The following is a 58,578-nucleotide window of genomic DNA, read 5'->3' on the forward strand; positions in this document are numbered from 1 at the left end:
TAGGATCCACCAGTTTGAGCAGGACTCTCTCGTTGCTTGTACAACATTGTTTGAATTGTTTTCCTTCTCCTCAGTTAAAATGACACTTGGCTGCTGGCATGAGATGTAGGTCATCAGAGCCCCGCTGCTGGCGACACAAGCAGGGGCTCAGTGTGTGAGCGTCGTCTTCAGCGGCCACTGTCACACAGAGTGAAGCCAAAGTGCCCCATCAGGTGGAAGGGCTGATGGAGTTACGTGGAGCGGCATGCGTGACTGTGATACGTGTGGGCTCATTTTGCATTGCAAAAGAGAGAGAACCAAGCGAAAACAAACTCCGAGGACGGACTCGCCATTAGACTTTGCCTTCAAACCTGTCTGCTGTGTGTGTGTGTGTGTGTGTGTGTGTGTGTGTGTGTGTGTGTGTGTGTGTGTGTGTGTGTGTGTGTGTGTGGTACTTACTCAACATAGCATAGAGTTCCTCCCATACCTCACATTCCTTTGAAGCTAGTGTCACAGGGGCCCTGCTTGGAGTTTAAAGTCCTGCCTCTGCTGCTGATATGTGGATCCAGCTGAGCAATGCACACTACTGTATATTTAACAGTATGTGAGTTACTGATAAGAATTGTTGCTCTGTTTTTATCTCGAAATTCCTCAGAGTCCCTCATTCACAGTAGACAACAGAGTCAGAGCGGTCAACTTTAACCTACACAGGAGGCTTCTAGTGCAGCTCGTTTTGTGGCGCCTGCTGCATATTTTTCAATCCAGCTAAGTATGAGACGTTACTTGTTCCCTAGAAATGTTACACAGCAGGTTTAAACGATCATAATCGTCACGTGAAGGCAGAAACTGGAACATTAATTTGATCCGGGTAACGATTCTCACAGCCGAGCCTAAAGTTGAAACCACAAGGACTGTCTGCAACTGATCCATGGATGTAATGCTGAATAGTTTATTTAAGCCAACATAGGTTCACTTAGTGGCCTCCAAGGCAAAGAACTGCCCACAGCGTCAATGTAAACTAACTAACTAAAATGGTAGAGTTAATCGACTGCACAGGGAAACTCCTCCAGCTCAGTCTACGTCGTTGTTTGGTTAAAATAAAGATGCAAAAGAAATGAAAATGTGTAAGTGCAGAGAAGGAAAATTCCAGGACTAGATATGTAGATGATAACCTACATTAGATCTAGTGGACCTAGAGTGGAACCATAGTTAATATTTTAAAGGGTGAACACTATTTAAACACAAACTTGTATTATTTCTATTAGTCCAGAAAACGTTATATAGTATATCAGTGTATATTCATCCACTATGTGATTTATACATTACTCCACCTCTGGCACCAACACTAATCATACTTTTAAGATTACATTTACATAAATGCTTTGAAAATGTTCTTTATCTATCTTCAAGTGTGATTCTACATTTTTCATGTGCTACAATTCCACTGTAAGACCAAAATCAGCTGACTTCCCTTTTAGCCTCAACCACACTGGTTCTAGAGAAAAAAAAATTAAGTAACGGACCAAAACAGCAGGGTCTGTAGTTTTCAAGAGCTTTTAGCTTTTGGACTTTCCACAAGGGATTAATGCCCATTTGGGGTTTATTGACAACTTTTGGAGGATTGAGCATTGTTATTAGTTTCGTGTTTATTCATGAAACCTGTTCTAACCAAAAGAGAAAGAGAAATGACATTTGCCCAGTGTAAACCTGCGCATCCTTCAGCGGCCAGGTTAGCACTGGGCTGCAGCCCATTTGCATTCACATGTGCGCTGCACTGATAACAGGCCCTCTGTGGACAGCGTGGCCGCATGACGTAATACACGGTTCGCCTGCTTTACAGCCACTCGCAGTGACGTAATACAAAACTAGCGATACTGGCGCGCCGTCCTCGTGCTAACAGGCCGCGCTCTGTCCGTCTCACTGGTTTGCTCTCGAGCACTCGCACGGCGCACTGAGACGTGACAAGAAAGACTTTGTCCCAGTCTCACATCTGCATCTGGACCTTACATCACCATCAGCCAGCTTCTGGATTAAGGGGAGGACTGTGATTCTCCTCACACTCAGCCTTCAATTATCACCTCATCAAATGACACAGACAGACACGCTGTTGTCTCGAAGTGATAATGAATAATTTGAACACACAAGTTCAGTTCACTAGCGCCTAAGCCCATCACCCTGATAGATTGGTATCAGCTGACCAACTGATTGATTTCTGTGTTGGAACAATAATTAGGTCACAAGGATATCAACTAGACCCGATCATGTGACAATGTGAGCCCCTGAATAAATAAAAAGACTTCCTACACGTTCACTTCTGGTTGTGACCTTTGATGGGAATGTAGCCAGTAGACAAAGTAGCTGTCAGGCTGCAAATAGTCAGACGCGAACTGCAGAAAGAACTCAGTGACCTACATGCGCTGCAGAGGTCTGCCAGAATGGACGTGACTCTGGCCAAGCGTTATGAAGCACCGGCCCTGAAGAGGGAACCTAATTGATTAATTATGCAAATTAGACTGATCGCGTAATATGTGACCATCACGCTAAACAGGTGGACAGAAAACACACAGACGTGTCCCCGCTGCTGCAGGCGAAGCTAGAAAATAAACAGGAACATGCAAAGCGTCTAAATCCGCATATGTAGCGTGTGCATCCTCAGCTCAACTCATAACTGCCTCCTTTTCCTCGGGCTCTCGATACAACGCTGAAATCTGCAAGATGCAGCATGACTGAAGTGAAAAGAAAAACACAGGAGGAATGGAAGCGACAGCATGTGCTGAACACACACCTATTTATTACGCTCCAAACTGTGGGCCTGCACTTTGTTTTGCTCTTTTCCGCGAATCGCCCCAGGTGAGGTATGGTGCACGGGCTGAGCGCCAGCGGACGGCTTTCGCAACTCCCAGCGCAGAGACGGAGCATGCGTCTGCAGCCAGACAGGCCGGCAGAGACCAGACAGGAGGCAGACAGCGGTGAGCGGCCGTGGAGACAAACAGACAGGAACCACAGTCATGCGCTCCGCTCTCTGGCAGGAGTTGCCTTTGTTCGGGACGCCGATTGGTCTGTTTGAGTTACACGTCACCATTGATTGGTCTTACACGGAATTCACGCCTTGTTAATGCGATCATTGTCACAAGAAGTGTGGGTGTGTGACACACACAATCAGCCCCTGATCCTGACGCGAGTTCCTGGACAGTGGCCTATTGACGAATTTCATGAAAGCAGTCCGAAGACCACCTGGATAACACGGGGTTAACGCTTATTGTGTCAAACGCAAAAGTGCAACGTGTGGTCAGATGTGTGCGATTTTGACCAAAGGCCAATGGACGGTGCATCAAACAGTGACTGCTGTGCATGTAACTACACTACCTCACTGCACAATACAGGACGCATTTACATACAGTGCCTGACAAACACTGTAACTGTGTAACTACTGATGTTGGGTGGCTACTAGAAGCTAGCACTGTTCTCAATGAGGAAAGCAGATCTGACACCTACTAAAAAGGGTTTTAGTTACGTCATTCTTTTTTGATCATTTCCCTCCCTGAAGCTCTAATGTGGACTGCATTAAACAAACCTTTAGGTTTTATGTCGGTTACCATGTCTAACGTGTGAAGGCTACGCTGGAGGCCGCCGGCTGAATGTCAACGGCGCAGCCAGTTTTTCTGCTTTCATTGTTGTTTGTGTGATTATTTGAACAATAGTCAAACATAAAGAACAGCAAACAATTAAATGCTTCGGGTTAGGCCTTCAGCAGCTTTGGGGGCGACTTCCCTTTTGAACTGTGTATCCACTCGGGTGTTCAAACAGAAAGCAACGACGGACTGACAGCATTAACATGTCTGAGGTTGTGGGACGCACCATGAAGAATGATCTCAGGAGCTGGTGCTGAGTTGTACCTCAGATGACGAGCAGCTTTACCTCACACGGCGCCATGAACCCGGCGCCGAGGTGAAAAGAAGCATCGCATCTTTGCGGGAAGCATTTTGCGTGCGCTGCCTGGTCATGAAATCAGCCAGAGGCCTTTTACCCCCCGCCTCCACCCCCCCAAGCGCCTTCCTGCGAGAGGATTACGGAGCGTCCTTTAACTGCGCCATCTGCCTCCAAATTGACTTTCAATTAACGCTGGCAAATGAGAAAGCTGTCCGAGCGAAGAGCGGCGCAGATTGAGATGTTGCTCTGTGAGTGTCGAGTTGTCGCGTGCGGCTGCGGCTCATGAGATTTTATCAGTCACAGGAAAGACGACAACGGCTGGTGAGACACCGGCGCCGCTATCAATTGTTCCGCCGTATTATTTCAAAGCTCTGCGCCCGACTGCGTGACTAATGTAAGGGATGGTGTGCAGTGTGTGCGTACAGTGTATTGATGGTGAAACCCACACAACTTCCCCATCGATCAGCACTCTGTGTAGAGGAAGGTCAATATGTGTTTAGCTTTTGGCTGTAGTGCACCGGCTCTGGATGAAGATCAAACACAGAACTGCTAACTGCCCCTGAGGGACTGAGAGAACTGTAATGGAATTACATACATAGCCCTTATAACACACAACGCAACACAAACAGATAGAGCCCTCAGCCTCTTGTCTTACTGCACACAAGTCAAATCACCTCAGGTGTGTGTAGCTGTGTGGTGGTGGCAGGGATGCAAACAGCTGGTCAATAGGCTTTGACAGAATCCACGCCTGAGGTCGTAACCCTCAGGGGTCAGGGTCAGATGAAGTGTGCCTCACTACGAACCCTTCACAGAGGGCACGGGGTCACTAAAAAACACCCCCCCCCACACACACACACATACACACACACACAAACACACGAAATACAGTAAATTAGGTGACTGTTTTGACGTACTTCCAATTCTTATTTAAAATATTTTATTTTTGTTGTGGAAGAAATTATTTATTTTTAGATTATTTTATTTTATTTATTTATTTTATTTTTTAGATTATTTGTGTTGAGTAAGATGATTATGTAACTCAAATGTAACTCGAATTATGTGAAGAAATTGCAAACTTTAGTGGCTTGAATTATACTGAATGTTCAGACACGACTTATGGCGCTGACTTTTAGATTTTATCAGAAACATATTAGGATTGTGCGCTTAATCTCCTGACTGTCATACTTTATTTAGCGTTCGTGTGGCTGCAAGTTACGTGAGTACTACTTGGGCTTCTGATGCAATACTAGTGCGGAGGAATCAAACCTTTACGCACAGGACGGCGGAGGTTTGTCTTGTTGCCTGGATACGAACGCGGAGGGTGGCGCATACAGTGGTGCTTCTCTAAATGAAACTGGCACGTCGTCGCCGACATTGTGGCTCACTGTATCAACCGCCGTGGAGGAATGACCTTCGTACGGTTTGAACCCCAATGTCGCCAGTTGCCCTAACGCCATTGGAGAAGCAGCGGTTGTGCGAACAGCGCCATTTCTGTCGGCGTCCATGATACGCGATGCTACCGCAGCGGATTCCAGAGCTCGAGCTCGGAACGGCAGCGGGAGAGAAATAGCCGCTCCCCTTTCGCTGCTCCTCTCTACTTCAGCCCACGGCAGGTGAGTAAAGCAGCGCACCGCTCGCGCGGTTTCCCGTCTTCCCGTGTGCTTTTGGTGCGTTTTGTGTTTCACGGTTAGTCAACTTAGTCGTTTGCTGTTTTACGGTATGGCGCACATTTTTGAAGGGGAAACGTCTGACAGTCCTCTGGTACCCTACCGGGGCAGCCGCTCCTCCTCCCCTTCGGTCACAACAACAAGCGTACGCGAAAGCTAACGTTAGCAAATGGCTAGTTTCAATTTCAGTCGACCGCGTTTGTTACTGTGCGGCGACGTTTGGCTATCCAGGGTCTTATTTTTGAAACGGGAAGTTGAAATTGACTTAACGCCGTAGTTTGCTATGCTAGCTAGTCAATGTTGTTTAATGGGGAGTCACAGTATAGCAGTCGTTCACCTGCTAGACGAATTTCAAGCTAAGGTTATTCTTCGTGGGGACAGTCGGCTTCACAAATTCACATTAAACATAGATTGTCACTCGAGTGTATGTGAAGCAAAGTAAAAATAAAAACGTTGGGCCGCTTAACGTCGAGACGAACAGCTCTTGGCAGCTAACTTGACCAACTTAGCTCATTAGCTAAAGGTCGGTGGTCCTGCTAACCTTGCCATTTGACTGAGAGTGACGCTAGCTAATACTAAAACTCGGTAGGTTAGCGGCAGTTGACACTAATGCCTCACACCAGTCGAATTCTACGGTAAATCGACATGGCATTGCCATTATTATTAATCTTGGATATCGCTGGTGACTGTCCTGTAGTTGCGTTGCAGCACTAGATCGCCCAGCAATGTAGCGTCTGTAAACTGATCAATATCACTGTTGCATAAACTTACCAAAGTAGGTAAGACGTCTCTCTATTAGCTTCAAAATACCAACCCTTTATAATCCTGTCACCTTCGATTGTTTGCCGTTTTAAGAGTGTCTTGTAGAATAAAGTTGGCAATGTTATGGGGGCAGCAGCTAGCCCTAGCTGCCGGGGTTTGCATGCATACAAGAAACAGCTGGGTAAGAGACACTGGTCAGCCATATTTGGCATTAATCGATGAAGCTATCAAACGTTTTAGACGCTTTCCAGCGAAATATATCTACCACAATACTATTCACCATTGACATCGACTGCCCTAATTGGCTGGTTACATACTGATAAGCCCTTTCTTATAAACTTGCCCTTTTGACGTCTCTGATGAGTAACGCATAATGTGCCACCGTTGAGTGACGGCCGGGCCATCCAATCACATCGGCGCATCCTCCATTTGCTCTTTGCGTCTGTTCCCTAAACCAGCGCTGCCATATGACACAAATGCGTTTGACAGCGAGCGTTTCTCTGCCCCGCGCTTGTAGGTTCATACTAAACTGTTAACATTTGCTTGTTTCACTGTTTAATGACCGTTAAAGTAATACATATCCGATTACTATATATGTAACTATAATTGACACATAACCGATGTATGGTTTGAATTTTCCTTTCTACAATGTCTTACATTGTGAACATTGCAAACATTTTTTTTATTTCTTGAAAACTTCAAAATGTTAAGTAGTTGTCTGCTTTCGGAGCTTATGTTTTTACAGAAGCCTGTTAGCTGGATTGTAAATAAGGTTGTGAACATCTTCAGAGATATGAGAGAAATATATAAGTTTGTATTCAGTGACATTGGGCTTCCCCAACGTTTGTTTAAAAAAAAAACCCAAAATAATAATATAGTTTTCACATCTAAAATGAAGACCCCCTGCTTTTTTCTGACTGTGTGTTGGTATGTTGGCTGTTGAGTATGAATAAGGTCTTTGACTGTGTGCCTGTTTGTTTCAAATGCTTGCATTCAGCAATACAAATATTCAGAGAAACTGACGGCTGTTTGGTCTGTTTCAGGTTGTGCCGGTGAAGTAAGACGTGGCCCTAAAATGGACCCCCTCAACTAAGACGCAAACACATCTTGTGTTTTGCTCAGCAGCTGAGACCTATCAGCAGCATAAGCCATGCCTGACGAGTGAAACCCCCAGTTTTGCTCCAAGCAATAAAAAAAAAAAAAAAAAAAAAAAAAGACAAAAAAATCCTACATGCCTCCCCATGTAGAGCCCCTTCAGTGCCTCTTGCTGGAGTGACTGCCCGCTCTTCCAGACACGTTCTGCCTCATTTTCTTTCAATACCCTTCTCCTCTCACCATCCTACAGTAACTTCCCATCACAATGCTGATCCACCTAAGAATGGCCAATACCTGAGTTCACATGCGTCCAGTGAGCACCGATTCAGACGGTCCCGCTCCTCCTGAAAACCTTTCTTGCCCCTACCCCTTTGTGGGTCCCCTGCCTACCACAGAGATGTCCCTGCTCCAGTCGCTGGATCCAGTACAAAGCTGGCTTGGACAGGAGCTTGAGAAGTGCGGGATTGATGCCATGATATATACCCGCTATGTACTCAGCCTTCTCCTGCATGACAGTTATGATTACGATCTGCAGGACCAGGTAGGGAGTCTACCTATTAGTGTCATGTGTACATTTTACATATATATGTACATTGTTTTTCTATGTTAGTTTGCCCATTTAACTAAAATTAACTTAATTTTTGTCTGACAGGAAAATGACATCTTTTTGGGCTGGGAGAAGGGAACTGGCAAGAAATGGGGCAAGACTAAGAAAAAAGGAGGGACCGACCTGAGTCTTGAAGAAATGAAGAAACAAGCCGCTGTGCAATGCCTTCGCTCTGCATCTGATGAAGTAAGCTTCCTTTTGATGATCTGACTATTGTAATCCTGCGATTGTGATATATATAAACAAACACAATTTTTGGAGAAATGTGAGTTATGCATAGAAACAGGAACTGATTGACCTGCCCTCTTTGATTTGAAAAGTATGAAGAGAATTCCAAATGGAAAATGCATTAGTGTTTTTTGAGTAATTACACCAGGACTTAGTTGCCTGTTGAGGTGCTGGTATTAATTGAATGAATCACAGCGAAGCTTTGTCAATGTGGGAGGTCATAGCACTGAGTATGATAAGATTGTTACTGTAAATTTGAGTGTGTTGGAGGAACCTCTGTTAATCTTCATGTTCTAATCTTTAATCTTCTGTCTTAACTTGCACAGAATTCTGAAAGACATTTGCTAGTTCCAGACTGTATCGTTTGTGCTTCATACTAATTGAAGGAGCTAAACACTGATGCTGATATTATTTTCTGGCCAAAAGTAGTAAGTGAGGTGTGCATAAGAATGACGCAAAGATGGAGGGAGGGTAGGGGGAAGGGTCTGCACGGCAAGAGGAGGAGTATTGCACTTCTCTAGGGACTGGGCTCTGCGGTCTATTTTTTAACCAGCACACGCTGCATGGGATTGCAGCAGAGCCGGTCAGCTGACAGCCGACCGGCATTAGCACAGTGATGCAAGAAGAAACTTGGGGTAGAAGAAAACTTTGCCTTAGATGAGGTGGAATGGTACCATTTTCTCAACATTAGAATAGGAAATAAGTATACTTAGGAACATGGCAAAATTGGTACTGCGAAGCCAGTTCCTTGTGAACTGTATGAGGCTGTATGTTTTAACGGTGCAGTAACAATGGTCTAATCTTAGTAGTTATTTTTTTTTGGGGGGGGGCGCTCACATAATGGCTTTCAGCTGTTGAAATATTTGCATTTCAGTCAAGCATTTTTTTTTGTATTATGAAAATAACTGCTTTAAATTTGATTAACTTGATGATTTTATTAATTATTTGATTGTTTAATTGTATTTTGTAAGTGAGAATTAAGAGCCATCTGTTCTTCCCCTGTGCAGAACTCTGGAATTGAGAGCCTAGTTGAAGAGCTATGCTCTAAACTTAAGGACATACAAAACAAACAGAAAGGTTTGCTTCATTCCTTCAACAATTATATTTATAGAATAAAACAAACCATATAGTACAATAAAAGCTATTTTCATATGTAGTACAATGTTCTAGTTATGTCTTTTTTTTTTCTTTACAGAGGAAAAACAGATTCAAAAGAAATCTGATGGCTCTCACTCTCCAGAGCGGTCGGAGTCCCCCTCTTCAAAGGACCAGGTGGAAATGTAAGTGAAATCTGTATGTAAATGATGCAGAGGGAACCAACGAGTTTTTGCATATGGAACACACATCTTTGTTAATTTTAAAAATGTTTTGAAAGTTTATTTTGTTTTATTTTTTTTGTCTTTCTTTGACTACAGGTATTATGAAGCCTTTCCTCCTTTGTCAGAAAAGCCTGTTTGTCTCCAAGAGATTATGACAGTGTGGAACAAGGCTAAGGTCTGTGCATATTCAAGTTCATCATCCTCTGCAGCTCCACAGACCAGCACAGACACATCTTCCCCTAAAGATTGCAACAGTGAAGGTGAGGCTGCAAAGGAGCGCAACCTCGAAGCATGTGGCACCAACACTAATGTGACTAATGAGAGAGGCCAGCAGCGACGGAGCAAGAAAGAGAAAGAAAATCGATACCACACGGGTGTAGCAGCAGAGGAGAAATCTACCGTCCACTTCAAGAGGCAGACAAGACACAGATCTGAAGGCAAATACAGACCCAGATCCTGGTCTTCTGGATCTAGTGAGGCAGGCTCTAGCTCAAGCGGGAACCAGGGTGACTCCAAGTTATCTAGAAGCAAGGCAGTAAGAATAAGGCACAAATCCAGGGAGGCTGCAAAGAATAAAAGAGCACGCAACAGCGGGCAGGTAAAACTGCAGGTGAAGGTAACCGACAAAGAGGAACGAAGAAACACAGGGGGGGGGAGTAGCAGCACAACTGGGGGAGCTGCCAAACAACCACAGCTTTACAAAAAGGGGAAGAGACCGCTTAAGGAGATTCGTAAAGATCCGGGCTGGGTGGAAGCAAGAGAGTCTGGCTTTGAGGCCAGAAAAACAAAGGAATATATGGAGGAGCCACTTTGGTACACTGAACCCATCACAGAATATTTTGTACCTTTCAGCAGCAGACAAAGCAAACTGGAAACAACATATAGAAACAAGCTTGATTCTCCTGATGGCTTTGCCTTGTCTGCTGATATGGAGAGGCTGCCAGAGAGAATCCAGGGAATCTGCATTGCCAATGAGAGCTACCAGAGAGCATACCTAGCAGCAGGCTCATTTGTAGATGGGCATTTTGTGGAAGGGCCTGGAGAAGCAGAAGAGGAAACTGCAGAATTCACTGGGACTTCAAGCTGCCCTCAGCCAGAGGATAGTAGAGATTTAGATGACAAGCATCTGTCTGAATTCAGTCACTTCTATGAAGTTGATATTTATCAATCCATATTGGATACTAGTGCCTCAGAGTCGATACAAGAGAGTCGTATCTTGAGCATGATACGACAAAAAAGCAAAGAGCAAAGAGACATTGAGGCAGAATGTTGTTTACTGTTAGAGGGCCTTGAGCAGCAAGGGAAAAGTGCAATACGGGCAGGCTCACAGGAAGGTTTGGGATGTGTTGGATTCCTAATGGAGGATCTTGAAAACATGGCTAATGTGTGGGGATGCTATTCACCATCAACATCAGAGGAGATAGATGGAGAAAGCTTTGTAGGAGATTCTCCCATTCGGCTCTCCCCCCTTCTTGATAGTGTTTCATTCACCCTGAGTAAACTATCTGGAAAACTGGAGGAGCCACCAATTCCTGAATCCATCAGTGAACCATCTGGTTTGAACTCATCCTGCTTCTCTCTTTTTGAGCTGCAGTATGACAGTCCTACTTTTCCTTTTCCCCGTGACTCACTCACCGTTGGGCATGAAAACAACACAGATTCTAGTAGCTGTCTTGACCCACATTCTAATAAACAGTCTCGTTTGCTAATATGGACCAAAAATAGTGCCTTTGATGAAACTGAACACTGTTCTAACCTTTCAACGAGAACTTGCAGTCCGTGGTCACATTCAGAGGAGACTCGTTCAGACAATGAACAAGGAAATGCTCCGCTAGAGGATGCTACTCAAATTGGCAACAAAGACATTGATTGTATAATTGCTCCGCTCTCTGGTACTTATCTAGAGGATGAAATCTTGGATTTTTTGCAGGAAGACTCTGGATGTAAATGTGACGGGGTCAGTGTAACCACAGCATCCAAACCGGCCTTCACCAAAAAATCTAAATTGGAGTCCATTTGTGGTATAGCGTTGGAAGAGGATGAGAGTAAGCAGTACAGCACTGGCGTGTTTTTAGACAACACAAACCAACAGAGTGATGATTACAGCTCAGGGATAATAAAGGACATTTGGACTGCAAGTGGCAAATCTGTAACTTCAAGGCAAGGAAAATTAAAAACGTGTGAGGGGCTATTCCCAGATGACTCAGCTGGTTACTGCTGCAGCTGCCTGGAGGTGCAGGCAAAAGGTGTTCCTCTTCAGGGTACACAGGAAAAAGCAGTTCAGCGATCAGAGTATCACCTTTGGGAAGGAAAGAAAGAAGAACAGGACTTAGCCAAAAACAAACTCTCCAAGGTAGATGGTGCTGGGGATTACACGACTCCGTCCAAGCCCTGGGATTTGAATTCTGACAAGGAGAGCACATCATTCATTCTAGGAGGGGTGTATGGAGAGCTGAAAACACTAAGCGGTGATAAGAATTGGGCTGTTGTGCCACCAAGTGATGCCCAAGACAGCCTGCTACAATGTGCCGCTGCAGCAGCGTCAGCTTCTAACTCAGACATGCTCACCATTTCTGGCACTGATGTATTCATGAACACAAGCAGCTGCTTTGCCCCTGGCCACAGGCCCCTGTGGAGGCCTCTCGTGTCATTTGGGCAGAGTGACCAGGCAATTAACCGAGGTGGGGATGGATTGAATAAGGGATTTTCTTTCATCTTCCATGAAGATTTGCTTGGATCTTACGGAGGCTTCCATAGTGAGGGGCAAGGTATAGAATACCCTTTTGCATCCTTTAGCCTAAACAATCCCTTCTCTCAAGTTCTACATGTTGAGTGTTCATTTGAGCCTGAGGACATGGCTTCGTTCAGCCCGGGGTTCAAGCCCAAATCTATTCTTTGCTCTGACTCTGAGAATGAATCCTTCCACCCCAGACTATATGGCATCAATCGGACGCAATATAGGGCCATTCGCATTTCCCCAAGGACTCATTTCCGACCAATATCGGCCTCGGAGTTGTCTCCTGGCGGAGTTAGTGATTCTGAGGCTGAGACTGACAAAGAGGAGATGAATTTTCCCATCCTGGCACCAGCGGATGTCTTTGATGATCCTCAGGCAGACCTCAAACCTCTGGAGGACGATGCAGAATGTGAGGGCCCGTATTATGGGAAGTCAGAACTGGAATCTGGTAAATTCTTACCAAGATTAAAGAAGTCTGGCATGGAGAAGAGTGCCCAGACCTCGCTAGATTCACAGGAGGGCTCCGGTTCTCTCCTGCCAATCGCTGAGCAAGAGATTTGCTTAGACTGCAAAACAGCAGCAGATGCATCAACTGCAGGTGAACAGACGGACATTTCTACTGGCAAGATTCTAAAACAGGAATCTTCCGGAGAAGAACAGTCCTGCTCATGTCCGCCAGCAGAACCGATCCCCAAGTATGGGATTGCTTACGATGTTGGCGATGTGCCAGAGGTAAGGGTTTCTTATTATCTATTTCCATAGTGTGTTCTGAAATCTAACATGGATTTTACAGGTGATTTGTAAAATGGCTGTTTACTAAAGCACACTAATCACTGATTCTTCCTGTCTAGTTCCCTCTGCTAAATATAAGTCGACAGGGAGGAACTGGCAGCCAGCAAGAAGAGTGTTGGTGGCAGAACACTCTCTGTTCCCCTATTTTCCCTGGATCTCAGTGCACAGGTAAACCTTTTTTTTTTTTTTTTTTTTTTTTTTAAATCTGCACTTTTTTTTTATGTATCAAATCGTATTTGATTATTTGTGTTATTGACTTATTCAACTCTGAAGTGATCACTTTTTTTGATATGCAACGTCAGCTATTGGCAACACTTAAAATGAAGCCAGCATTTAAAATAGACCGGCAATAACATATACATCATTCAAATGCGGAGAATGTACTATAAATTGCAGACAATTGGCAAACTCTACTGAATCTTAAAGCTTCAAATGCTGATAATCATCAGAAATTTGTTGTATTTCTCATTTTACCTTTTGTTTTAGTAAACATTACTGTGTTTCCCAGTTTACTCTTTTACATCTCTTGACCACCAACCAATATGATTACTGACAGCATGTTGCACATTTAAGTATGTATGATTTATGTTTTTTGTGGAATATTGATTGGTCAAACCAACATTGGCTGCAGAGATCAAATTCTACTACTCCAACTAAATATGCAAACTGTTTAAATTGTTTTTACAAAAGCCATTGAGTAAATAAATAAAAACACCAGCATGAACAACGACAAAAGGTCATTAGATCAGCAGAGTCAAAGTCTAAAAGTGTCTGTAAAGCAACATTAGTGGCACTATGTATGTCATGTTTAATTAAAAGATGCTAGACTGAACAGTTAAAGGAACCATCAGGCATGTACAGCTATCTAACCCTATCATGTGACTTACTTTTCCAGGGAGCAGCAACATTTAAAACTTCATTTTTTGAGAGAGGACACCTGTCATCAAAAGGAAAGCTTCCTCCCTTTTGCGACTGGACCAGCAAAGATTTCAGGGTAATCTCAGAGCTGGAAAACCTAATGTAGGCTAATTTTCTGAGACAACCCTCTAAAACCTCCACATATTCCTGCTGGTTTTTCATTTACTAACTTAAGAACCGTTTATAATCAACAATGAGATAAACAAAAGCGAGTGGAAAACAGGAAAACTAAAAAAAAAAAAAAAAAACGTTCTGTCTTTGAATGATGCCATGTGTGGACATACATTTTTAGAATTTGTTTCATTAGATTATTCTGAACACTGGTCCTTTTTCAAGTCTCACAGTTAGGTAGTAGAGACAGTCTCTTTGTTTCTTGTCAGTTTTGTTCCCACAATTTTGCTTTTGAACTAAGATACTGGTAGTTGGTGGTGTCTGAATGGTTGTGCATGTATGTTCATCCAAGCCAGTCTCACTCCTCTTTTTCTAGTTGAACCTAATGTTGTGTGAAACAGTTGCCACCACATCTTCTACTTTTCCATCCTGTGTTCAGAAAGACAACATAGGGACATTGAGATTTGAGTTGTAAGAATTTGCAAGTTTAATTTAGTTTGTGTGGCTGACTTTCTGAATGTAAAGCGGAGTGTGTGTGTGTGCAAATTTTCTTTTGATTACCTGTGAAATCCTCATAATTGAAAAGTTATAAATGAGTCTGTTTTTTTTCCCCCTATTGAATGGTGATAGGCTTTTAAAGCTGGTAGTAGAACTAGTATGGTTTGTTAGGCTACAATAAATCTTTTAAAAATAAAAAAAAAAACAGGAAATCAAAAGGAGTTTTTTTTTTGGGCGGGGGGGCAAAAATACTAATCTACTTGAATTGCAATGCTGTGGGGGGAGACATGAATACAGCCATCTTTGCAGACATCTGTGTTGCAATTGAATGAAACATTTGTTTTCCATTTTGTAATTTCTATGGTACAGACTCTTGGTGCTATGAATATGTTCATAATCCTTTTGAAGTTGCAGTTTTATACTGTTTCACTGCTGTCATGATAAACTGCATAGTTTTGTTTGTAGTTTAAGACAGGCTCCATAAATCTCTTCGCAAACATTTTGGCATTTTGGAAAGATGCTAACGAGAGATGGCTTTTTTTTTTTTTTTTTTGGTAGATTACGTCTTAGTTGTCAGGTCTGCAACAGCTGAGGTAAAAAATACTAGCAGATTTTAAAACTATTGTTTCCACACACCCTATTTTTTTATTTTTAGTTTGTTTTACCCCAAACAGAAAGGGAAAAATAGGCACCAACAGTTAACTGTCCATTCTTGGGAACATGAGACTAAACACATCTAACGTGGCAGGGTGGTGGTCAAACAAAAAGGAAAAATGGTAAAACTACATTAAGGTACAAATGCTTTTTCCATTTGAGGTGTGTTTTTAATTATTTTTGGGGTTTCAAGTATATCTTGTTGAAATATAGAGTAACGTATCTGTTTGTGTGTGAGCTTGTGTTTGTGTAGAACTTGTGAAGCAGCTGGTTCAGAGTGGATGTACCACTGTTTAAAATGTATGCGTAGACATACATTTGCTAAAATACAAACGCATTATGCCCTCTATATTTGAAACGCACCTTTGACAAATTGGCTATCAAACGAGCTGTGCTTTTACTGACCCTTGTGGTTTTTCTTTATCTGCTTGGTTTTTGTGAGTTAACATGATGAATAGCAGCAGAAAGTTATTTGCTACAGCATACTTTGAAACAAGAAGCACAGATAATAAAAACATTCACTCCTCTGTTAATGGGCAATTAATAAATGTCAGCAGTGTAAACAGGCTTGATGTAATGCACTGTTGCTGATGAAGGTTTCTCTGTCTTGTGCATGGCTTTGGAAATGGCTTTTACATTTAATAGGGCAAAACATTGTTAAAGGCCAGGGTTTCTTTAATCCAGTGTTGCTTTAATTGAATAAGGAACCGCCCCATACCTTTTGTCACCCTGATTCAAGTAGCTAAATGAAAGGTACTCAACTTCAGGGTCCTGTCACCTTTGTTTGACAGTCATCAGACCAGACACTCAGGAATTTTTTAATATACATATACTGCATAATCTACACTCAAACAGTACATCAATGCGTTTGATTGTAGAGCACAAATTATTGACAGGAGTTTGTTCTAAGTACCCACAGATGTCTGTCATTAATTTAGCGCTATAGTTTGAGGTTGTGGGCTAAAAGACTAAGCCATTGTAGATTGCATAAGCAATGTGGGGAATTTTAGAATTGAGTCCTATGCAATACCTTGGCGCATGTAAACATTCAAGAGTAAGTGGAGAAATGTCATTCAGTTAATTTTGCATGTTTTAATAGGGGGAACCTGTGGAAAACAATAAACCATGGAATACCTGTAAGAAAATGCAGCATGCATACATCACACTCCATATTTTTATTTTGGATTAAGCAAATATTTTAGTTAAGAGTGAAGTTTCATGAGTGATTAAAAGGATGCCATGACTGTGAAAATCCCAGTGAATGTGTGCAAGAAGCTAAAAATCACACAAAGCTTACATGGGAGTTGAAAAGCACGCATTACACCTTTAGTCTGTTGAATTCTTCCATTGTGATAGGCCATGTAAACATATGGGGCAAAAAAGTGTATGACAAGGAAATGCATATATTAAGGGTATATGTATTTGGAACAACACTCACAGGTTGGCTGAGTTTTGATTGCACTGTGGTCTGAAGAACATATCCAGCACTGAAAACTTTGCGTTTTCATCCTCTTTTCATTCCCACCCAGGCGATGATCCTTTACGCTCCACCACACCACCTTCCTCTGTGCCCCCAAATTCCATCTGTCCTATCTAGCTGTGTTGTTCTAATTTCATGTACACCCTGAGTAAATTATTTTGTTTCATTGTGGATTTTCTTAACATCTAATAAAGAAATAAACCAAACCTCATCCTGTGCGCCTGTCTCGTTTTGTTTTACTTGTTGGTTTATTAATAGTTATTGAAAGGATAAAAGAATCAGAACAGGCTTACTTTTCTTCTACACAAAATCATGGCAACACTAGGGGGCAGGATAAGGATGCTGCATCAGGACCAGACAACTCTAACCATTCACATGCATGCGCTTTATCTCTTGATACGTTGTACACATATTCTTTGTAAAGCCACTACTTTTGTTGTGGATCAATAAAAAAAGTAGAATACAAAACAATATATTCTGAGCAACAATAATTACTAAATTATATAAATCCTTTATTTACTTTGATGCACATTTTGTATTTTAGTTTAGAAATTTAGTTACTTATTCTAGATATTCCGATATAGCATTAGTTATTTCAATACTTAAATTTAAAAATAGAATTTTTACTTAAGTATGGAGCAAAAGGGGTCACTAATGCATTTTTATTTATTAGAGCTTAAAATCTTAGGATAATATAGTATATTTTATATACTGCAATTTTAAACAAGCAAGAATATACAATGTTTTATACAAACAATTGTAACGCATAGAACAGAGACTTACCTCAAGGTCGGTCCATAGGTGCGCAGGTTGCGAGGTCGATTAATAATGTCTTCAGGTCCGGACAGGTGAATCCATCGACGGTGAACATTCTTGACTCGATTACGTCGCACTCTCGACACAAGTTTGTTTTAAAATGGCGGCGGAAGCGTCGAGACAGGTATGAAACGTTAACGGCGGCGGATAAACTTGTGAAGTCTCCTTGTTCGCCCGCCTCTCTCATCACTGGGTAAACATTAATTTTATTTGGTGACGCTGGACGCTAAAGAAGAAACGTCTGTCGCGCCTTAACTTAATCCGGTTCCACTTGAGGAAGCGGGGCGAGTATTAGTGAGTTGGCGTCAGCAGCGAGTGTTTGGCGAGCAGCTCCGGTTCGACGCCGCGATAGTGCGAAGAACCCTGCCTCGTTTCGTCTTCGTGGGTCAAAAAAACCCCTCCATGTCCGTGTGGATAAAATGAGCCGGGCGCCGCTTGCGGACGCTACGCTGCCGCGAGGAGCTGTCGAGGGCGCGATGGCAGCGCGGCACTAGGACCAGCATCACCATGCAGCGCTCCGGCCGGTGGACGGCCGCCACCCACCTGTAGCATCCACCGGGACCATGGCGAGCACGAGCCTCAGCACGCGGGAGCGACGGGACAGCAGCTGCGGTGGGTGCCTGGGAAGTTAGTACGGAGGGGAATTTTACGAGTGTTTTTCTTTTTGAGGACGTTACACATGAGGGTTAGATTGAATAAAAGGTTGATGCATCATCACTGACTTGGTGAACCTTGACTCTCGCCACTTGTTATATAATTTAAACTTACTCTCCATACAGAATGAGGAAACATTTGACATTCACTGTGACTTTCTAAGTGCCTTTTCAAGCTTTCAATGATAAAATATGAACTTTTATGTCATTCACTTTTGCCTTTATAAGATGCATCTCAAGTTGACTCAACAAGCGAGCTCTGCATTTGCAACAGCCCTTTAAGTCTGTCAGAGATGTTCACCCTTTAGGAAATGTGCCGTCACAACTTCTGTTTTTGAATACAAAAGGAGCACATGCACGTGTTTAGGAATTCCTCTTATTATTCACCCTAAAATGTCAGTGGCTGCTACTGACATTAAGACTGGCAGAACAAAGTTGAAAGTGACACAACAACACCTTCAGGGAAACAAGACCGTGCACGTGTGCGTCTTTGTCCCTCACGCTGTTTACTTTCACTGGGTTTTGATTGTCAAGCCTTACTAGAGATACTTCATTTCTAAACAAGGGTGTTGGTGCGTGGTCAGAACAACTCCTTTGTGTCACGGACTGATGTGTATTCATGAGCTTGGGTTGTAGATTATTTCCACAGAGGCACAGGAACAACCTGTTGCTGTGCTTTCAGACACAGTTGACTGTGCTCACATGACATCCTGCAGGTCAGGGTTTAAAGCTTTAGTAAGAATCTGGCTTTATGTGTCAGCTATTAGGCTAAATATTAGGCCCTGGGTTAGAGTTAATTTGAACATTGTGTTACAGCGATAATGAAATAATTTGTGGCACTTTTGCTTTGGTCTGAATCCGCACATACAGTACACAATTAATTTCAAACTCATTAAAGTTCTCCACAAAAGATAAGCATTAAGGAAATTTTCTAATCTGTTGGACGATTAAAGGTTTACCTTATTTCATCTTATTTTCAAAACTAAAAATGTGTAACAGAAAGTCTTGTGACTTTGTCTTTTCACAAGAACCCAAGGCTTCAGTAATCTACCCACGAGCACTGGGTGCAGTAGCTTTAGCTTAGCTTGCCAGCTGGTGTTAAAGCGCGCTAGTGTGTCACTTGGGCCTGTGTTCATGTTACACCACAGAATCCAGTTACACCCTGAATACTGTGCGATTAGCTTCCACATCTTAAGCTTCCACACCCATGTATCTAATGGTGGATTAGAAAGAAAGGCATGTATAAAAATAGTAATTTCATTGTACTTCAGATCATACAGATTAGTGTTTTCTAGCACAGTTTGTTGTTATCGTTGTGTAGTTTCCATAGTTACTGCTAATATCTTGTCCACTGCGTGGTCATATTTATTTTTCTAAATTCTTGCCTCGATTAATTCATCTTCTAAATCCAGTTCTTCCTAGAACTCATGCCAAAGACAGAACATAAAGTGCTTATTAACAGAGAGCAACAGGGTTAAGCTGTGGAAGAAAGTTCACGTATTGTCCTCAAGTTACAAGTTAGCATTGCATTTTTACAGCAATATAAATTCAGTTGCAAAATTCAAACTAATTGAACTCTAAATTGTTTTGTTTTATAGATGTGTCTGGAGGAGGAACCATCGTGGAGAATGGCTCTCTAGTCAAAAATCTAAGTGCATCTGACCTCCACCTTCACAACAACCATTGCTGCCATGAAGTCAGTAAGACCTCGCACAATGAGCCTGTTCTGCCCACTTACAAAGCATCCTGCTCCTCATCACCCATCTACTACGACAGCCCCCAGAAGAAACACTCTGACCCAGAGCAGGATAACCACAGCTGTACATCCCAGGACTCAGGCATACCCACTTTGGAGATTAACCCTCCAGAGCCCATCATACACAGTCACCAAAGTGACACTGGCCTCATCCTGAACTCCAGTCACGATTCTCCTGCCACCTTACCACTGAGTGATGATCCCTCAGATAGCAACACCTTCAGGAAATCGTCCACCTTTCCTCGCAGCGGATACGACTCTGTCCGCCTTTTTAGCCCCACCGCCAGATTGTCCTCCACCACAGGCCTTGGAGTTGGGGGCGGGGTCTTGAATCGTAGCGATGACATTTCTGTGTGCAGTGTGTCCAGCATGAGCACAGAGCTGTCGGTTTCCAATGAAGACATCATAGACTTCACTGTGACTTCTGACTCCAGTGCCATTGTCACCTTGGAGACGGATGAGAGTGCCACCGGTCACTTTTCGGACATAACGCTGTCATCATCCCATAGAAGCCACGCTGACTTATGGAGCCCCGATCGATCTTATCTGGTGTCAGGCGTCTCAAAGCAGGAAGAAGATGGCAGGCAGAAGAAACTGGGGCCTCTGGCCAGTTTGTTCAACAAGTAAGTTTTCCTATAGCTCAGCAAAAAATGGCTTCAGTGGATAGGAACGTATTATAATACTGTTCATGCAAAATATGATGAAGTTTTGACCAGGCAAATGTTTATTTATTTAAGCTTGATTTCCTGTCATGACAGCACTTTGTTTACCATTTTATTATAGCTTTACAGAACTAATTTAAATTCCTCAACACACCTTATTTGGTCAAAATATGCCCCATTAGTGTAGTATGGTCTGCGTCACCATGCTAAAGAATTTGTCTCTACCTAAGCTTGACAGATTAAAGCGTTGCACTGTGGCCCACTGCCTCTAACATTAGCTAAACAAAACCCTGCTAGAAATCCAGGCAGCACTGTCAAATTTTTTTTCTAAACGGGAGGGATTTTGCATCACTGTTGGAGATCACACTGCTGCTGTGTGTAAAGATGATGCTGTAACATCGTATTTCACAATTATGTATGTGTGTGACTTGGTGTATTTTGTTCCTTCTTCTTAAAGCTGCAGCATCATTTAGTTCACATGTGGTTGCGCAGCAGTCTTGGTGTATTTTATTCCAGCTACTACTGTCCTTTACAGCAGGATTTACATTGGTGCCTCTTTACAACTGTCATTGGTTTTTACTTTAGTGCTTTAAACTACCGATGATTAGCCTGTGAAGCTAGATTCAGTGTTATTGTCTTGGTCACATGTACTGACTATCTCTGTCCACATTCCACTATCTGCCGATGCAACACTGGAGGGGATTTTATAACACGTGGTGATTGCATTTATTACTGGCCTGCTGATAGGGGAAAACACAATTTTTCTGTGATTTGGCACCCCTTTATGACGTGTGTATTTGTGCAACTAAACAAGGTTCAAGGTTGTAAAGAATGGGTAATAAACCATAGCCTTGATATTGCATAGCAGTATAATGATACAATAATGACCAGTAATTATGTTACTGTCGGCCTCATACTAATGATCATGATACAGATAAAATGTGAATGGGTCAATGGATAACTTCAATGTTCACTCAATGTTCATTTTAGCAGTGAAGGTTTGCACATGGTTGCTCCGTCAGTCTGACTAAACACCTTTTTACAATACAAATGTTTCCAACTAATTAAAATTTGTCATCCAATGTAAAGCAAACCAATGATGGATATTCACACTGGGACTTTAATGGTTATTAAGTTTAGACTACGTATATCCTTCATGTCAAGCAGCGGCACTTTGTCCCACACTTGTCCCTCTCCCGCTATCCCTCCTTCGTCACATGGAGAAGTTCCTGTGCTTCCGGCAGCTATTCCTCCCCTCCCACTTGCTATGTCAGGCGTGTCGCAGTGGCAGAGCAGCCTGTTCCGTCTCGCTCTGTCCGAAGCTCTCTTTGAGAATGTAACGCTATGGAAGCCGTTAACCCAAGTTGTCACTAAGAGGCGGTTCAATCTGTTCTCCTGTTTACTCTTAACTGTGGAGGACTGAGTCGGTGACGGAGCAGGATGGCAGCCCCATCACTACTTCTGTACAGTGACAGGTAGGGCAACTCAGACTAAATTGACAATCAGCAGTGTTTTTTTTTTTTTTTTAACTTTGGGCAGTGGCTTTTAAGTGATCAGTCCTGTCCAGTGATACGTCCATGCCCGATTCACCTGCTGAATGCTGTGGCTTTTGGTCTAGATGGTGGATTCTCTCTAGATCTAAACGCACTGATCATACGATGTTCCATTTGGCTGTAGCATTCTGTCGTGCTCAGTCATGCCTTTTTATGATGTAAAGTCAGTGCACTAATTTCTGTCCTCCTGCACTAGCGTGTTTGATGGTTCTGTGCCAGTCTTGTGACACCCCTGTACTTTATTTGCACACTAAGCATTGTGAAATTGTAGACTTCATCACAACCAGTTCAGCTCAAAGCTACATCTTGATTGTAGCATACAAAGACGCAGTGCTTGTCCTTGGGCTGTTCTGTGCCATTCCGCTTGAGCACTAGACTATAGCTGTAATCAGCCAGCTGTCACGTTGAAGCACATTTGTCCCAGACTGAATGCAAATCATGCTCTCGTTGTGAACATTTGTTTGGCAACACAAACTCTGGTCTTTAAAAAAAAAAAAAGAAAGCACAGTCTTCTCTAAAGTTGTTTAAAAGTGGTTTAAAGTCAGATTTTGCGGTGGAGGTGCTCACTTGGTCTTCGCACTTCGACCTGTGAATTGTTTTACAGTGGCTCACAGGGTTACTCGAGTTCACCACTCCCCATTGTTCAGCCTGGTTATAGTTTACTTTTTCCACTCTAGGTTAGTCATGTTATGCTGTTATGACATGGTATGAGCCTTAAGGTTTGAAGCTAAACAAGCTAATTATTGTCACAGGAAACCTGTTGATATCATTTGTTATGATCTTATGATCTTTTATGATCATGTTGGGTTTCTCATCACCCTTTTTTTTTTTTAGATAGAGTTTCACTTGTCATTTTTGCTGTGTTTCCTCTTGAGAGCTAAAAATGTAATACTTTTTTTAAAAATTGTTTTCTGGAGGCTGTGATTACAGTACATGTTCTCGTATTTTGAGGACAACTTCCTTTACCAACATTTGTGTGGCTCTGTCTCAGCGCTTTATTTTCATCTTCCAGCTTTTCTTGTTGTTTTTCTTTTTTAATATTTCCTGTAAGCTGTTCGGAAAATCGGATTTGATTGACAATAACCGTGATAGAACACAGTCGCCGTGTGACTTGTCATTGTGAGGTTGTCATTCTTGAGGAATGAGGAAACACCTCCTACTGTACTTTAATGAACAATGTTGTTGGTAAGCAGATTTGAAAATATGCAGGATGCTGCTGTGAGTGCAGCTGAGTTCAAATGTAAAGGCATGAAGGATTTTTACAGCCATAGTGTCAACACAGTTTAAATAACGTAAATATTACCATCACTACAAAACAGTATCAATGTTTGAGGGGGACATGAGGTTTAAGGCAGTTTTCTTTTGGTTTTTTTATTTCTCAGCAGCATATCCAGCAACAACAGATAAATATTGCACTTGCAAAAGTGCAAAATCATTATCCTAAAGCTTCCGAACAAAGTAATTATTAATGTTATTGATCTCTAACCTCTTACACAGACATGTTTTAAATACAGTTGACTATTACAATATAGATGTATGATTAAACAATTGATAAAAAATTGTCAAATTTCCTCTTGATCCTTAAATCAGCAGGGCATAGACTGCTTGGCGTTACAGCCCTGTACTCTGCCTGTGCCGTCACCTTTCCTGGTCAGAAGAGGCTTTCATGTGACCGACCGCTTTATTCATGTCTTTTCAGCTCTGTGCCATTCAGGCATTTAATTAAAGCCCTCAGTAACAGCTCCGTGATGACACTCCACTGAGAGAGGAATGAAAAGAATCGCTAGCTAAGTGGCGCAGTAGAGCCTGCTGAATAGAGAAAGACCTTTTACCATGTGGATCATTTTCAGTTTTTTTTTTTAAAAATTAGGATACAGATAATATTGATTCTTCAATAAAACCTCAAATTTGGAAGCAATAATAATTTATTTTTGCTGTGTACAGTAATCTAGGTTTATTAGTTCTATGACCAGAGTCCCGTCTTACATAATGTTATGTAGATGACTAGAATGCTCTCTCGGTAGCCTGTATGGCTTATTTCAGCTAAAGGTTAAGCAGTTCTCTGGTCCCCACAGCCATCCAGGAAAAACTACAGCTGTGGCTTGTGTTCCACTTTTTTGCTTATAACCTAATTCATTTCTCTGCTCAACTAATTCCCTCTCTCTACCCTCATGCTCTCTCAGGAGCCTGTTTACCAGGAGGGTGAAGGATAGTCGGTCAGTGGAGCAGAGAGACCCAGGATGGAAGCTGTTCGGGAAGGTTCCACCAAGGGAAGGGACCCACAAGGACCCTAAGAAAATACAGACGGTAGAGTATAAATGAACATGCTTCTCGCACCTATGCACTGCTATATTTTTATTTTAACCAATTGGTAACAATTACTTTTTGTAGTATTATAACAATTGGGAAAAAGCAATAACCAAAAAAAAACAAGGTAAAACATAATGGTTGAAAGTAAACTTAGATAATAACAAACAGTTTCTCACTTTAGCTCCAAGTAAATGCGTTGTTGTTTCATATTTTGGATCTCATTGAACAACATAATAAATGTTTAAATGTGAATAATTTTAGTTAATTATATAAAATCAAATCAAAATCTTGAGGCCCTGACAGACTCATGAACATTAGATTTAAAGAATTTTGCGTCTTTTTCTCCCAACTGTTAGTGATTTGTCTCTGCTGTCTCGTATAAAGATGTTAATGATTCACACACTGACCATGGCCTGGGACTGAAACACCGAGATGCAGTTTTCTTTACAATTGACTTGTTCACAGTGGCTCAAACAAGAGCAATATCACCAGTGACAATCTGAGGGGAAAAAACACGGACTGACTGAAAGACAAGGCAATTGTTCTGTCACAGGCCATGTTCCAACTTGGAGATCTGACCTTGAGTTGTCTGTGCCAAAAACAAAACTTGGTATAAAAAAGATAACAGCTGAAACAGTATCGTCTTACAGTGATGCTTACACTGCTATCAGGCTACATTTTTCCGGGGAAGCCAGAAAAGATTTTAGCAGCACATCCAGCCACAATATTATGTATTATGTACTATGATATGAACAAATATGTACTAAATGAGTCTGCTTTCAGTGTGTTTCACATATTATCACATGGGTGACATTTAGGTTAAACTGCTATTTTTAGAACCCAACATGTGGAAAAGCAAACGTCAGCTGACTTTTTTTTTTTCTCCCGTGGTTCATAGAAAACTCAGGACGGGACTCAATGTTGACCTTGTTAATGTTTGACTTGTACCACGAATGTACACAGAGAGCATATACAGCAAGGTCTTGGTAGCATAAGAAAGCTGTTTTACCACAAGCAATGAAAACCAAGTCTGAGCTAAGTAAATCTGGACCCATGAATCAAGTAACTAATGCAGCTTTCTGTGATGTTCCTAATATATTAGCTATGTGTAAAGCTGTATAAATGTTTGTTAGCTTCAGATACTACTTTGTGAGGAGCCATTTTGTACTTGGTGAACTGATGTAGCACCGCCATGCATTTAATGTGCTTATTAAAATTCAAAATGTCAGGGGTTTTGGGATCACTGTGGAGGAATTGATTGCTTAATAATATATGATTTTTTTTCTTCAGAAACTAGGAGGTGTGTCCAAGGCTGAGCTAAATGCCTCTCTCTTGTAAAAAACATGATGGCATGATGTAATTAAAGGCTGATGCAGCCTGTTATTGTGATAGTCAATATCTATAGATAGGTTACTTGGCTCCTCTACAGTTTACAGATCCGTTCTTTAACATATTGCATTTTGGCTTTGAATTAGTATTGCTATCGACTGCTGTAATATTGGACCGGAGGAATAGCTTAACACAGTTGGGCTTGCAAGGCTTTTGTTGCCACAGGGTGCTGGGTCAATGAACTCTGCTGGTTTGTGTGGAATGCTTTATTTGCCTGGGTTATTGTTCCCCTTCTGCAGGGAGCATGGTGTACAATTTCCATCAGGAACTTTTTACCCTTTTTAAAAACAATGATGTTTTATGCTCCTACAATTTTTACCACTTTGTGCACTGTTTTCCAGTTGGCATATTAATGCGTGATGAAAAAAGTATAACTTGCTGAGCTTAAAGCTTTTTGTGGATAGAAAGTAATTAAATGTTTCTGTAGATTTTATTAATACAGTACAGAAGTTTGTTCTTTATGCAGTTTCTTGTATAAATTTAGAACGGCGTATATTTTGTCTTGAACATTTGGCATAAAATACAAATAATTGATTTGGTGAATCATGAGAATTTATTTGTAAAGCAGGGGACAAAAGAAATGCACACCACCTCGGGTGTTTTTATGTGCAGCTGCTCATTCAGTCCTGACTGGATTAGTAGGCGGAGCCGATACCCGATCCATTACTCTGGCCTTGATTAGAATGGCTGCCAGGGCACAGCAGAGCACAGAGCTCGTTTCAGCACAGCGACGGTGACTAATAACACACGGCGGTGCTGATTTGCTGATGCGCAGCAGCATTAGACCTGATGCAAAGAAGCTCAGTGGAGCATCACTGCTGTGAGAGGGAGGAAAACGGAGGGGTGTCATGCTGCTGCCGCATCCGTTCCGGCGTGGGGTGTGTCATTCTCCTGGCAGCCTGACTCTCCTTCTGCCCTCCTTCTGCACCTCCTCGGTGTCTTGTTGCCAGGAGTGAGCCCTTGGAGGCAGCGATGACGCTAGGCTAGGGCTTTGGAAACATACCCCACCGGAGGACTGGCTGTCTGCAAGGACCCACAGCGTTCATGGTGAGTGAGCGTTTACACTGCGAGGACAAGCGGGTGAGCGTGGTGACCCTCGGTCTCTCTCCTTGTCTGGCAGAATCAGAGGGCATTGGTAGTCACAGCATGAAAGAGCGGCAGCAGAGGAGGAGGTTGGGTCAGGTTTCACATAATAGCCCCTTTCAGTTTATCTTTGCTTGTGGTGGGGGCGATAATGGTCAGGATGTCTCCGTCACAAGAAAGATGAAAATGTTGGGTTTCCAGTTTTTGTTTGTAGCCTGCTGTCCATTTTCATTTCATCTGCGAGGACCTATAGCCTTAAAGTTTAATGCAACAACAGCATGTGTAGCAGCACCGTCTCATTTCTCACTCGGCTTTTTGAAGCGTGTCAAGTAATTTCCCCATTTGACATCTGACTCAGTGAGACTCTGTTTGTGAGCTCCCTGTAAAACATGCTCAGATAAATATCAGTGGATTATCAGAGCATTGGTGCCAGACTCATCGTTCCATCTGTTTGTCTGCATATTGTACATTTTCTTCATTTAGCTACAACAAAGCTGCCAGATTAGTACAGTAGCCCTTACTAACAGGCTCATGCTGCTTCTCCGCTCCCCTGTGGCAAATGTAATTCAAACTGTTAGTGTGTCAGTCTCTGTGCCAAACGGTACCACATGCAGATGAAATCTATTTATTTCCACATTGCAACCCCAACTTGGAATTGAGGTGTTTAAATTGAATTTTTTTTTTTTTGAATTCCCCACTTACTGGGAGTCAACTGGTATGGTCATTAGGGCGACTAATGCATTTACACAGCCTAGATTAAATACATTTTTTGTTGATGGTGATTTAGTGTGTTGAGCTGTAAAAGTAGATGTTTATTTTTTATTAAGTAAACAACCAGTTAGAAGACGTCATGGTCTAGTACAAAGTTCACTTGAATGAACAAAAGAATGCAACCACAAAAAATATTTTGTTAAATATTAATGTTTTTCATGAGGAAGTGTCTGCATCGCGATGTCCTCCATTGTTTTTATGCATAGACCTTTACCCTTTTAGAGTTGACCCTCTTGCTGGACTAGTTCAAGGTAGCGTAACAAATACAGAAATAAAGTTAATAAAATCCAAAATGGACTTAAAAAACGGGCTTGGATTCTCCAGTTATAAATGCCAGCCTATTATTAAGTATTAAGTCACATGCAGTTTGCATTTCCGTTGGCTTTCTGTCCCTCAGAATGCCAAGCTTAATCACAGTGTGATTTAATTACCTGCTATTTGTTTCATCTGTGAACCTATCATGCACTTGCTGCCAAATCAACACGCCTACATTCCGACTATCCTTGCAGAAACCTTCTGACTCATTAACACTTTACTCTGTGCTCACTTTTCACACTGGGGTTAACCTCACGTTAGCTCACGGTCTAAGGCTGAGCATCGGAGCAGGTTGGCATGCAGTGAAACCAGGCATGCCACCCTGCACTGCTATGTCTCAGCTTACAATATTAAGAAAGCTGTTGTAATGTAAAGATTAATATATAATTTGTACATCTCGCCCAGATAATAAAAAAATAAAAGACGTGTGTTTTCACCAGGTGAGTCAGTGTGTATATAGTCAAAAAAGTTCTAGGTCAGTAGAGCTTTTTAAGGTCAAGCAGGGAAATAATAACAGTGCCTACTTTATTTGATGCTATGCTAACTTAGTTTCCCTGCTTTTACCTGCTGGTGATATGCAAATCAGAATTCCCTTGAATCAACTTTTATCCCAGAGATGTTTGGGCAGCCAGAATTAACAGGAATTTTCCTTTACATACTATACCTACCAAGGGCTTCTGTAGCATGAAGTTACCATGTTGAGTGGCATCAGGAATAATCCGTAATTGGCAGTTTTATTTTAGCTGTGTTGAATAACTCCTTCATTAGTACAAGTAATGTGCTTCATCATCAGTATAATTGGTTTTATAACTGTTACCCATTTATGTTAGGCTGAGAAACAACCTAAAGTACATGCAGTACTTCTTTCCCCACACACACCTCTCAGTGCAGTGTCACACACATCTTGTCTTGTGTTTCACCTTGTGGGTAGCACCTGCATTGTTGAACAGATGCCAGGTTGTCCTCCCCGCCTCCTCCTCATGCCATCTCCCTCCCCACTTCCGCTCCCCTCCCCTTTCTGCAGTATCTCTTCCTTCCCAGAGTGTGAAGCGCTGGCTAGCCTTCTTATCGATGGCCAGCTGTTGTTTTATGTTCAAGGAGCTGTATTAAACCCTGGCAGCATTCCGTGGACATCACTGTTTACAGTTCGTAAGACAATGCAAAAGAAGGCTGTGTAGTTGATCTCAGTGTACTTTAAGCGATCTCTCACCTACATTCTTTAGTGCCAGTTAAGTAGTTTTCTATTACTGCGCTAGCTTTTAGTATCACACTCCCTTAAGTCTTTTGTGTTTTTTGTCCCCTCAGGTACAAACGTCAATGTTTTTATCTCTTACACTCTTGCTCCTTGCTGTCCTCCTCCTAATCTATTTTACACCACTTTATTATAAATATTACCAGCAGTTCATCAGTCTCTCTCGTATTTGTATTGCGTTTAGTACCATTTGACAAGTACTTGCACCTAGATCCTCTTAAGTAATGCCCCTTATTTTCATGGAAGATGAGACTTTTAATACAGCTTCATCCCCATCAACTGTTTATTAATCTATGTCTCAGCATCATATTCCTTTTGAACCCACAACTTGAAGCATTTTACACCTAAAACATCGTTGGCCTTAGTGATGAGTGTGTTGCACTTTCTGCCCTCAATCCTCAATCAGTGACTCATTCAAATTCAATTATCCTCATTTGTCCCCCGGTGGCAATGGAGACAGGCTTTGATACAATAGACACCAACACAAAGGCAGAGTAATGACACATGGTGTGTCACAAACTGTCACACAGGAATAGATTTTCCTGTGTGCACCGTGGCCTGTGCTGATCAATGTGAACATCCCCGTGGCAACACAACGTTAAGGTAATTGTTTGCAGGCCTCGCACTGCATTATTAACCAGAGCAACGCACACTAGAGGCAATTCTGGACACACATGGGGTTGCATGCACACTCGTATTGCACTTGTCCTATTTTCAGTAGCTTCCAAGCAAACTAGCAACACAATACTGTTTTCTTTCAGCAGGTCTAGGGTCTTCGCTTAACTAAGGGTACTCTAGCCACTGCCTGATTCAGTTTGCAGCCTCAGTGTATTCTGTGTATGCAAGCCCCAGTTGCATACACAGAATGTTAGTCAGCTGATTGTTCTCCTTGCGCTAAACTGTTCTGTGGCCTTAGCTGACTGTCATATGCCTTATTGTCGGTGGCTATCTAGCTTCCAGGGGTGAAGCAGAAGTCATACACTCATTAGACAGCAGCTGACAAATGCTCAGGGCCCACTGGGAAGTTTTCCCATTTGTAGTATAGCATGGTCTAAACTTATGTGTTGATTTTTGCAGGAATATGAAACAAAGGCTGGCAGAGCTGGACCTGGCAACCCAACATCACCCAGGCAGAGCGTGAGGAAAAACCTGGACTTTGAGCCCCTCTCTACTACTGCACTAATACTGGAGGACAGACCTGCGTATGTGAACGTACACTTTTTCAGATCTTGGAGCTGTCTTCATTTGCTGTGACTGTCCGTGGAGTTCCCTTATTAAACAATGACTCCACATCAGCAGTCTTCCTGTCACTGTCCTTACCTAATTTGTTCTTTATCAGCCCTTGTTCCTCTGCCAGGTCATTAGACTCCTTTGAATATTGTTCCAGCTCTCTCTGTCCGAGTTTGTATCACAGACTGTAAAAGAGAAGTGCTGCTGAAAGTTTAATGACCCTCTTTTAGCCTGGCTCCATTACTGCTGTTTTTGTGTAAACCTATAGACTTGTATATGCTGAGCCATGGTAGAACAGGGTGAATGGATCTAACAGCATCACTGGGGCTGTCTAAAGAAGAGGAAGTTCACTCTAACAGTATGACTAGCAAAACTGAGTTCAGCTGAAGCTTAGATCTAGAGCGCTAATGCTCATGCAATCCCACTAATGTTTTGTCTAATTATCGTCGCCTTCTACTGGTCAAAGATAATGTTACTCGCCTTTCACACGCTCATGGACTTAGTCATCTAATCCTTTTATCTTCTATAATGTATATGGCCCTTTTGGTACAGTAGCTGTGATGTGATGATTAGCTTTTAAAAATCCTGTATCCAGGATTCCACCCTGAGATTTAGCAGCACACACGCATTTTATTTGCGCGATGTGTGAAACTAGATTAAATTTGCAGTAAAATTTATATTGCCAAGGGTTCTGAAGATTCAATATGAAGGATTGGAATATGAGACAATCTTGATGCGGTTGTACATTTTCCTTGTCATCCCACTGAAGCATGATGAACATAAATAATGCAGTGAAACCCCAGCGAGCGTCTAGTTACTAATCTATGGACTTGTGTGTGTGTGCGTGTTGCAGTAATCTGCCTGCCAAGCCGGCCGAGGAGGCTCAGAAACACAGACAACAGTATGAAGAGATGGTGGCCCAGGCCAAGAAAAGAGGTAACAGTGCCTAGGTGCCTTTAAGCTCAGTGTGCTACACTGCAGTTTATATGTTTCTTCATCATTCATTCATTTCATTTCCTTATTATGACCATTATCTCTCTCAATGCTCCTCTCTCTAGAGCTGAAGGACGCTCAAAAGCGGAAGAAGCAGCTGGAGGATCGGTGCAAGCTGGAGGAGAGCATTGGCACAGCGGCCCAGACATGGAACCAAGAGATCTTGCCTAACTGGAGCACAATGTGAGTACAAACGCCCGGAATTATCAGCTGATCTGAAATGGGTCTTGAGGCAAGTGCAGAATGAGTTACTGTATAATGAAACATCTGTGCCAGTAACACCATGAATCACGTCATGGATTTAGTGTTTGTCAAAGGACGATAAAACAGAAATTCTGAGCAAATGGAGACCAGATCAAATATGACCACATCTCTCAGCACATTCACACAGGGCAGAATCCATGACAAAGCATTGGGGGTATTTTCAGCAAAGCACATCGTGCCCTGTGCGGAGTAGCAGCGTGTAGTTAAAATGCTTAGTCTGACAAAGCAGCACAGTAACTCCCCAGCTTGAGGTCAGAGTACAAACAGTCAGACTTGTTCTTGTGTATTAAAGTTATTCACGTCTGTTTGGCCTCATATCTAAAGTCTGAGTCAGCAAAACATTGGAGCATGAAGTGAATGTTTGCTGATGGAGAAAATACTATCAATTGCAGGACAAACAAATGTCAACCTGTTTTCCAAGCATTTGGCAGGCACTAAAGAAATGAAGCCACTCCTACGACTTGATTATGTTTAGTTCTCGGTTCCCAAACACACAAACGCTGGCACTCTTGTGTTAAGAGTTTGTGTGGATGTCTCTAAATGTCACAATCTCAATGGAACACCACCCACTTTGGTTTTGTCTTTTCCATGTAGATATGGTGTAATTCATGTTGTCACAACAATACAAATGGAGCGCTCTCAGTTCAAGGAGAGGAATTATCTGCACTTCATGACTGCCACCTTTTTGCTCGATTAAATAATGGGCTCCGCTGTAAAATACACCGATTCTTCACAGTGTCTTCACTTTCTCCTTGCATGCATCCCTCCTTCAGGTGTACGTCTCGGCGCGTGAGAGACCTGTGGTGGCAGGGCATCCCCCCCAGTGTGAGAGGCAAAGTGTGGAGTCTGGCTGTGGGCAACGAGCTCAACATCACGCATGGTATGTAGGAGTGACGTCCTCACCTGAACCTGTACCTCACGCACGAGAGAATATGCCAGTAGCAATTAGCATGAGAATGGCACAAGAGACACACCCACCTGCGTGAGTAGAAATGTCTGAGATTAGTGATGAACTGAATAAGAGATAAATGAGAAAGAGAAAACATGTCCATTACCAAATTAGTATTGTACCAGTATTTCAATAGGGATCAAAGACTTTACAGAGGAGCACAATCTGTAACTCGACAGCCTCTGTGCGTGCGTGTCCCCAATGCGCTGTGATTCAAGCTCAGGCTCTTCAGAGCTGTCCATCTTGGCCTAAGTAGCTGCTAAGTGGCTGTTCTCAGTCCAGTGATGAATGAATACTTCCCCCAGCCTTATCTCAGCTTTGAGTTGCTTTCGGCCATTACTATTTATATGCTGTTGCTGGCTCCTGAACATAGTTCCAATGCCTTGTCCCAGATTGCTCATTATATTAGTTCAACATCTCCTCACTAGAGGGCAGCCACATATCAAAGAAGACTCTAAGGCATTCAGTGCACTTCCACAGCACAAATGTAAAGAAGACACTTTGTTTATTCACTTTTAGTGTTACTGCTGCAGGGAACCTTATCCTTTAATGGCCTGAATTGATTTCTGTCCAATCGACATGTTTCCAGTACCCTCTTGTCACATAATGTCTGTACTGTGTCCCTGCAGAGCTGTATAACATTTGCCTGGCCCGGGCAAAAGAGAAGTGGAATACGACTGCAGCACCTGCCACCGAGGCTGAAACGGAAGGTATGCTCCAAATAGAAGCTGTGTCCTTTGTTTATTGTTGTATAGAAGGCTACATTCAAACATCGTATGTGCTTGCTGCTGTGTCTTACAGATGTCGATTCTTCAGACAGAGAATCAAGCTTGGAGCTAATCAAGCTGGACATCTCAAGAACCTTCCCCCAACTGTGCATCTTCCAGAAGGTCAGACCTCACAAACACCATGGGCCTTCTCACGGAGGTCATAATGTGTCTTGTGCAGAAAGGATAATAGGACGATTGTGTTTCTACATTCCCCTAAAAACTTTGATAATCAAAGCAGATTGTAACACTTGGTCCTATTTCTGTGTGTGAACATTTGTTTATTGAGTGCTTGATTGTCCTCATTATCTCATTGTTTATTAGGGCGGTCCCTATCACGATGTGCTGCATAGCATTCTGGGAGCATACACTTGTTACCGGCCAGACGTTGGCTACGTAAGTCTCCCCTACACGTCCTGTTGTAATTCCTTAGCACACTTCCTACTTCAAAATGTTTTTTTTTTTATCATAAAAAATATCACATAAATATCATGTGTCCACACGACTGATTAGTTTGTTTAAATTTGCCGTCTATGTTATGACGTGCTTTCCGTCTGGAGCCATTACTGTCTGTATCCAGCTGTGGGTCACATGCCCCTGTGACCCAACTGAACTGATTAGACTTTGGTGGCCAAACATCTGTGTCACCTCATGTGTGCCCCGTTTTCTTGACTGGTTGGTTAGTGCCACTGTGGTCATACAGTATGTGAACCTGCTGCCTGCACAGTATGTTTAGATGGAGAAGTAGGGGAACACCTTGAGCTGATCCACATGTGTGGCAACAGCTGTTTGACTGGCTGTAGCACATGGTAGTAAACAGGCCTGGTGGCCAATAATTCCTTTTTGAAGTTGTCTGTTGTTTCTCCATATTTGTTGTTTAGCAACATATTTTTACACACAGCCTTTATTCTTCTTGCATGTTACTCTATTTAGTTTTTTTCTTTTTTACCAAACATTCAGACTTAAGACCCCTGTAGGTGTCCAGAGCCCTCAGCTGCTAGAGTAAAGGTTGGATATATGTACTGTAGGGCTTATATCATATTGAAGTTGTGGTCTGCATACATGTAGTGCAAGTGGCGGCAGTGGTGAATCTAAACCCACATTTATCACACTTGCCCAGTCAAGATGCTCCATTTTCAGTATGTTTGTACAGCGGAGTGTCACTAGATGTCAAAACCGTTTCCTTTCGCGAAACCCTCTCATCTTTCCAAGAAGCTTTACTAATGCTGTGCCTTCATGACACTGAGTTCATGACTCATCACTGTCTATTCTTAGCCTCTGACCTTCTTAAATTTCTCTTCTTTTCTTTCTTTATCATCTTTATATTTTGATTTGTTCATTTTTGGGTCAGCAATTTTGTCCTGTGTAAAATGTTCTAATTCAAAAATGGATGATTGGTATTTGCTGATGCCTTCAACTTTGCACTCTGGAGCCACACTGTGCATGTAGATGCTGCGGTTTGCCTATCTGCTCCTCGCCGCAGCCCTGTGCATTCTTTACTTCTTTTTAAATGACTGTGACTTCCTGCAGTGACCCCAACCCATGAGCTGCTACGCACACACACCACACAAGCTGTGCATTTACCTGTGTGCAGTTTTTTCTGCTTTTGTTCTACATCTGCACGTCATCTTTAGCATCTAGACTGAAGCCGATTGACTCTGCCATTTATTGTGCTGTCATTTCATATAATAGTGTTTGTTACAAGCAGTGATGCGAGACGGTCCTTTTGAACAGGTCATTTCTGCACCCTCACGTCCAAGTGCTCTGTAAAAAAACAAGAAAGGAGTATGATAAAGCATGGTTACATCTCTCTCATGTTTGTATCGTCATATACTGTGTGTAGGTGCAGGGAATGTCCTTCATCGCTGCAGTGCTGATCCTGAACTTGGACACAGCTGACGCCTTTATAGCTTTTGCCAACCTGCTCAACAAGCCCTGTCAGATGGCTTTCTTTAGAGTTGACCACAGCCTTGTGAGTATGCGCACACACACATTCCACCCACAGACTTCACAAAATGTTTTGCAGCTTCATTCCAGACTGAACTATAATTTTTATAAACATTTTTACAACATACATTGCTTACATTTATACAGTATGTGTGGGGGGTTTCAGCCACATTTGATCATGATTTGAATTGCTCATGCTGTCTGAGTTACTTCACTTTTGATGTGTTGACACCACAGAAATCTGACTTGACCACTCACATTTCCCATCATCCTCTTTGGTGCCTGTACAGTGTACACTTCACTCCTCAATGTCGTCCATTTCTAATAATGACTCACAGCCCTGGTTTATTGAACAGTGAAGTGGTTTGTTTATGTGTGTTACTATGTGACCACCTTCTGTTTCCTCTGCAGATGTTGACCTACTTTGCAGCATTTGAAGTGTTCTTTGAAGAAAATTTACCAAAGCTCTTTGCACATTTTAAGAAAAACAACTTGACCCCTGATATTTACCTTATTGACTGGTGAGTTTGAGCTTTTAAGCCTAGAAGAAGTAATGTAGGTTGTATTGGAATGATGTCAGACAATTGAGAAATATACTGTATTTAATATTATTACACAATTGTACCTATTGAACTACTTGTGGACATTGTCCCGGCTAAACTGTAACACCACTAGAAGCTAAAGCACCAGCTCACGAGATGCTCTCCACATGACTCTCACATTGAGCCCGTTGCAGTTTTGGTGTCAGGTGTGTTTCCGAGAAACTAGGCCAGATATTAACGCAGGGTTCAGGCGATCGCTGCTTGACAGTAAAAATGTTTATTACTGCTGAGCTCTCGCTTACACAACGTCAGTACATAACAAGTCAACATGAAAATATGTTATGATGAATATTGAAGAATTAATTGTGCTTTTGTGATAATTTTCCACCTTTTTCCACATTTGTTAAACCTAAACATCAAACTAAAACTAAACTAAATGTTTATTTTTGTAGTTGCATTTACTTTGACAACTACTGAATTTATTAATTTTAAAGATATTTTTTTAAAACAACAAGCTCAATATCATTATCAGAATAAAACCTTTGGACAGCTGATCCTGGTAATGACTTAATGTATTTTTTTTTTCAGTATACCAAATAAAACTGAGTTTTCACTTCAGTTCATTGTTCGGCTCTTTGGCCTAAAGCTGAAGTTTGTTTTTTTTTCCACACTGCTCATGGCAACATTTTCAGACCACACAAAGTATATTTAAACAACCACACAACAGTGTGAGAAAGTGTTGGTTCAATAACGACGTGTTCACACACGTCTAGTTAGTGTTGACAAGTACAGAGTAGTTATGTAAATGTCATGGACAAAAACATACCAGCAAATACAACACGCTCACGTCACACGCAAGGCAATACTTAAAATCCCAAAAAAACCTAATGCTGCGTTCTTGACCAGCACTGGTGCTGAGACACTGGAGAGATGTTGCTGGAATAACAACCTGACACCGTTGTTTCTGTCGCTCCAGGATCTTCACATTGTACAGTAAGTCGCTGCCTCTGGACCTGGCGTGTCGGGTGTGGGATGTGTTCTGCAGGGACAGTGAGGAGTTCCTGTTCCGAACGGCGCTGGGGCTGCTGCGTCTCTACCAGGACGTCCTGACCTGCATGGACTTCATCCACATGGCTCAGTTCCTCACCCGCCTGCCCGACCTCATCCCGGCCGAGCAGCTCTTCCAGCACATCGCTGCTATTCACATGACCAGCCGTAACAGGAAGTGGTCACAGGTGGGACGTTGACTCTTCACTGCTTCACGTTTCGTGTTCTTGTGCTGTTTCTAACTGTGCTTCCTTTGTGTTCTCAGGTTCTGCAGGCGTTGCAGAAGGATCAGGAGCGAGGTAGCCCGGTTCTGAAGCGCTGAGCTGGGATCGCAAGAAAACTATCTCACCTCTCCAGCTCCCCTCAAGCCTTTAGAAATTCTGGACTCTTGTCAGGCTCGGTGGACTTAAAGGCAGCATTGTTCACTTTGGGGAGACATCTGGTTGAACTGCTGTGATAAAACTCTTCAGCCAGAGCTTTGGCTGGAACCAGGACCCCACTGCGGGTCTCGCTGAGGAGGTAGGGGTCTGAATAGAAATATGAGGCCTTATGAAACCCCGGGCACCCCTCCCGTGCTCCACAGTGGACTGGAAACTGTAGCTGGAGGTTGAAGAATGTGTCACACACTCCCACGTACAACCTAGCAGAATGATTCAGGTTTCCACAGACCAGGAAACCTCAGATCAGTTTCTGCTCGATTCCTCCACAGGTTTTAATTCTGTCATCGGCACCATTTCTGGCTGCAGTTCCACTTGTCTCCTCTCTTCTAGCACATTTCTATCAATTTTTTTTTTAATACAAGGTCAGATCTATAACGTTTAAAATCTCCCTTCGATGGGGATATTTCTAGAATTACATTCATGTTGTGGAGTTTTTTTGTTATTTTTTTGTCGTCAGTGGGGAGTTTTTTTTTTTTTTTTATTCCATGAAGTCATCTCTAAAAATAAAAATGTTCTACGAAATGAAAGCACGTGAAGATTAGTTCGGTGCTTGTGACGACGCCTCATTGTTACATGTAACGCATTGTTTTTCCCCTCTATGAAGAGGTCATAAGCTTCTGGTTTTATTAGTTTTATAGTGAGATTATGTGTAGCTGTTGGTTATACTGTCAGACATCACCTGCCCTGTTCTTAATGTTTAAGGTACATTTCAGGTAGTGTTAATATATTGATTTGTTGTCTCTAATGTTGTGTGTGTGTGTGATGTCTTCTGTGCATTTATTTAATCTTTATCAAATGGAAGGAGGGATGTGAACTAGATTTTGAATGAAGGGTTTCTTCTGATTCTGTCCCCACTAGAATGCGTTTGCACCTGATTTCAGTACGGCAAAGTGCAGATGAGGTTGTGACCTAAGCGTCACGTTGTGTGTACTTATGTGTGTACTTATGTGTGTATGTGGTGGTAGGAGTTTAACTGCTGATGGCCCTAGGCCGAATCACCTCTGACCTACAAGGGAATATCCAGCGATCAAGAGTCATCTGCTGCATCAGAGCAGAGGAAGCTGTGACATGCACTCAGTTGTAGCAGCAGCTCTTTGTTCAACAGTTCTGTGTTCTGTTGCCAAAGTTGTTGAGCTGTAGCAGACCCAGGTAGTGGTCAGAACTAGATCCCAAGGACGCTCATAATGCATGTGGAGTTTTCAGTCCAACACTATACAGTAGGTTGCAACCTTTTAGTTTCCTTATTGCAGTTTTCCTATCGATGCAACGAAACTGATACTGGAATGATGTGACGCAGGAGAAACATTTTGCAATGAAATCTTATCGAGCAATATCTTAAGCAGATGTCACTGAGTCAAAATGTGTGTAGTTATTTTTAGAAGTCATGCATCTGTCCTCCTCTGCTCACACCCACCTCTATGCTGAAGCATTTACTGCACTAGCCCATGTTTCAGTGGTCTGAAGGCCCACACATATGGTTGCTGTCACCTGCTCCTCACAGCATCCATCAGACTGCATGTCCATGTTTGTTGAATGTGTAAAGTGGGGAGACGTGTGGAAGTCGCCTTGTCGTCTTGTTTTTCCTGCCGTGCAGAACATGCTTGTAAAGCGTGTCAGCTGTCACCTTGGTGGAACCGCGTCGCTTTCGTGGCATTGTCAGGTTATAATTGTGTCATTGTCACGTTGCCTTCACACTGTGGTCAAAGCGTCACTTCATCACGCCATCACAGGGCAGCGCTAGGACTCTGTCAGTCACGTTACATCCCAATAAGACAATAGGTTTTGTTTGTAATGAGAGGAGGCAAAGGCTATTGATCCCATAGAAGTGTGACAGTTAACCTGTTTATCAAATGAAGTAAAACCCTGTGTGTGGGAGGGTTCAGCGTCTGGAGCTGTGTGCTCCTATTGGCAATGAAGCTGCTTCATCCTGTGTTGTGCTACTGATGCAACAGACTTGACTGTGTTGTGCCCCCTGTGATGTTGATGTTGTGTCTCCGTCCCTGTACTGACACGTGGACCACAGCTGATCAGTGAGACGGGTTTATGAACAGGAAGCGCCGCTCACTCGTGAGTTGTCGTCAGCCTGCTTTCTGGCTGCTAACAGACTGTGTGCCGCAGACTTTCTGATCACTCTTCCTGATGCACTCCCCCCTCGCCCCCCAGTGTGGTGACACACCGCAGGACTGCAATAAAGCTATTTGCACATTCATGTATTCACTTAGAGTTGTGCCTGATATCAGTTCTCAGTCACATAAGGCTCAGTTATTCATCTTTTGTTGTGTTTTTTTGTGTGTGTGTGTGTGTGTGTGTAACGTTTAGCTGTATGTACGCAGACCAGTGTGTGTTTGATTTGTTGGGTATTAGACTAATAATTGTTACAGTAAAGGCTGGTCTGTGTATAAATGAACCCTCACAGCTCTACCTACACTACCTGTAAACTACAACTTGCAGTGGTCAAAACCAAATTGAAACAAACTTTAAATAATGATTCAAAATAACATTTTTTTTTCTTGTGTTGCTTCTTTTTGTTTGCATTGTTTCCCTTCTCTTTCCAGAGCCTCGTGTACTGTAGAGAACTGACTGTATGTGGAATCAGCAAAGGGGAGAGGGGGGTCACCACGCAACCGTTTCTCACTTGAAATGTATCTAAATGATAGTTTTATTACAATAAAGACTTGTACATATACGTACTCATGAAAGAGCTGCTCTGAGTTTGCTGACGTTAAATGAAGCTGAAGCTTGTTTAGGGTGAGGTCACAGGTTCCTGGAGGTCATTGAGGCTCTTTGCTTTTAAGCTGCATTATGGGGAAATGTCTAAACTGTCACTCTGCTCCCACAATATGTTGGGTTTGCAGATGAATGTCAACATCATATTTTCAAATATGCAGATTTAAAGTACCCAGTATTTAAGCCAATGACAGCAGAGATTGAACAACAGCTTACCTGTGACAATGGACAACTGATGTATTTAGGCTTTAGGCATTAGCACAGCCACTTGTGGAAAGTACGTCAAAATTAGTCTTTTAATGTTGTTTCGGCATTTAATCAGACAACTTTCCTAGAGAAGTTTACAGGCACCACTTGGTACAGTATAAGGCCATGGTCCAGTGTATGGGTGCTACTCTCAGAATGAGCTGGAGAATGCTTTTAATCACCATCTTAGTAGGTCACCCTGACTTACTAAGATGGTGATAGTGATAATCAGCTGCTATAACCCTTCACTTACAATAATATATTCTAATATTATTATAACTAATTGTAACTAATTATAACTAATGATCATTTTTTTCACATTACTTAACTTTTATGAGGCTTTTTACATATATATACATTGGTTTTGCTCCGTATCACCATCATGCTGTGAGCTTCACTTTTGGACCAACCACAGCTGCATTTCCTCTACAGTCAAACCACTCGCTTTAAAAACAAAGTGGAACATTTGTGTCACATGCACCTTTGCAACCGCAACCACCCTCCTCCTTCTACACCACTGACAAAACCCTATTTTGATCTTAATAAGTGTTAACACCTCACCACCTCTTGCTCAGAGGCCCTTTACTGCAGATAAACAGCAGCATCATGAAGACTGGTCGCATCCTCCTGCTCTGCATCCTGGCGGCTGCTCTGGTTTCCACGGTGGTCTGCAACAGTAAGATCAACTACTAAGCATTATTATTATGTATGTGCCTGTGTTAGAAGTGTCAGGTGAAAACCTAAACACGATCTTTATTTTCTGTTCTTCAGATGTGCGTGGTCCTACAGACTGCTGCTTCAGTCACTATCCACGGAGAATCAAAAAAGACTTTATCCAGTCCTATTATGTGACAGACGAGAGGTGCACTAAACCTGGAATCATGTAGGTTTATAAAGTAACACACACAAGTTTCGGTCCAACACTTACTTAATTATCTGAAGTACCAACGTTTCTAAACTAAAAGTGAGATCAATAATTAAATAAGTCAAAATGCTAAATATGATTCTTCAAGATGAAACATTTGTTTAATGTCTATTTAGTTCCTTATATTTATATTAACATTATTCCATTTTTTTCAGTTTTGTGACTAAACAGTCTCGTCGCATCTGTGTGGATCAGAACCTGTCCTGGGTCGAAAGCATCATGAAACATTTGGATGAGAAAAACTTTTAAAGTAGCTTCCTTTTTGTGTGTTGCTTTGTTGACATATTCGTTTAACACGTGTGTGTTCTTGTGGTGCTCGCACATATAATCAACTGTTTTACTTACATTGAGTCGTCTTGAGCCTGAACTGTATTTTCAATTCTTTGTATTTACAATAAACCATAAATACAGCTGCATTAAAACTTGTCTGATTCCTTCATTGATATTGCACAGAAAAAGGTAAGTTTGATTTTATTTTTTTTCAAAGTCAAATGTATGTAAATATAATTGTAAACTTAATAAGGAACTATGTAATAATTATAATAGTAATATGACATAAATGACATTACATGCATGTGCATATAGACCAAATTCGTGGCAAACCCTAATTATGCTGTAGTACAGCTATTTTTTTAATCTGTGTAGCAACTTCGATCTTTTTTTAAATATGAACCTGACATTTTGCTATTTAATGTTTACGCTATCGGCCACCAGACGTCACTGTTTGTTCATATTGTTTCAGCAACAGTGACCTAGAGTGTTCCTCTTCTCAGTTGTTGTGTCTTTAACACATTACAGAACAGACAGACTTCAGTCTAATGTCTAAGGGCTGGTTGCACTGACAGTACAGGTATCAGCAGGAGCTCCCTGTCTACGCCCCCCACCCCTCCATGAAAGCTGCCGCGGCATGTGACGTCACACAGACGGTCGTCTCCAACCTGCAGTCCAGACGTCCTGACGCTTTCTTTATGATCTCCGGTGACTTTAATCACGCCAGCATCGACAAATCACTTCCTCCATTCACCCAGTGTGTGAGTGTCCCACCAGAGGTGAGAACACACTGGACCTGATGCTAATGTAAAGATGCCTACTCTTCCGCTGCCCCCCCTCTGGGAACACGGATCACAGATTGATTCATCTGCTGCCACAATGCACACCTCAGGTTCAACGGCAGCCTGCCACCATTAATGTCTGTAAATTCTGTCAGCCACCTTTTATATGGTTTGTGTTGATTTTCAGTGTTTGTACAGAGGAGAAGCCTCTACAGTCACATTTACTGCAGTGCAAAACATCTGAAGGCAAGGTCTCTGTGCATCTAAATTTCATCCACTGGTACCGTTATATTCTTATGAAAACGCCACGGACTGTGCTTGAAGAACCACCACTTCTGACATCCATTCAACACAAAACAACCTTTTTCTGTAAATGCTGTGTAAACTGCACTTGCACCGAGCAGAGAATTACGGCTCTCGCAGAGCTTGGATAAAGTGCGCTCACACTGAGAATGTAGAATCCACAGCAGACAACAGCGCCCCCTACAGTCCACACAGCGCTCAGCAGTGGTGCCAGCCATTAATTCAGGGACTTACGCATAAAAAAAAAAGAAATCATGGAGGTGTCTTATACCTTATAGTTAAACAAAAATATTTTTTATCCGACTACATGTACCCCCTCTCTTAGTTTGCAAGCAGGCAAAGTCGTGTGTGAATTTACTTTTTGTTCACTTATTATTGCGCGTGTCATTCGTAATTATGTGAATAATGTTGTTACATTAGTCTCGTTTATTTAGTTCTACGGTGGTGCTGATGAATGCCAACATCCATTTCCCAATTAAACATCTGTGAAAGGAACTCAAGTCGTCGTGTTGTGACGAAGGGAGGCAAAATCCCAGTGCTGTTCCTTAAATTCCAGTGATGTGTTCCAGTCTCTGTAATAGAATGTTGAATGCAGCACTAAGATCTGACAGGACGAGGACAGAAACGACCATAGACCATTGTCTGAAGCTAAGAGAAGATCATTAGTGACTCTAACCACAGCTTTTTCTGTGCTGTGATGTTTTCTAAATCCTGACTGAAAATCTTCCTACATTCCCACTCAGGTGGTCAGATAATTATTTAGCTACAATCTTAGAAATAAAGGGTAGATTTGAACTTGGCCTTCTTTCAGTAATCTGGTTGGGATTGGGACTCTTGGCACTTTTCACAAACATATCATTTGGTTTTGCTCCGTATCACCATCATGCTGTGAGCTTCACTTCTGGACCTGCAGCTGCATTTCCTCTACAGTCAAACCACTCGCTCTGAAAACCAAGTGGAAGGTTTGTGTCACAGGCACCTTTGCAACCACAACCATCATATCATCATGAAGACTGGTCGCATCCTCCTGCTCTGCATCCTGGCGGCTGCTCTGGTTTCCATGGTGGTTTGTCAAAGTAAGATCAACTACAAAGCATTATTATTATTTTTTATGTGACTGTGTTAGAAGTGCCACGTGAAAGCCTCTGGATAAACACGATCTTTATTTCCTGTTCTTCAGGTGGAGATGGTCCTGATGAGTGCTGCTTCAGCTACTCCCCACGGAGAATCAAAAAAGACTTAATCAAGTCTTATTATGTGACAGATGAGAGGTGCACTAAACCTGGAATCATGTAAGTTTATAAAATAATTAAAATTCATACTTTTACTAGACTATTAAACTTCACACAACATGTTTCAATCCAAAACCCCATTACATGTATTTGCAGCAATGACTTTTTTGAGCTAAAAGTCATTCAAGTCTTTTTTATTATTCCAAGTCTGTTATGTAGTGAAATACATTACATACAATACATACATTTTAAAAATCTTTGAGAGGAATTGATATAAATAAACTGAATAAAAGTATTTTTCATCTTCTCAAATGTTTTTTATTAATCTCATTTACTGTAAGACGTGTTTTAAAACTGTTTTAGTTAGTTTTTTTAGTATTTAGTCCTTCATATTTGTTTCCATTTTTTTCAGTTTGGTGACTGAAAATTCTCGCACCTGTGTGGATCCGAATCAGTCCTGGGTGAAAGGCCTGAGGAACTATTTGAATAAGAAAACCCTTTAAGATAACTTCCTGTTGCTTTGTTCTGTGTCTGGTAATTGTTGTTCAATGCTTTGTATTTACAATAAAATATAATCACCTTAAAATACAGCTGCATTAAAACCTGTCATGAGTTTTTGTTCAAAGTTCATAACTTTTTTAAAAGTGTATGAAAGATAATTTTAAAATGGAGGCAAAATGAGCCTTCACTGTGGTTTAGTCATCAGATATTTTCCTAGAGAGGTTTACAGGTACCAGTTGTTGAGGGCAGAACATGCTATAGAGGTTGCCTGGGTACAGTACGTCTCTTTACCTGTGGGGATCAACTGGAGAACATTTGGGAGCTTTAAATCACCATCTCTTGGTAGTTTGCCTCCTGTTCAACCTGCAAAAACCCAGAACTTCATCCAACAATCCAACAATTATTTGCCTTTGTTTTTTAATTTCACATTACTAAACTTTTTTTTCTGTTCACAAATATATCATTTGGTTTTGCTCCGTATCACCATCATGCTGTGAGCTTCAATTGTGGACCAACCACAGCTGCATACAGTAATCCACTGGCTTGGAAAGTTTGTGTCACAGGCACCTTTGAAACCACAACCACCCTCCTCCTTCTACACCACTGACAAAACCCTATTTTGATCTTAATAAGTGTTAACACCTCACCACCTCTTTCTCAGAAGACCTTTACTGCAGATAAAGAGCAGCGGTTGAATTTCAGGCATCGTCTCTCGAAGAACATCAGGTCATGATGAAGACTGGTCGCATCCTCCTGCTCTGCATCCTGGCGGCTGCTCTGGTTTCCACGGTGGTCTGCAACAGTAAGATCAACTACTAAGCATTATTTATGTAATTGTGTGTTAGAAGTGTCATACTCCATCTTTATGTTCTGTTCTTCAGATGGAGATGGTCCTGATGAGTGCTGCTTCAGCTACCACCAACATAAAATCAAAAAAGACTTAATCCAGTCTTATATATTGACAGATGAGAGGTGCGCTAAACCTGGAGTCATGTAAGTATAAGAAACGATAAAAAATTATGCTCAAAACTTACTTATTTATCTGGAGCACCAACTTTTGTAAACTAAAAGTGAGATCAATAATAAAATCAGTCAAAATTATATGAAATATGATTTCTAAATGACTAAATATGATTGTTCCATTATATTTATATTTATTGCGTTTTTCAGTGTAGTGACTGTGAAATCTCGTCACATCTGTGTGGATCCGAATCTGTCCTGGGTCAAAGGCATCATGAATCATCTGGATGATGAACTTTTAAAGTAGCTTCGTCTTTGTGTGTTGCTTTGTTATAGTGACGTATTCATTTTAGCGCTTGTGTGTGTGTTCTTGTGGTGCTCACACATATAATCAACTATTTTACTTGGACTGAGTCGTCTTGAACCTGAACTGTGTTTTCGGGGCTTTATATTTACAATAAAACTATAAATAAAGATGCATTAAAAATTGCCTGATTCCTTCATATTTTAATTACAAGCAATCATTATGATTTTTGCACAGGAAAAGTAAATTTTGAGTTCATTTTCTTACTTTATTATGTGTGACAAACCCTAATTATGTTGTATCACAGCTATTTTCTTCATTTGTTTAGCAATTATGATCTTTTTTAAAGATGAACCTGACATTTTGCCACTTGATGTTTACTATATTGGTCACTAGACGTCACTGTTCATGTTGTTCCAGCAGCAGTGATCCTGAGTGTTTGTCTTCTCGGGTATTCAGGCTTTAGGCCATGAATGGATAAAGAGGCCTGATGGGTCAAAGGTCACACAATCAGTCTGTGGTTATAATTATGTATCTGGGCACACAATAGTAACGGACAGACTTCAGTCTAATGTCTAAGGGCTGGTTGTACTGACAGTACAGGTATCAGCAGGAGCTCCCTGTCTACTGCCCCTGAGCTCAGTGCAGCTTCTGCCCCTTTGGACTCTTTGGTACTGAATCGTCTGATCAGTGGGTTGAAGACTTTCACTGCATTTTGTAGGATGCTCATATTGAGGACCCTGGCGCTTTTAATGTAGTTACAAAGTTTAATGGCTGTGAGTTCTATGTCAGTCACCTTTAGATGGTTTGTGTTGATTTTTAGGCTTTGTACAGAGAAATAAAAAATCTACAGTCACACGCCAAATCTACTGCAGGGCACAAGGTCTGAAGGTAAGTTGTTCTCTCTATGTGCCCATTGATGCCTTCATATCTCCATATTCCTATGAAAACACACCATGAACTTCACTGTTCTTTATGTTTTGTTTTAACATAAACAAAATACCATTATATTTTATTGACCTATGAACAAAGCACTATGGCCTACTGTACTGTACCATCAGACTGATCACATCCACGGGGCTGTGTTGCACGTGGACACTAGGAGGCGCTGTCAACCTGTCTCCTCTTAGAGCCACAGGTACTGCAGGTACTTAATCTCCTACCGTCTTGTGTGAACCCCCAACCGTGACAGCGAACAAAGTGTGCAAAATAAACGTTTTTTGAATCTTGAACGTAAGAGCCGCTGTGAGTTTGTTCACATTTAATGAAAAGGAATCATGTTTATCGTGATAAATCAGTAGATGTCAGAGTTGCCTTTCATCCATATACACTGTATGTGACTGTCAGTATGCACTGAGGAGCGCGGCTGAAACCACAATGAGTGTCTTTCAAACAGTGGCCAAACTCTCACACATGAATACAGAAATTTGTGGAGGCGAAATGAGCCTTCACTGTGGTTTAGTCATCAGATATTTTCCTAGAGAGGTTTACAGGTACCAGTTGTTGAGGGCAGAACATGCTATAGAGGTTGCCTGGGTACAGTACGTCTCTTTACCTGTGGGGATCAACTGGACAACATTTGTGAGCTTTTAATCACCATCTCTTGGTAGTTTGCCTCCTGTTCAACCTGCAAAAACCCAGAACTTTATCCAACAATCCAACAATTATTTGCCTTTGTTTTTTAATTTCACATTACTAAACTTTTTTTTTCTCTTCACAAATATATCATTTGGTTTTGCTTCGTATCACCATCATGCTGTGAGCTTCAATTGTGGACCCACTACAGCTGCATACAGTAATCCACTGGCTTGGAAAGTTTGTGTCACAGGCACCTTTGCAACCACAACCACCCTCCTCCTTCTACACCACTGACAAAACCCTATTTTGATCTTAATAAGTGTTAACACCGCACCACCTCTTTCTCAGAAGACCTTTACTGCAGATAAAGAGCAGCGGTTGAATTTCAGGCATCGTCTCTCGAAGAACATCAGGTCATGATGAAGACTGGTCGCATCCTCCTGCTCTGCATCCTGGCGGCTGCTCTGGTTTCCATGGTGGTCTGTCAAAGTAAGATCAACTACTAAGCATTATTTATGTAATTGTGTGTTAGAAGTGTCATACTCCATCTTTATGTTCTGTTCTTCAGATGGGCGTAGTCCTGATGAGTGCTGCTTCAGCTACTACCCATGGAGAATCAATAAAGACTTAATCCAGTCTTATATATTGACAGATGAGAGGTGCGCTAAACCTGGAGTCATGTAAGTATAAGAAACGATAAAAAATTATGCTCAAAACACTAAGTTTGAGTCCAACACTTACTTATTTATCTGGAGCACCAACTTTTGTAAACTAAAAGTGAGATCAATAATAAAATCAGTCAAAATTCTAAATATGGTTGTTCAGGAGAAAACATTATTTTTTATATCTATTTAATCAGTTCCTTATATTTATATTTATTGCATTTTTCAGTGTGGTGACTGCAAAATCTCTTAACATCTGTGTGGATCCGAATCTGTCCTGGGTCAAAGGCATCATGAAACATCTGGATGATGAACTTTTAAAGTAGCTTCCTTTTTGTGTGTTGCTTTGTTATAGTGACATATTCATTTTAGCGCTTGTGTGTCTTCTTGTGGTGCTCACACATATAATCAACTATTTTACTGGCACTGAGTCGTCTTGAACCTGAACTGTGTTTCCGGGGCTTTATATTTACAATAAAACTATAAATAAAGATGCATTAAAAATTGCCTGATTCCTTCATATTTTAATTACAAGCAATCATTATAATATTTGCACAGGAAACTAAATTTTGAGTTTATTTTCTTACTTTATTATGTGTGACAAACCCTAATTATGCTATATTGCAGCTATTTTCTTCATTTGTTTAGCAACTATGATCTTTTTTAAAGATGAACCTGACATTTTGCCACTTGATGTTTACTATATTGGTCACTAGACATCACTGTTCATGTTGTTCCAGCAGCAGTGATCCTGAGTGTTTGTCTTCTCGGGTATTCAGGCTTTAGGCCATGAATGGATAAAGAGGCCTGATGGGTCAAAGGTCACACAATCAGTCTGTGGTTATAATTATGTATCTGGGCACACAATAGTCAAGGGCAGACTTCAGTCTAATGTTAAGGGCTGGTTGTACTGACAGTACAGGTATCAGCAGGAGCTCCCTGTCTACTGCCCCTGAGCTCAGTGCTGCTTCTGCCCCTTTGGACTCTTTGGTACTGAATCATCTGATCAGTGAGTTGAAGACTTTCACTGCATTTTGTAGAAGGCTAATATTGAGGACCTTGGCGCTTTTAATGTAGTTACAAAGTTTAATGGCTGTGAGTTCTATGTCAGTCACCTTTAGATGGTTTGTGTTGATTTTTAGGGCTTTGTACAGAGAAATAAAAAATCTACAGTCACACGCCACATCTACTGCAGGGCACAAGGTCTGAAGGTAAGTTGTTCTCTCTATGTGCCCATTGATGCCTTCATATCTCCATATTCCTATGAAAACACACCATGAACTTCACTGTTCTTTATGTTTTGTTTTAACATAAACAAAATAACAATATATTTTATTGACCTATGAACAAAGCACTATGGCCTACTGTACTGTACCATCAGACTGATCACATCCACGGGGCTGTGTTGCACGTGGACACTAGGAGGCGCTGTCAACCTGTCTCCTCTTAGAGCCACAGGTACTGCAGGTACTTAATCTCCTACCTTCCTGTGTGAACCCTCAACCGTGACAGCGAACAAAGTGTGCAAAATAAACGTTTTTTGAATCTTTAATGTAAGAGCCGCTGTGAGTTTGTTCACATTTAATGAAAAGGAATCATGTTTATTGTGATAAATCAGTAGATGTCAGAGTAGCCTTTCATCCATATACACTGTATGTGACTGTCAGTATGCACTGAGGAGCATGCCTGAAACCACAATGAGTGTCTTTCAAACAGTGGCCAAACTCTCACACATGAATACAGAAATTTGTGGAGGCGAAATGAGCCTTCACTGTGGTTTAGTCATCAGATATTTTCCTAGAGAGGTTTACAGGTACCAGTTGTTGAGGGCAGAACATGCTATAGAGGTTGCCTGGGTACAGTACGTCTCTTTACCTGTGGGGATCAACTGGACAACATTTGTGAGTTTTTAATCACCATCTCTTGGTAGTTTGCCTCCTGTTCAACCTGCAAAAACCCAGAACTTCATCCAACAATCCAACAATTATTTGCCTTTGTTTTTTAATTTCACATTACTAAACTTTTTTTTTCTCTTCACAAATATATCATTTGGTTTTGCTCCGTATCACCATCATGCTGTGAGCTTCAATTGTGGACCAACCACAGCTGCATACAGTAATCCACTGGCTTGGAAAGTTTGTGTCACAGGCACCTTTGCAACCACAACCACCCTCCTCCTTCTACACCACTGACAAAACCCTATTTTGATCTTAATAAGTGTTAACACCTCACCACCTCTTTCTCAGAAGACCTTTACTGCAGATAAACATCAGTTCATCATGAAGACTGGTCGCATCCTCCTGCTCTGCATCCTGGCGGCTGCTCTGGTTTCCACGGTGGTTTGTCAAAGTAAGATCAACTACTAAGCATTATTTATGTAATTGTGTGTTAGAAGTGTCATACTCCATCTTTATGTTCTGTTCTTCAGATGGGCGTAGTCCTGATGAGTGCTGCTTCAGCTACTACCCATGGAGAATCAATAAAGACTTAATCCAGTCTTATATATTGACAGATGAGAGGTGCGCTAAACCTGGAGTCATGTAAGTATAAGAAACGATAAAAAATTATACTTAAAACACTAAGTTTGAGTTCAACACTTACTTATTTATCTGGAGCACCAACTTTTGTAAACTAAAAGTGAGATCAATAATAAAATCAAAATTCTAAATATGGTTGTTCAAGAAAAAAACATTATTTTTTATATCTATTTATTCAGTTCCTTATGTTTATATTTATTGCATTTTTCAGTTTTGTGACTGCAAAATCTCGTCACATCTGTGTGGATCCGAATCTGTCCTGGGTCGAAGGCATCATAAAACGTTTGGATAAGAAAGACTTATCTAACTAAAGTAGCTTCATCTTTGTGTGTTGCTTTGTTATAGTGACATATTCATTTTAGCGCTTGTGTGTGTCTTCTTGTGGTGCTCACACATATAATCAACTATTTTACTTGGACTGAGTCGTCTTGAACCTGAACTGTGTTTTCAGGGCTTTATATTTACAATAAAACCATAAATACAGCTGCATTAAAAATTGCCTGATTCCTGGCTGTCATCCCTAAACCACAGACAGATGGAGAATAGAGGTGATGGGCACAGGGAACCTACTGTACAGTAGTTTGGGGTGTTTTAAAGCAAGTCTTAAAAAATGATGGAAAATTTCACTGCTGATAAATAAAACATACAGACCTTCATCTAATTATCATGTGTTAAGCAAACATGCTGTATTAAATTGTATGTAAAGATTTTTGCGTGTTTTTTTAAATTTATATTATTTGTTATTCGGTTTTATGCCGCATCACCATCACGTTTTGAGCTTCCTCTTTGGACAAACCCCAGTTGCATTTCACACGTTTTGAAAACCAAGTGGAACATTTGTGTCACTGGCACCTTTAAAACCACAGCCAGTCCCTCTTTAACACCCTATTTTAAAACCCTATTTTAATCTTAAGTGTTAACACCTCACCACCTTATGCTCAGCCTTTAACATGAAGAGCAGTTGTCGTATTTCAAGCATCATCTTGAGAAGAATAAATATCTTTGATAATATTTTGGCATTTATGTCTTGAACCCAATCCTACTGACTGTTGCTTTAATACTACTAAAGAATATATGCATTCATACATACTAGTAAAATAGTTAGCTTTCGTGTATTTTCTTCTCATTATTCATCATACAAATAGTCTGTATGGTTTATACATGTTAGACACTCACAGACACCGTGAGATACAGGCCAGATAAGATTTAGAACCCAGGTTAGTGAGGAAATGCAAAGCAGGTGTGCAACATGTCCAGGTAGAACAATAATCTGGTGTTTGTGGCTTTAAAAAATGTGTTTCCATGCTGTTTCTGTGAGGTTGACACTCTAACCTGATGACTTTAAACATACTTGCCATTTCATTTTACATAATACATACATGTGTATGTGTTTTACCTGTTGACACTAGGTTACCGTTTCCTGTTTTGTTTTGCATTACTTGCGGTTTTTGTTCATCCATGTCAAGTGCTTGCTTTACTTCTGGCCAGTCCCTCTCTCTTTCTTTCTTTCTCTCTCCCTCTCTACCAACACACCTACACACACTCACCTACAACACGAAACATTGAGGTTCTAACCAGCTGTTAGAATAGACAATCAGTTCAGGTATTTAACCACCAGTACTCACCCCAAACCTCTGCCAGATTGTAGTGATTCATCTCCTCTTTCAGCATTTTCCGTGAGTAAATCTAGTTGCCAACCTTGCCTGTTATTGAGCCTTGTCTTTGCTAAGCCCTTGTGTACTGTCGCCATGCTTGTACAAACACTGTGTTTGCATCTGGAACCTGCTGTTTGAATTAAAGCCAGTCAAACCCACTCTCCTGTGCCGTGCATGTGGGTCCGATTCATCAGACCGCCTGACACATCTCACCCAATTCCCCAAACATCCTATTTCAAGGTGAAAATGAAGCTTTACACTCAGACATCACTCCCAAACTCAAAGAACTGATCTGGGTCCTTTTATCTATCTGTTAAAGAATCTAATTGGAGTGACAGCTAATGTCCCTCTCTCACGTGTTTCTGAATGTATTGTTTTTCAGCTTGGTATTTGTTTGCTAATCGAGCTCCAGTTGTGGTGACTGGTTGAAAAATTTGGATACCAGTGTTATCTAATTGAGCGCATGGTGTAGGAGCTGAGGAATGTTAGGTTTTCTGTGTAGAGTGTTGCAGAAAGAGTTCACCAGATTTGACTGATGTCAAAGCAGAGAATAGTGTTTATGCTTCAGGAATGAGTGTGCTGTTATGAAAATAGTGTTGTTGGTTGGTTTTAGCAATTGAGTGAAACTGTAAATATAGCTCTGTAGAACGTGGAGCCTTGTTTCCGTTTGCCAGAGACAATATGTGACTGTTTGGTCACTGATTTAGTTTGTAGATGTTATGATGACAGGACTTGTAAAGCCTACTGAGCTACAGTCCCAGGCCACTATGTTTCGCTTGAGATGTGGTGGGATGTAAGTGTAATATGAGCAGGAAGTGGTGGTTGATAGGATACTGTAGGTCCAGTTTTTTTAAGTATGGAAACTAAAAGAAACACCTAACCAATTTCCATTGGGGTTTGACTAAAAACATGTTGAGTAGTAATAGTGCTGCAGCCAATGGCACACGTGGGCTCAATAGCGGCAGCTCAGGAGATTTGTCAAAGCACAATGCATTCTGGGTGTTTTAGGGTATGACAGTTTTCAGCCACAAGACAACCTTCCGCTTTTTGCAGTTTTCTCTGGACATAGAGTCCATGTCCAGATGTCTATGTCTATATCAACGTTAACCGTTTTTGCACAGTTTAGTGTCACACTGGCCTAAGACGATGAACTGTGTCCGGTAGAAACAAACAAAACATAAAGGTTTAAAGCATAAAACCATAATAGTGTCTACCCAAAACTGTGTTGTCCAACTCTGCTTGATAATAATCAGCACTTTATCGAACAAATATCACTTAAAATACACGTCAGAGTAGTGCATCCTGTTTGCTTCTGATTACTGGAACATGTCTGAATACCTTTTTACTTTGCTGGGAACCTTTACGCCAAATAACCCTGCAGGTGTAACTACACTGAACTCCTACGCCCTTTACATTGTCTTGTTGTGTTTGATGTAGTTCCAATTAAATGCAACAGTTTGTTTCCTGGTTTTTTTCTCCTCCAAAACCATCTGCTGTCACGTCTGCTTTTGTTTTATGAGACAGTGAAAATGTTTTTCTGACAGCTGTGCTGATGAACTCTTTTGTCTCAGTCATGTCTTCAGACCTTATTCATCCCAGCCTAATTAAAGTATTTTTATCTTGTGGCTGCTAACAGTGTACACAAAATTAGTTTTCTTGTTTTTGTGAGTTGATTTTGTTTAGACATTTTTCTTCTATCTCATAATTCTTTTGTTCTCGCCTTCATCACTCTGGAACTAATGGAATTGGAAACAGTTGTGTTGTTTCAGTCACGCTCGACACTAGTTGTCATCAGCTGTAGATGTAACAGATAACGTAACTTCAGTGCAACGTGATAATGTGGAACCATCTGCGGGTCATGTGTTGGAGACAGTGTCAGTGAGTCTGTGCTAAGTGGGGACCAGTCCTGACGACAGCATTATCTTCATTCTATGTAAGATTTTAACAGTCACTATGATGCTGTCTTTGCTGCTCCTGCTGCTGTTAGGCTCCAACTGCAAAGCCTCCATTTCTTTGGGACAGTGATGACGTATTATCCAAAAAACACAGCCGGGTCTCTGGAGGCAGACTTCCTGCTAAATTGATTCTTTACTTTGGGATTGTTTTTATGGATTCTTACCTGTATTCAGTGAGAGACAGAGTGGGCTCAGTTACACTTTTACTTGAATTTTTCTACTACGCTTGCTCTCTGCAGTGTTCTCATAAATCTGCAAAGTTTCACATATATGATTTTATTTGAAATACATGCTATAAAACCTGATGGATGAGCTTAATGATCATTAGTAGCTGTTATTGTTTTAGTGGATCCTGTGGTGCTGTCCTGCACACAGGGACTGCCCAAGTTCCTGACTCCAACCCCAGTTAATGAAGCTCACCTGTACACGCTGGTCAATCAGCCTCTGGAAGTTAGTGTCAAAGCAGAGGCTCTGAAGGCTACGTAAGTCAAGACACAAAGAAACCTTTATAACAGCGATGCCAAGTGAAAGGCCTGTAACATACTGTCAGGAACTCGGGCAGGCGGCGAACCCACATGCACAGCACGGAGGCGAGAGTATAATCAACAAAAGGTTTAATTCTCAGGGCAGGGTCAGACGGTCCAGGTCATACACAAAAAGCTCGGCGAAAGTACAGACAGGGAACAGGCAAAAACTCACGATCAGTAGATAATCAGTCCAGGTTCTTTCACGGGCAGGATACACGGCGCAGGGCAAACAGGAACAAGACACGAGAACACGAACATTCAGGGAACTCAGGAAACTAGGAACGCTCAACGCAGGGATACACAAGAAACACGAACACTCAGGGGACTCGAATACGACAATCTGGCAAGTGACTACGGGAACAGGAGGTGACTAAATACACGGGTGAGTGATTAACTGATACAGTGCAGGTGAGGGTAACGATCAGCAGGAACAGCTGTGACAAGACAAAACCCGGAAGTCAAACTAAAGCAGGAACAGAAACCAGGAGCCTATCAAAATAAAACAGGAAGTAGTATTACACAGGACATGGCGTGAAATAAGACAAGCAGGACATGACGTGAAAACAGGGAACAACTAGAAACAAAGACACGGATCATGACAGTACCCCCCCCCCTATGGCGCCTTCCACGGCGCCTACGGAAGCCTCCCCCCCCAAACCAGGGCGGGCGGAGGGTGGTCCCAGGCGGAGGGACCGAATCCCTACCCCCCAAGGTACATGAGCAGGGTGGGTGGAGGGAGGACCGGAGGAGGGCCAAAACAAGAGTCCACACGAACAGGAAAACAAAAAAAAGTCCAGGGATTCCGTCACGGAGGGTGACGGCGTGGCGAGATCCTGCTCAGCAGCCGCTGAGCCAGGGTGGCACTCTTAGTGCCCTTGGGCTGGACCGATGTCCCCGGGGACCACCCCGAATGGCAACGTCCTCCAGGCGGACGCTGATCCGATGGGCTGAGGAGTCGAGGCGGGCGTCGCCGCAGGAGGCAGCGCCATCCGGGCAGCAGGAGGCGCCGAGGGCAAGGCCACCAGTCCGGCGGCCGAGACAAGGACGAGGCAGGGACCAGCGGCGTCCTCCTTGGACCACCGCGACGAGAGGCGGGAACCAGCGGCGTCCTCCTTGGACCACCGCGACGAGAGACGGGAACCGATGCAGGTGCGGCCGGAGCCGGGCCGCCAGGAACCGATGCAGGTGCGGCCGGAGCCGGGCCGCCAGGAACCGATGCAGGTGCGGCCGGAGCCGGGCCGCCAGGAACCGATGCAGGTGCGGCCGGAGCCGGGCCGCCAGGAACCGATGCAGGTGCGGCCGGAGCCGGGCCGCCAGGAACCGATGCAGGTGCGGCCGGAGCCGGGACGGGCGCGACCCCCTCCTGGAGGTCCGCCGGGACTACGACGGGAGCGACCCCCTCCTGGAGGTCGGCAGGGACTACGGCGGGAGCGACCCCCTCCTGGAGGTCGGCAGGAACTACGACGGGAGCGACCCCCTCCTGGAGGTCGGCAGGAACTACGGCGGGAGCGACCCCCTCCTGGAGGTCGGCAGGAACTACGACGGGCGCGACCCCCTCCTGGAGGTCGGCAGGAACTACGACGGGAGCGACCCCCTCCTGAAGGTCGGCAGGAACTGCGACGGGCGCGACCCCCTCCTGGGGGTCGACAGGAACTGCGACGGGCGCGACCCCCTCCTGGGGATCCGCCGGAACTGCGGCTGGCGCGACCTCCTCCTGGAGGCGCGCAGGAACTGCGGCTGGCGCGACCTCCTCCTGGAGGCGCGCAGGAACTGCGGCTGGCGCGACCTCCTCCTGGAGGCGCGCAGGAACTGCGGCTGGCGCGACCTCCTCCTGGAGGCGCGCAGGAACTGCGGCTGGCGCGACCTCCTCCTGGAGGCGCGCAGGAACTGCGGCTGGCGCGACCTCCTCCTGGAGGCGCGCAGGAACTGCGGCTGGCGCGACCTCCTCCTGGAGGCGCGCAGGAACTGCGGCTGGCGCGACCTCCTCCTGGAGGCGCGCAGGAACTGCGGCTGGCGCGACCTCCTCCTGGAGGCGCGCAGGAACTGCGGCTGGCGCGACCTCCTCCTGGAGGCGCGCAGGAACTGCGGCTGGCGCGACCTCCTCCTGGAGGCGCGCAGGAAACTGCGGCTGGCGCGACCTCCTCCTGGAGGCGCGCAGGAACTGCGGCTGGCGCGACCTCCTCCTGGAGGCGCGCAGGAACTGCGGCTGGCGCGACCTCCTCCTGGAGGCGCGCAGGAACTGCGGCTGGCGCGACCTCCTCCTGGAGGCGCGCAGGAACTGCGGCTGGCGCGACCTCCTCCTGGAGGCGCGCAGGAACTGCGGCTGGCGCGACCTCCTCCTGGAGGCGCGCAGGAACTGCGGCTGGCGCGACCTCCTCCTGGAGGCGCGCAGGAACTGCGGCTGGCGCGACCTCCTCCTGGAGGCGCGCAGGAACTGCGGCTGGCGCGACCTCCTCCTGGAGGCGCGCAGGAACTGCGGCTGGCGCGACCTCCTCCTGGAGGTGCGCAGGAACTGCCACTGGCGCGACCTCCTCCTGGAGGTGCGCAGGAACTGCAGGTGCTGCCTCCTCCTGGAGGCCGGCGGGCGCTGCGGCTCCAAGGGTGACGGGGACTGGAACGACCGCTACAGGGCCGACAGGAACGGGGTCAGAGACAGGGGTGACCTCTACTTGGCCTACGGGAACGCCCTCAACTTGGCCTACGGGAACGCCCTCTACTTGGCCTACGGGAACGCCCTCAACTTGGCCTACGGGAACGCCCTCAACTTGGCCTACGGGAACGCCCTCTACTTGGCCTACGGGAACGCCCTCAACTTGGTCGACAGGGACAGGAGCTGGAACGACCTCAACTTGGTCGACAGGGACAGGAACTGGAACGACCTCAACATGGCCGACAGGAACAGGAACTGGAACGACCTCAACTTGGTCGACAGGGACAGGAACTGGAACGACCTCAACATGGCCGACAGGAACAGGAACTGGAACGACCTCAACTTGGTCGACAGGGACAGGAACTGGAACGACCTCAACATGGCCGACAGGAACAGGAACTGGAACGACCTCAACTTGGTCGACAAGAACTGGAACGACCTCAACATGGCCGACAGGAACTGGAACGACCGCAACATGGCCGACAGGAACTGGAACGACCGCAACATGGCCGACAGGAACTGGAACGGCCTCTGCTTGGCCGACAGGAACTAGAACGGCGTCCTCCTCTGAGGAGCCGACAGGAACTGGAACTAGAACGGCCTCAATATGGCCGACGGGAACAGGAACGGCGTCCTCCTCTGAGGAGCCGACAGGAACTAGAACGGCGTCCTCCTCTGAGGAGCCGACAGGAACTAGAACGGCCGCAACATGGCCGACAGGGACTGGAACGGCCGCAACATGGCCGACAGGGACTGGAACGGCCGCAACATGGCCGACAGGGACTGGAACGGCGTCAACTCCGGAGCTGGCATGACAGCTTACGGCTGCCGAGCTCGACGGGGAAGACGACGGGCCTGATTGGGTGGGGTTAACAATCGTCAGACGGGCGGTGCCCTCTGACGGGGACAAGGACGGAACTGGGGTCTGGGCAACACACGACTGATCTGGGGTCTGGGCGACACACGGCTGATCTGGGGTCTGGGCGACACACGGCTGATCTGGGGTCTGGGCGACACACGGCTGATCTGGGGTCTGGGCGACACACGGCTGATCTGGGGTCTGGGCGACACACGGCTGATCTGGGGTCTGGACTAGGTTCGACTGGGCTGGGGCCTGGAGACGACAGGGCTGCGCCGGGGCATGAGTAACACACGGCTGAACTGGGGTTTGGACTAGGTTCGACTGGGCTGGGGCCTGGAGACGACAGGGCTGCACCGGGGCATGAGTAACACACGGCTGAACTGGGG

General features: G+C 43.1%; 5 protein-coding genes across 7 annotated transcripts; all 5 read left to right on the top strand.

Annotated features, from left to right (window-relative positions):
• The first annotated feature begins 5,210 nt into the window (after positions 1–5,210).
• Positions 5,211–16,988, top strand: kiaa0232 (KIAA0232 ortholog). Its single transcript, XM_029143067.3, has 8 exons — positions 5,211–5,522; positions 7,382–7,974; positions 8,086–8,226; positions 9,276–9,345; positions 9,464–9,548; positions 9,684–13,056; positions 13,176–13,284; positions 14,012–16,988. Exons 2-8 carry the CDS (start codon positions 7,738–7,740, stop codon positions 14,026–14,028), a joined length of 4,032 nt encoding a protein of 1,343 aa, XP_028998900.1. The 5' UTR covers positions 5,211–5,522; positions 7,382–7,737; the 3' UTR covers positions 14,029–16,988.
• A 715-nt stretch (positions 16,989–17,703) lies between these two features.
• On the top strand, positions 17,704–40,215 carry tbc1d14 (TBC1 domain family, member 14). Of its 3 annotated transcripts, XM_029143069.3 has the most exons (14): positions 17,704–18,205; positions 19,845–20,625; positions 24,401–24,524; positions 30,415–30,539; positions 31,421–31,503; positions 31,626–31,743; positions 32,598–32,704; positions 33,403–33,483; positions 33,575–33,663; positions 33,865–33,936; positions 35,384–35,512; positions 35,899–36,008; positions 37,006–37,264; positions 37,342–40,215. In XM_029143069.3, the coding sequence occupies exons 1-14, from the start codon at positions 18,157–18,159 to the stop codon at positions 37,396–37,398; spliced, it is 2,184 nt and encodes a 727-aa protein (XP_028998902.1). In that variant the 5' UTR covers positions 17,704–18,156; the 3' UTR covers positions 37,399–40,215. The 3 variants fall into 3 exon arrangements, with proteins under 3 accessions (XP_028998902.1, XP_028998903.1, XP_028998904.1); XM_029143070.3 differs by lacking the exons at positions 17,704–18,205; positions 19,845–20,625 and adding an exon at positions 21,927–22,139; XM_029143071.3 differs by lacking the exons at positions 17,704–18,205; positions 19,845–20,625; positions 24,401–24,524 and adding an exon at positions 24,783–26,963.
• A 752-nt stretch (positions 40,216–40,967) lies between these two features.
• LOC114851313 (C-C motif chemokine 3-like) lies at positions 40,968–41,836 on the top strand. The gene is made up of 3 exons (XM_029143075.3): positions 40,968–41,165; positions 41,261–41,372; positions 41,570–41,836. The coding sequence occupies exons 1-3, from the start codon at positions 41,096–41,098 to the stop codon at positions 41,661–41,663; spliced, it is 276 nt and encodes a 91-aa protein (XP_028998908.1). The 5' UTR covers positions 40,968–41,095; the 3' UTR covers positions 41,664–41,836.
• A 1,336-nt stretch (positions 41,837–43,172) lies between these two features.
• LOC114851314 (C-C motif chemokine 3-like) lies at positions 43,173–44,598 on the top strand. Its single transcript, XM_029143076.3, has 3 exons — positions 43,173–43,845; positions 43,950–44,061; positions 44,414–44,598. The coding sequence occupies exons 1-3, from the start codon at positions 43,776–43,778 to the stop codon at positions 44,502–44,504; spliced, it is 273 nt and encodes a 90-aa protein (XP_028998909.1). The 5' UTR covers positions 43,173–43,775; the 3' UTR covers positions 44,505–44,598.
• Positions 44,599–45,008: 410 nt separating this feature from the next.
• Positions 45,009–51,204, top strand: LOC114867024 (uncharacterized). Its single transcript, XM_055502459.1, has 10 exons — positions 45,009–45,304; positions 45,384–45,495; positions 45,673–45,768; positions 46,365–46,437; positions 47,734–47,833; positions 47,913–48,024; positions 48,236–48,328; positions 50,207–50,355; positions 50,435–50,546; positions 50,755–51,204. The coding sequence occupies exons 1-10, from the start codon at positions 45,232–45,234 to the stop codon at positions 50,852–50,854; spliced, it is 1,020 nt and encodes a 339-aa protein (XP_055358434.1). The 5' UTR covers positions 45,009–45,231; the 3' UTR covers positions 50,855–51,204.
• Positions 51,205–58,578: the final 7,374 nt, after the last annotated feature.

This window comes from Betta splendens, chromosome 2 (assembly GCF_900634795.4).
Source record: "Betta splendens chromosome 2, fBetSpl5.4, whole genome shotgun sequence".
NCBI classification, from domain to species: Eukaryota; Metazoa; Chordata; class Actinopteri; order Anabantiformes; family Osphronemidae; genus Betta; species Betta splendens.

Excerpts from the sequence above, each read along its gene's own strand:
- kiaa0232 (XM_029143067.3), top strand. The coding sequence starts at position 7,738 with ATGCGTCCAGTGAGCACCGATTCAGACGGTCCCGCTCCTCCTGAAAAC. Across the intron at positions 8,227-9,275 it reads TTCGCTCTGCATCTGATGAA|AACTCTGGAATTGAGAGCCT; the intron begins GTAAGCTTCCTT and ends TCCCCTGTGCAG. Across the intron at positions 13,057-13,175 it reads ATGTTGGCGATGTGCCAGAG|TTCCCTCTGCTAAATATAAG; the intron begins GTAAGGGTTTCT and ends CTTCCTGTCTAG.
- tbc1d14 (XM_029143069.3), top strand. The coding sequence starts at position 18,157 with ATGGCGAGCACGAGCCTCAGCACGCGGGAGCGACGGGACAGCAGCTGC. Across the intron at positions 31,504-31,625 it reads GGCCCAGGCCAAGAAAAGAG|AGCTGAAGGACGCTCAAAAG; the intron begins GTAACAGTGCCT and ends TCCTCTCTCTAG. Across the intron at positions 36,009-37,005 it reads GATATTTACCTTATTGACTG|GATCTTCACATTGTACAGTA; the intron begins GTGAGTTTGAGC and ends CTGTCGCTCCAG.
- LOC114851313 (XM_029143075.3), top strand. The coding sequence starts at position 41,096 with ATGAAGACTGGTCGCATCCTCCTGCTCTGCATCCTGGCGGCTGCTCTG. Across the intron at positions 41,166-41,260 it reads TTCCACGGTGGTCTGCAACA|ATGTGCGTGGTCCTACAGAC; the intron begins GTAAGATCAACT and ends TCTGTTCTTCAG. Across the intron at positions 41,373-41,569 it reads TGCACTAAACCTGGAATCAT|TTTTGTGACTAAACAGTCTC; the intron begins GTAGGTTTATAA and ends CATTTTTTTCAG.
- LOC114851314 (XM_029143076.3), top strand. The coding sequence starts at position 43,776 with ATGAAGACTGGTCGCATCCTCCTGCTCTGCATCCTGGCGGCTGCTCTG. Across the intron at positions 43,846-43,949 it reads TTCCATGGTGGTTTGTCAAA|GTGGAGATGGTCCTGATGAG; the intron begins GTAAGATCAACT and ends CCTGTTCTTCAG. Across the intron at positions 44,062-44,413 it reads TGCACTAAACCTGGAATCAT|TTTGGTGACTGAAAATTCTC; the intron begins GTAAGTTTATAA and ends CATTTTTTTCAG.
- LOC114867024 (XM_055502459.1), top strand. The coding sequence starts at position 45,232 with ATGATGAAGACTGGTCGCATCCTCCTGCTCTGCATCCTGGCGGCTGCT. Across the intron at positions 47,834-47,912 it reads TTCCATGGTGGTCTGTCAAA|ATGGGCGTAGTCCTGATGAG; the intron begins GTAAGATCAACT and ends TCTGTTCTTCAG. Across the intron at positions 48,025-48,235 it reads TGCGCTAAACCTGGAGTCAT|TGTGGTGACTGCAAAATCTC; the intron begins GTAAGTATAAGA and ends TGCATTTTTCAG.